The following is a 71,653-nucleotide window of genomic DNA, read 5'->3' as shown; positions in this document are numbered from 1 at the left end:
CGGTGATGTCATCAAATTGTATCTGTATTCCATCTATTTACTCAATCATTTTTTTTTTTTGCTAGTCTTAGGGCTTGAACTCAGGACCTGGACACTGTCATTGGGCTTTCTCAAGGCTAGAGCTCTACCACTAGAGCCATAGCACTACTTCCAGCTTTTTCTGTGTATATGGTACCCAGGAATCAAACCAGAGCTTTGTGCATGCTAGGCAAGCATTCTACCACTACACCAAACTCCCGGCCCCTTACTAAATCATTTCTTAAAAAACAGTTACTGAGGGGAAACATGTAGATAGCCCAAAAGAGTCTATTAGAGCTGGGCATGTTAATCCCTGCTTGTAATTCCAGCAGTAGGGAGACTAGGGCAGAGTAATCTAGTTCAAGGCTAGGTTTGCTTTGAGGTTGGAGGCTAGCTAATCCTACATGCTCTCTCTCCTTTCCACCCCCTGAAAAAAAAGAAGAGTATGTTGGATCCTGTGTTATCAGGATGGTATAGAATTTTTTCCTCCCATTCCTTCAGGAGTCGTGCATAGTTGTGAAAGACAAAACTAATGTTTTCAACTATGTTAGTAACAGCTGATGAAGTTTGCTCCTTTTAAGACCCTCTGATCAGTCCTTCTCTGCCAGACATGGCTAACTGGAGGGTATGAAGGAGAGCAGACTTACAGTTTGCCAGACTGATTCCCTTGTATCCATCCAATCCAAGTTCCTTTAGAGTTCTGGCCAACTCACATCGTTCATAAATCTTGCCTTGGACAGTATTAGAAAGTAGAAAAAGGCCCAGAATAAGGAGAACCTTCATGTTGGCTGAACTGAGAAGCCAGACCACGAGAATGACTAGGGTAAGTTGGCCCCAGTATTTAAATGCTTTTTTCCTCTGCTGTAGCGGTTTGGGGGCTCCACCTTTTGAGCTGGGTGCCAGGCAGGAAGTGCTTGTTGACTCAATGACTTCAAAAGGATTTCCTTTAATATTTGAAGAGATATCTGATACGCCAAGAAAATGCCCGATATTGTTTATAAACTTGGTTAAGGCAGAACATAGAAGGACACGCTATTTTTGAAACAACAATTCTCTTTGATTTTATTATAAATCTGAACAATCATAAGAAAGAAAATGATTTACAATGATTTTGTATGACTTAAGTTTAGCTCTGTTTTTTGACACATTCATTTTTTACTTTACTATTTTATATACATTCATTATTTGTATTGATCCATTTCACTTAAATTACATACTTGTACACAAAATGAGCATGTCACATATACCAAATCCCTTAAAGGGCCTATAGCATAACCCATATTACTCAGCCAGTTTTCTAACACTATACTTTAAACAAAATTACTGTCATACGTTCTATATTGTTATAAAGCATCCCTTTTCATCAGACCTTGACGCCTGCTTCCTGTTCAAAGATAAAAGATTCATTTCCAGCTTTTGGTGTTTAACTGGAGATGAATTTCATGGACTGTCTTGGTTGGCTTCAGATTTCAGCCTCCTGAGTAGCTAAGTTTGCAGGCATAGCCATTAGTGCCTGCTTGAGATGCCTCTAAAGCATCATGTGACCAGCTGCAGTAGCTCACACCTGTAATCCGAGCTACTCAGGAGGCTGAGATCTGAGGATCAAGGTTCAAAGCCAGCCCAGTCACAAAAGGACTGGAGACTCTTATCTCCAATTAACCTCTAGAAAATGGGAAGTGGGGCTTGGTTCAAGGGGTATGACAGTAGCCCGAGCTGAAGAGCTCGGGGACAGCGCCCAGGCGTAGTTCAAGCCCAATGACCCACAGAAGAAAAAAGAAAAAGAAAAAAACAAAGAAAACAAGAAGCGGTGCTATGGCTCAAGGGTAGGGCATAGCCTGAGGTGAAGAGCTCAGGGACAGAGCCCAGGCCCAGAGCTCAGGCCCAGAGCTCATGAAGACTGGGGTTTGACTCCTTGTTATCACACACATAGACAAAAGCTGGAAGTGCTGCTGTGACTCAAGTGGTAGAGCTCTAGCCTTAAGAAAGTCCAAGAACAATGCTCAGTCCCTGAGTTCAGTCCCCAGGACTGGCAAAAAAAAAAAAAATCTGTAAAGGCTGTGCACCTCTCGAAAAGTCATATGCTCTCCCAGCTTCCTTGCTTATAGCTGGCTATCTACTGTTCTCCACACCTCCAGCTAGGATTTTGGCTGGTTATTTTGAAAATGGGTATTCATGAACTTTCCTGCTCAGGACAGATTTGAGTTGAGATCCTCTGAATCTCAGCTATTTGAGTAGTTAGGATTACATGAAAGCTAGTGATTAATTAAGTATCAAAGCCAGTAATGTGAAAGAAGATGACAACAGACACAAACTCAGATAAAAGGCAATTGAAAATAAAATATGAACAAAAGCATGCCAGAAAAGTAAAAGCTAATATTACATGCAAGGAAAAAATAAAGATACCACAATAAAGGATAAGTTGGAGAGGAAAATATTTGGTTTTTATAAATAAGACAACATTAACAACACCTTTAATAGAGTTAAGGGAAAGCAAAAGCCCTCTTGGATGCCATGTAGCTGCTAGGAAAATTGAGTAGTCATTGCTCTACTTTGTGAGTCAACAAGCTCAAAATAGGAACTACTTTGCTATTTGAATGACCAGCTCAACTTGCACAATGATTGGGGTAAAAGTAGCCCAAGTATGACTATGAAAGGGTGGACTTTAATCTTCTCAGATTATTTTTTTTGCCAGTCCTGGGTCTTGAACTCAGGGCCTAAGCACTGTCCTTGGGTTTTCTCAAGGATAGAGCTCTACCCTTTGAGCCACAGGCATCATTTCCAGTTTTTACTATTTGTGGTGCCAAGGAATTGAACCCAGGTCTTCTTGCATGCTAGGCAAGCACTCTATCACTAAGCCAAACTCCTGGCTCCTTCCCAGATTTTTGACTTTGTAGTTTGGAAGTTGTCAAACAGAAAATGTGTTAAAAAAAAAAAACCATTAGAAATAGCACCATATTCTCATCAGTCTTGAGGAAATTAAGATAAAACACAGCTTATTTGATTTAGGAAAATAAAGCAATGCTTCCTTTATCCATTTATAGTACAATAAACTTACACCCACTACACTATTTGATTTACACCTGATTGTTCTGATTAGAATGAGATTAGAAAGAGGGAAATGAGAAGTGCTTGGGTGTTCAAGGGTTTAAACTCTTTTTCTGAAAATACCTCCTTAGATCCAGGGTGCAGACTCCCATTAGATTTAGTGAAGTGACAGATTCTGGTGATGGCTGTCCTCTCACTGTCCCTCAGCCCTCACGGCCACTCCCTCCCTGCTCTCCTGTACTATGCCTCATCCACACTGCCTGGGGAAGCCTCTTTATCCCCACTTCACTGCAGTGACATCAGAATAAAATGCTTTGTCCTATGCTCTCCAGCACATTTCCTCAGTTGTGACCTTATTCCTTGTACTAGACTAGAAGGTATTTTGCTTGTTTCTTTCTCCCATGACACCCAGTCTTGGTTTTTGCATGTGGTAGACCTATAGTGATAATGACCTGTGTGATAAAGGCCAAAATGAGGGCCTGGAGTTTGGCCTAGTGGTAGAGTGCTTGCCTTGCATGCACGAAGACCCAGGTTCAATTCCTTGGTACCACATACTTAGAAAAAAAAAGCCAGAAGTGGTGCTGAGACTCACATGGTAGAGTTCTAGCCTTGAGAAAGCCCAAGGACAGTGCTCAGGACCTAAGCTCAAGCCCAGGACTGGCAAAAAAAAAAAAGGCCAAAATGAAGATATCAAGAGATTAAAGGTGTGCAGAAGTTTCTAACACACATCTGTAAATATAGGTGTCTCTGAAAACATTCAAGCACCGAATACTTCAATAAGAAAGTTACCATGTTTCATCAAACCTGAATTCATTCACTTACCAAAAACATTAGTGCCCTCCTTCATTCTCTGTGGTAGTTGCAAGCAATTTTAAGACAACAGAGCAAGCCTACTGAGGAGGAGAAATGGTATACTTCTGGAATTTTCCATTTTATATTTTTGTTTTATTTTTATAACTGAAACCAGATTCAGCAGGGGGAGCTACTATAAATAATTAAAATTTGTGGTATGCCAAAAAGCCTAGAGGATTTCCACAATTAGAAATGAAGTATCAGAAAGAGTCATAAAGAACTCAGAAGGAGCTGGGTAATGATGGCTTATGCCTGTAATCTTAGCTACTAAGAAGGCTGAGATATGAGGATCACAGTTCCAAGCCAACCCAGTTAGGAAAATCTGCAAGACTCTTGCCTCCTGCTAACAGCAGAAAACCAGAAGCAGTACTGTGGTTCCAAGTAGTTGAGCTCTATCCTTGAGGAGAAAAGTCAGGGATAGCTCCCAGTCCCTGAGTTCAAGCGGCAGGACCACAACCACCACCACCACCAACAACAACATCAAAGCACTGAGATAGAAAATTCTTTGAGGTAAAATGGAAGTGTGGTGAAATACTCCAGAAGTCTGACGAGTGGTTCACATTGTCAAATGCAAGTAAGACAACCCCAGAACAGCTTGCACCAAGGAGTCATGGGAGAAGTCCTGGGGCAACAGTTTCAGCTGAGTCAGAACAGAAGGCAGACTAGAAAGAAGAAAGTGAATGGGGGGGGGGGCATGGAAATTGTTCTTTACAGGACATCTTGTCTCCCTGGGGAGGAAGCAGAGGGTGAGTTGTGTGTGGGGACTCTACTGGAGGGTCAGTGGCCTATTGTTAAGATGGCAGGTTCCTGTGGCACATGGATGGTGATGGAGGAGATGCAGCAGGGGAGGGACGCAAGCTGGCATGGAGCATGGAGAGTGCTGGGAGGGGGTTGCATGTGGAAACACTGCCTTTGACTGTGCCAAAGGACACCCTTCTATTCACTCTTGAAATGGGGGGGGCGGTGAAGGATCCTCACAGGGTGAGGTGGAACTAGTGTTTTGGTGAATGGCAGGGGACAACTTTGTATGAAGTTGCTTATTTTATTTCAGGGTGAGATGAGTCAAGATTTTCTGCTGATTTTTTTTTTTTTTGTATTTAAAAGAATTTTTTTTGCCAGTCCTGGGGCTTGAACTCAGAGCCTGGGCACTGTCCCTGAGTTTCTTTTGCTCAAGGCTAGCGCTCTACCACTTGATCTACAGCACCACTTCTGGCTTTTTCTGTTTATGCAGTACTGAGGAATGGAATCCAGGGCTTCATGCATGCTGGGCAAGTACTCTATCACTAAGCCACATTCCCAGCCCAAGATTTTCTGCTGAGAGGAGAGAATGAGGGAATAGATATTGGTGAGACGTATGTGCTCTGGCTTCGAACACAGAAGCGAAACTTAAGTGACTCTAGCCATTTTTGAGTGTGTGGACCACATCACAGAATCACAGTGAGGTGACTGAGGTGGCCAGGCAGGTGGCCGGGTGGGGTCCATTGAAGATCTGTGCCCATAGATCCCAAATGAGACTGGCCAGCATGCTTGTGGATTTTCCTTCAGCAAGATCCAGCTGTTCATGTGCTGGTGACAAGAAAGAATTTATTAAGAGTCTCGAATCATGGTGGTGCCAGTGGCAGCCCACTCAGGAGGCCAAGATCTGAGGATCAAGGTTTGAAGCCAGCCCAAGCAGAAAAATCCCTGATATTCTTAACTCTAATTAACCACCAGAAAGCCAGAGCTGTGGTTCAAGTGATAGAGCGCCAGCCTTGACTGAAAGAGAATGTCATATCTTCGTGTGTGGGGGCGGGGGGGGTTAGGGTGCTTGAACTCTGGGCATGGGCATTGTGAGCTCTTCAGCTCAAGGCTACCGCCCTTGAGCTACAGCCCCACTTCCAGTTTTCTAGTGGTTAATTGGAGATAAGAGTGTCATGGACTTTAGTGCCCGGGGCTGGCTTTGAACCGTGATCCTCTGATTTCAGCATTGTCCACTGAGCCCACCTAATGTCCTATCATATATTAATTTTCCCCAGAGGCAGGTATAAACAAAGATAAGGTATGCATTTGCTTAATGTATTTATTGCAATATGTAATCTCAGTCCTATGGTTAGTTAATATTAGCTCACCTGCTTCAGATGTGGTTAAAATGCATGACTCTATACTAACAACATGAATAGAAGCTCAGTATTCATTTCTAAACACCTTCTGATACAAAGCTAAAAAGAAAGATAATAAGCAGACCCAATTTTGCAATTATAATCTACAACCCCGGATATATTCACTGACATCTCGGTTTTGACAGTGTTGTCTCCATGCCACCCTATGGAGAGAAGGGAACAAGGAAGAAAAGGTTAGGTCACATCTCATTTCATTATAATGTACCTAATTCATATCCCTTGGGAGCATAAAGTATGGAATCAATAATAAAATACAGCTATAGCTTGGTGCAGACCTTGCTATTAAAGAAACATCACCCAAGTGCCTTGCTTCTCCCCAGATTCTCAGTAAAATGCTCAGCATAATGCTGAGTTACGTACATAGCACGTTTACTCATTCTGCAAATAGTTTGAAAACTTCACAAGGAAGTCGTCAAGTGAGGAAAGTGTTCAAGGGCCTGAATGGTCATTCAAGAATTCCAAGCAGAAGGGTAAGATTTGAGTCAGTCATAACAATTAGTTCCTCAGGGGTAAAGGTAGTATATTGCTCTTTTTTTTTTTTTGGTTGGTCATGGGACTTGAACTCTGGGCCTGGGTGTTGTCCCTGAGCTCTTCAGCTCAAGGCCTCTACTCTACCACCTGGGCCACAGCGCCACTTCTGGTTTTCTGGTAATTTATTGGATATAAGAGTCTCACCGACTTTAGTGCCCAGGTTGGCTTTGAATCGAGATCCTCAGATCTCAGCCTCCTGAGTAGCTAGGATTACAGGTGTGAGCCACCAGGCCTGGCAGTACATTGCTTTTTTTAAAGCCCCAAACTGCAGTTTTCAGTTCTCTCAATGATCCTTGATCTTTGCAAGCCTTCTCTCCTGCATACATCAAGAGTAGAGTGAACAGATTCCCCTTGAACATGTAACACATACCATGCTCTAATGCCTTGTGGATCACGGACAACCCTCTTTGCACAAGTTATAGCTTGAGTGATGTCATCTTGCAACAAAGCTGAAAGAGAGGGGTGAGGAAAGAAAATGAAGTAAAACTTTCATTTTCAATCCAGATTCTGCCAGCTTTATCATTACACTGAGGGAAAAAAACCAATATGAAATTACTTCCCAGGACTAAGTAAGATAGTTGGGGAACATGTTGAATTGAAACCCCTCTGTATAACTACTTTAATAATAATACTACTAATGAATAATACTAATGAAAGAGATCGTTGAGGAAAACTCATTCTATCCCATTAGACACGAACTAAAGAATTTTATTTCTCATTTATGAGTCAACACAAGTACTATAGCAATTAATTATGATGGAAGGTCCTCTTTGTACCTAATACTGTAAAAGAAGTATTCTTCACAGTTTTTTTTTGCCAGTCCATGGGCTTGAACTCAGAGCCTGGGCACTGTCCCTGAGCTTCTTTTGCTCAAGGCTAACATTCTACCACTTGAGCTACAGAGCTACTTGTGGATTTTTCTGTTTATGTAGTCCTGAGGAATCGAATCCAGGGCTTCATGCATACTGGGCAAACACTCTACCACTAAGCCACATTCCCAGCCCTGCCTCGTATTTTTTTTTTAAGTTATGGCACTTTTATTCACAGACTGAATTGAACTGAATACATTTTTTCCATATATTTTTATTAATAGAAGGGTCACATTATATTCACCAGATTGAAGGTGCATTACTTCACAAACATTGATACCCTTTCTCATGTCTTGGTCCCCATTTCCCTCCCCCCACCACTGCCCCTCATCCTGTTTTCCCCTCTTTCCTATTAGATTTCAAATAGCCAAATACGCATATATACAATATATCAGATAACCAGGTGAAATACTGTAACAATATGAGATAACCAAGGGTCAGCAAAAGAGATGAGAGATAACGTAGTACATTAAGGAAAACAATCACTCTTTATATGGCTTTTGTTTCTATATCCTGGAGGTTCTTTCATTTAGTGTCATACTATGTGGCCTTATGTATCTAGGTGTAAATCTCTGCTAGGAGAGCCCAAGGTTTCTACTGATTATGACAAATGAGGGAAACCATTGAGCCTATGTTCCTTTGAATCTGGCTTACTTCACTTAATATGATTTTTTTCTAAGACTTTCCTCATAATTTTTTTTTTGCCAGTCCTGGGGGTGAGTTCAGGGCCTGAGCTCTGTCCTTGGACTTTCTCAAGGCTAGAGCTCTACCATTTGAGCCTCAGCACCACTTCTGGCTTTTTTCTGTGTATGTGGTACCGAGGAATCGAACCCGGGTCTTCATGCATGCTAGGCAAGCCCTTTACCACTAGGCCAAACTCCTGGCCCCAAATCAGAAATTATTCAACTAAAACCTTTTTCTGCTGGGAACTGGTGGCCCATGCCTGTAAATCCTAGCTACTCAGGAGGCTGAGATCTGAGGATCACAATTTGAAGCTAGCCAGGGCATGAAAGTCTGAGAGACACTTATCTCCAATTAAGCACCAGAAAACTGGAATAGGGGCTAAGGCTTAAGTGGTAGAACTGGTAGCTTTGAGCTGAAGAGCTTAGGGACAGCATCCAGGCCCAGAGTTCAAGACCCATGACCAACTCCACCCCCACCCCCCCCCAAATTTTTTTTTTTTCCTCAGGAAACAGTCAAAGAAATGGATCCCTGACACACAGTAGCAGAGCACTTGAGTAAAAGAGACCAGGGACACATCTGAGTCCCCAAGTTCAAGCCCCATCAATGACAAAAAAAGAATCCTAGCCAGGTGCAGTGGCTCACACCTGTAATCCTAGCTACTCAGTAGGTTGAGATCTGAGGATGGTGGTTCAAAGCCAGCCCAGGCACTAAAGACCATGACATTCTTTTTTTTTTTTGCCAGTCCTGGGCTTGAGCTCAGGGCCTGAGCACTGTCCTTGGACTTTCTCAAGGCTAGAGCTCTACCACTTGAGCCTCAGCACCACTTCCGGCTTTTTTCTAGGTATGTGGTACCAAGGAATCAAACCCGGGTCGTCATGCATGCTAGGCAAGCACTTTAACCACTAGGCCAAACTCCCGGCCCCGACCATGAGACTCTTATCTCCAATTGATCATTAAAAAAATGGGAAGTGGGGCTGTGGCTCCAGGGGAAGGTAGCCTTGAGCTGAAGGGCTCAGGGACAGTGCTTAGGCCAGAGTTCAAGTGCCATGATCCACACACACAAAAAAATCCTAAATAAATAATCTGTAAATTATTTTGTTAGATATGATAATGATTATTTCAGTCATATAATTTTTAGAATATAAGCTATAAATAAAATAATGTATTTATAATTCACTTTAAAATCTATCAGCAAATTAATGTTGACCTAAAACACCCCTGCAAAGATTTTTAGTAAACAATTCTTACTTTAGCAACCCTGAACCGAAGAACCAATTATGAGAAAATGTTAACAATTTTAAATTACAGTTATATGGTTGTATTAATATCTAATTTTATATATCTGGAAAAATTCATAATAAAAGTAAAACAATAAAAAGATCACACAACCATATTATCCTCAACCACTAGATGTTCTGCTCTTGCAAGACAGTCCCAGGTCAAGTCTCCCAAACGGACTCATCTTACCACTGCAGGGTATGCCACAGGCGTTGACTGCTCTTGGGGTCTTGCCATCGTTGCACCAATAGCGGCTATTGATTTGAAATATCCCATAATCAGTGCTTCTGTCTCCAGGATTGTAGTTCGTAGCCTGTGTGTTATACCCACTCTCCCATCGGGCCAAGCACATCCCTGAAAGAAATGACTTTCATAATAAAACAACAGCAGGAGATGATGTATACTGTATACCCAGGACTTAACTGTGCTTTAGTGTCTTATTTCACAAGTAGAAAGGTATCTTTAACTGGCAAAACGTCTAAATTCTTCAGTGTTCTTTGTTGTCTTGAGACAGGGTCTCCTGAGTTCAACTGGTCCTCCTGCTTCAGCCTTTCAGGGAGTGAGTGGGGCTCAGGATTTGAGGTGGAAAGGCCTTGGAGCATCTCTTTGCAGAGCAAGTCAAGTTGTGATACTCAAGTCCTTAGAAAATGTAACAACAGGGCTTTCTCAGGTTGCTACCTTCCCTGACCTCAGGCACCATTTAGTGTAGGATGGAAATGTAAGAGTTTTGGACAGGATTTTGTAAATTCACAGCTGACGGGAAAATGTTTTTCCTTAGGAAAGGCAAAGATGGTCAAGAAGTTATTTTTCTAGGAATATTAAGTTATAATCCTTTTTTATTTCTTCTGCCTTTGTTCCCAAGTTCTGGTATTAGAGAACTAAAGCACTACATCTGGCTAATTAGTCTTGAAAACAAGAATTACAGACAGGAAGTCTGTGTGTACTTCATCTATCCATTCATCTAATCACTCACTCATTCAAAAATGTTTATGGAAGGGGGATTGTTTGGATTTAATGTGAAAAGTACAGTAATAATACTGATACATATAGAGTAAACTGTAAAGGAACTCTTCTTCATGGTCACCTCTTTTGTCCCCCCAAAAGGTGATTTTTTTTTATTAGCACAAGAAAGGCCATATTTTATTTTATTTATTTTTGTGGGTCATGGGGCTTGGATTCTGAGCCTGGGCACTGTCCCTGAGCTCTTCAGCTCAAGGCTACCACCCTACCCCTGGGCCTGTGTATTGTCTTTGAGCTCTTTAGCTCAAAGCTACTGCCTACCCCCGAGCCTCAGCCATACTTCCTGTTTTCTAGTGGTTAATTGGAGATAAAAGTCTCATGTTTTGTAGTGCTTGGGCTGGCTTTGAACTGTGATCGCCAGATCTCAACCTCCTGAATAGCTAGGATTACAGGCATGAGCCACTGCACCCAGCTTGAAAGGCCACATTTTAATACACCACCACAGTCATCTTTGATTGAGTCAAATAATATAAAAAGCTGCTGGGCATGGTAGCTGATATATATATATATATATATATCACATTGCTTCAAGTTCTAAAGGCCCTGTGTCCAGGAGTTCTCCTGATATATCCTTTACTCAGCTTGCACAGGCCATTGAGTCTGAAGCAAGTGGCCAGCCCAAAGACTGGAGCAGAGCCCATCTGCAAGTTTGATGTAGAATCCTGTAGACTTTTTGACTCCCAAGCCCGTATTCCTTCACAAAGCATCTCTGATTTTAAAAAAACAAACTGATGTCTTTAATCAGTCAAGACAGACCCACAAAGAAGTAGAATTATGAATCACTCACAGGCCCTTCTGAACATTCATCCCCTCTTAGTCCTGTTCCACACATGGATAACTATTTGGAGGCATGAAGGAGAGCACACTTACAGTTTGCCAGGTTGATTCCCCTGTAGCCGTCCATTCCACCTTGTTTTAGAGTTCTGGCCAACTCACACCTTTCAAATTTCTTGCTATGGACAGTGGAGGAAAAGAGAAGAACCGCTAGAATAAGGAGAGCCTTCATGTTGACTGAACAGCCAGTTCACTGGGCTGTCTAAGACAAGCTGCTCCCAGTATTAAAGCATCCTTTAACTTCCTTCTTCCTTGTGTGGTTTGAGGCCTACACCTGTGCAAAGCTGGGAGACACCCTGATGTTCTATGAATTAATGAGCAGGGAAATGATGAAATGATGTTGGTTAATGACTTTGCTCAAAAAGAATTGGAGAAGTGGCATTGTTCCAAGAGAGGAAGTTTCTTATGTTGTATTATGAACAGCTATCAAGAAAAAAACTTCTTTAAAGCTTAAAATCAACTGTAAGTTTGGAATATTATTTATTTTTATTAAATTCTTGTGTGTGCATTCCCAATTTTGAATTGATTGTTCTCAATGATCACATTCACTTTTACATAAAATGGACAAGACTCACTTATCTGACCTCTTAATGGGGACACTGCATGACACAAATTGGACACACGTGATCAGCCAACTACCTGTTGTGGACTTTTCAGTTACTATAGTAAATTTTATATTATTATAAACAAATGTATTAATCTTACAGATATGGCTCATGTGAAACTTTTTCCTATGTTTACATTTTAACATAAATGGCCATTATAAAAAAAATAGGACATGAAGCCGGGCGCAATGGCTCATGCCTGTACTCCTAGCTACTCAGGAGCTGAGATCTGAGAATCAAGGTTCAAAGCCAGACCAGACACAAAAGGACCTGAGACTCTTATCTCCAATTAGAAAATGGGAAGTGGGGCTAGGGTGGTAGACTTGAACTAAAGAGCTCAGGGACAGTGCCCAGACCAGTTCAAGCCCCATTACCCACCAAAAAAAAAAAAATAGGACTTCAGCTATCAAAACAATCCATGTATATAATTATTCACTTTAAAAATAAGCACCACAGGGCCGGGAGTTTGGCTTAGTGGTTAAAGTGCTTGCCTGGCATGCACGAAGACCCGGGTTCGATTCCTCGGTATCACATACAAAGAAAAAAGCCAGAAATGGTGCTGAAGCTCAAATGGTAGAGCTCTAACCTTGAGAAAGTCCAAGGACAGAGCTCAGGCCCTGAGCTCAAGCCCATGACTGGCAAAAAAAAAAAAAAATCACCACAAAATGTTGTGAACATTCTGCGAAACAGCATTACCAGAACTCAGAGAGAACCAGGTTCAAGATCAGCCAACAAAAAGAGAGAATAGAGAATGAGAGATTAGAGAAAATATTATGTCCATGCAACAAGCAAGGGATGCTATAATACAAAATAATAAGAATAGCGTTTTTTTTTTTTAAAGGAGCCATTGTATTTATAACTAAGAGCACATTAACGTATTTAGTAGAAGAGTTAAAAGATGAAAGTATCGGGCCAGGAGTGTGGCCTAGTGGTAGAGTGCTTGCCTAGCATGCACAACGTCCTCAGTTCAATTCCTTGGAATCACATAACACAGAAAAAGCCAGAAGTGGTGCTGTGACTCAAGTGGTAAAGTACTACCCTTGAAAAAGCCCAAGGATAGTGCCCAGATGCTGAGTTCAAGCCCCAGGACTGGAAAAAAAAAAAGATGCAAGTATCTCTCTCCTGTTATGGGTGACCATAACAGCCTAGAGTTTTAAGGTATCCTTAGTTTCCTGGCTGTGTGTTTGTTTTTTGTATTTTTTTGTATTTTTTTTTTTTTTTTTTTGCCAGTCCTGGGCTTGAGCTCAGGGCCTGAGCACTGTCCTTTTCTATGTATGTGGTACTGAGGAATTGAACCCCAGTCTTCGTGCATGCTAGGCAAGCACTCTACCACTAGGCCAAACTCCTGGCCCTAGTTTTTTTTTTTTAATTTTTGAATTGTTATTATAAAAGTGATGTACAGAGGGGTTACAGTTAACTGCGTCAGGGAATGAGTATATTTCTTTTTGGACAGCATCACTCCTTCCCTCCTAGTTCTCACCCAGCTTTTTCCTCCCATCCCCCCACTCAAGTTGTACAGTTCATTTTCAACATAATGTCTAGTGAGTATCAGTGCTATATTTGTTCACCTCATTTCCCCATTTTTGTGCTTCCCCTTCCCCTCCCAATGGCGGACAAATGAACAAACAAGGAACAACTAAAAAGGACAAAAAATCAGTTTCCATTTTCAGTAAATATTATTTATCTGATGAGAGACACATAGACATTGTGCCCGTGTGTTCCTCCCCTAAGTGTGTCACCATTTGGTCTCACTACATGTGGATGCCTAGAGTCCTGTAGAATGTGTAATTTTTTGAGACTTCTGGAAGCTCTAGAAAAGGGAATTTGATTTTAAAAATATGTAAATAAATCACCACCACCACCCTCAACAACAACAAAATCCAGAAGATCATTATCTCAGCAATCAAGGGAAAGTGGAACTTAAGAGAGTTTTTGGAGCTTAGGGTTTTTAATGTAGAACAACAAAAGCAATGGGATGTTTCTTGCATCCATTCAGGGTTACTCACATTTCTACCTACTACATTGTAGAATCTAAACGTGCTTGTTCTGATTGGAAAAAGTCTGTCAACAGGGAAGAAAGATGATACCAGGGGATCCTCATGATGCAATTGTTTTCCTAAAAGCTACCTTTGACTTTGTGATTCAGATTCCCATAAACTTAAAGTCATTCTAGGTATTTTGGTTTCCAGTGATTCAGATTATTATGAGACCTCTCTCTGTCTTCTCAATTTTGTTCAGTTATTATTCTGCCACCACCGTGGAATGTTTAATTTCATTTTGTTATGTTCTTGAAGTCACGTTTTCTATTACCAATAATTAAAATCTTCTTGAGACAGTAAATGAAGAATATGAAAAATTACATTAAAGAAAAAGCTGGGTGCAGTGGCTCACATCTGTAATCTTAGCTATTTAGGAGGCTGAGATCTCAGGATTGCAGTTCAATGCCAGCCTGGGCACTAAAGACTGTGAGACTTTTACCTCCAATTAATCACTAGAAAACTGGAAATGGTGCTGTGACTGACTCAAGGGATGGGGGGCAAGCCTTGAGCAGAAGAGCTCAAGGACAGCACCCAGACCCAGAGTTCAAGCCCCATGAACCTCCCCCCAACAAAAACAGAAACAAAACGGGCCAGGGGCGTAGTCTAGTAGAAGAGTGCTTGCCTAGCATGCATGAGAACCCAGGTTTGATTCCTCAGTACCACGTAGATAGAATCGGTGCTGAGGCTCAAGTGGTAGAGCTCTAGCCTTTGAGCAAAATGTGTCCAAGGGCAGTGCCCGACCCTGAGTTCAAGCCCTAGGACTGGCAAAAAAAAACCCCGAAAAAACAACGCCCCCCCCAAAAAAAAATCCAACCTCAGAAATCTGTTGATGCAGGGAAAACAAAATCTGTTACTGAGAGAAGCTCTGGTGTGCATGCAGTGAAAGGGTGCCAGCAGTCACTTGCCAGGGAAACACAGGGCTTCCTTGTAGTCCTTGACACCATGGTTGAAAAGCACGCTGTCTGCACAGAGAGCTGTCTGGGGTTTGGCCTACAGCTGCAGAAAACCCAGTCTTTTCTCTTTGTGGCAGCATGGCACCTGGAGAGGCAGCAGTAGGTTGGGGTGTGGGCAGAACAGCTCTTCTTGACTCTCCAGAGATGCCTAGCTGCTGAGGGCTAAGGTGAGGCATTCCATCTGGCACTGGTGGAACCACCCTCCATACACTGGGCACCAGCCTGGTGACACAAGACCAGCACCCAAAGCAGCCATTTCCTGCCCAGGTCAGAGTGGCCTCCAGAAGGGCACAGCATTCCTCAGTAGGGTACATGGCCCATGAGGTGAATTGGTTGCTAGTAAATGGCACATAGTTGAGTTTGCCAAATCCAGACCAGTGTTTTGTTTTTTCTTCAAGGAGTAACGTTTTTTTACTTCTTCCCTGTCTTTCTTTTAATTTTTCCTTTCCTTTTTTTTTCTTGTGGGTCATGGGTCTTGAACTTGGCCTGGGACTGTCCCTAAGCTCTTCAGCTCAAGGTTACCACCCTACACTTGACCCTTGTTTTCTTTTTTTTTTTTTTGCCAGTCCTGGGCTTGAGCTCAGGGCCTGAGCACTGTCCTTGGACTTTCTCAAGGCTAGAACTCTACCACTTGAGCCTCAGCACCACTTCCGGCTTTTTTTTCTATGTATGTGGTACCGAGGAATCGAACCTGGGTCTTCATGCATGCTAGGCAAGCACTTTAACCACTAGGCCAAACTCCCGGCCCCTTGACCCTTGTTTTCTAGAGGTTAATTGGAGATAAGAGTCTCAGGTCCTTTTGTACCTGGGTTGGCTTTGAACCCTGATCCTCAGATCTCAGCCTCTTGAGTAGCTAGGATTAGAGGTGTGAGCCATTGCACATGGCTCCCTCCCCTTTTATTCCAGTTGTGGGGCTTGAACTCAGGGCCAGAGCACTGTCCTTGGACTTTTCTCAAGGCTAGAGCTCTACTACTTTGAGCCACAGCACCACTTCCAGCTTTTTTCTATGTATGTGGTACTGAGAAATCAAACCCAGGTCTTTGTGCATGCTAGGCAAGCACTCTACCACTTGGTCAAACTCCCGCCCCCCTTTTCTTTTTAATTGTATTTTAGTGTTGGGGTAAACTATACAGGGGTTACAGTTACATTTGTTAGGTAGTGGGTACATTCTTCTTGAACACTGATACACTTTCTCATGTTTTCGTCCCACTTTCCCTCCTCCACTTCCTCCCTCTCCCCCTCTCTTTCTCTCTCTCTTTCCTCCTCCTCCTCCTCTCGAAACTGGTGATACTGAGAAAAAAGTGTTACTCAACAAACCAGAACAGCAGGTGAAGGAATCATTTCACCATAGTCCCAGTTCTACAATGTAAGTTGGTCTCTAGCAAGAATCACAGATTAGTCATAGATTGGTGGGTCAGAATTACATTGCTTGATCACTTAGTCTGAGAAGTTGCTAAGGAAGATCTTGCTGTGTGTTTTCCCTACAGCTACAGTGGAGAATTCCCACTTCCAGGTGCTGGCTGTCCACTTATCATCTCTCAGCCCTCACAGATGCTCTTCCTGCTTCTGTGCCTTGCCCCATCCACTCTGCCTGTAGATCCACCTAATACTCTAATGCTTACTCACTCAGTGCCATCAGGATTAAATATTCTTCTTTTAAAAATATTTTTGCTGGTCCTGGGACTTGAACTCAGGGCCTGGGCACTGTCTTTGAGCTTTCTCAGGACTAGCCCTCTATCACTTGAGCCACATCATCACTTCTGACCTTTTCTGTGTATGTGGTTCTGAGTAATCAAACCCAGGCCTTCATGCATGCTAGGCAAGCACTCTACCACTAGGCTACACTTGCAGCCTGAAATATTCTGTCTTATCTACTCTAGTAGAATTTTTAGGTCATTGCTCCATTGCTTTTGTTATATGGGAACAGGATCAGTGAGATACAGAGGAGCCACACTTTAAGAGGTCTAACTTTAAGGGGTCTAATTGGGAGACTATTAGAAGGCTGATGACTGACAAAGGACTAGCATTCTAAAGAATCTACAGTCCCAAATGTCATTAGCACAAGGCTTATAAAGGCAAAAGCCACATCAAGGCAGATGCAGCATAGTATAAGGATTAGCAAAGCATGTTTACAGAAACAAAATCGCCAGTTATGAGTTAACTAAGAGGGGCAGTTACGGTTCATTACTAATTAACTAGTGGGGAAAATCAGTAGAGATTTACTGGAATCCAACAACCTTAACAATGGCGGGGAGGGAGAGGAAGAGGAAGGATGGAGTCTAATGATCCATGGCATAGCTGCATGGAATGACCTGTCCCCATCTATACTTCCTGGAATTGAGTGAAATGTCTGGGGACAAGATGTCCCTTTCACTTGGGACTAGACTAGATGTTTATTTGTCTCCTCCTGTGGCATCTATTCCTGATCTTGGCATATGTTAGGACTATACCCATCTATAAACATGAATCTTCTTTTAATCATCGAAGTACCAATCCTTCAATGGGAATGGGAAAGTCAACATTTCATCAACCCTGAATTAATTTACTTTTTTTTTTTTTTTTTGCCAGTCCTGGGCTTGAGCTCAGGGCCTGAGCACTGTCCTTGGACTTTCTCAAGGCTAGAGCTCTACCACTTGAGCCTCAGCACCACTCCCAGCTTTTTTCTATGTATATGGTGTTGTACCTGAACTCCTGGGACCCCGAAAGAACCACCAGAGGCCGAGGCCAAAGCAAAGGGGCAAGGGTCATTTATTTCGAGTTCGAACCCGGACCTCTGCGTACTTGTTGCCAAGTGACGCTGAGAGGTCCCGAACAAAGATTTTACACAGCTTTTATAATCATGTACAAACAAGTTACAGCTACAGGTTCATGATTGGATAACATTTAGTTTGACATTTAGTTTGATTCATAAGTATATTTCTGATTGTTTTGGGTGTAGGTGATTAACTGTTGGGTCCTGGTGACCACTGTAAACAGGCCAGTTACTGGAATTTATTGTGTTCCTGGAATAGTTGTTTACCATGACCACTGGACCCTAAAGTTTTTTACTTCCCAGAACAAGGTGGGAGCAAGGTGGGCCTAGAGGGGGGTTTCTTAGCTTGTCCTCCTTCAATGGTACCAAGGAATTGAACCCGGGTCTTCATGCAGGCTAGGTAAGCACTCTACCACTAGGCCAAACTCCCGGCCCCAGAATTAATTTACTTACCAAGCAAAACCTAACCCCCACTTTTCTCTCTGTAGAAGTTGCAAGACATTCTAGAACAAAGCAAGCATGTGGTAGAAGAAAGGCCCTGGGAGGAAGAAGAGAGAAGTCCATTTAAGTCTTAAAAATGTTATTAGTGAGGCAGAAAGTGGAAGGATGGAGGGTAGGTGAGCCATGTTGGAGCTAGAGGAAGGAATGAGAGCTGGAGCGGGGGAGAGGCTACATCTGGAGAAATCGCCAAAATTAGTTTTGAAGACAAGAACATTTCTGTACAGTTGACTCTTTAAGAGGTACCTTTGAAATTTATAGACATTTCTGTAGAAGATACCTGGATTTTTTGGGGGGAGGAGGGTGTGGGTCATGGGGCTTGAACTCTACCTGGGTGCTGTCCCTGAGTTCTTCAGTTCAAGGCTACCACCCTACTCCTGGGCCTGGGCATTGTCCCTGAGCTATTCAGCTCAAGGCTAATGCCCTACCCTTGAGCCTAGCCCCACTTCCAGTTTTTTAGAGGTTAAATGGAGATAAGAGTCTCAAGTCCTCTTGTGCTCAGGCTGGCTTTGAACCTTGATCCTCAGATCTCAGTCTCCTGAATAGCTAGGATTACAGGCATGAGCCACTGCTGGCACAAGACACCTGGATTTTAAGCTCTTAAACTCCTCATGGTACTCTTATTAGTGTTTGTCTTTGCTATGTGACATATTCCTGTGTCCTTGGTGGTATTGGTCTGTTGTGTTTTCCTTAGAGCTACCCCTCTGGGCTATCATTGTGTTAGGACTTCAACTTGTATAGGAATTAGGCAGAAATAGCTTTAGTGTGGTGAGCTCTCTAGAAAGGGAGGCACAATGATTGTGGAATTCTCAACACAAGTGGGAAAACTATTGAAGATTCCAACTCAGAATGATGCACTGTACTTATACAAATGAGAGAAGTAGATTAATGGGACAGCATTAGGCTTTAAAAACAGTGTTTGGTGAGCCCAAAGGTCAGAAACAAGAGCAGATGGATGAAGCCAGGTATGGAGGCTCACATCCATAATCCTATCTACGCAGAAGTTACACATCTCTCATCCCATCTATGCCAGAAGGAGAAATAGGAGGATCATGATACAGTTCAGCTGGGGAATAAATGGAAGACTTTATTCTAAAAGCACCAAGAACCGCCAGGAACTGGTAGCTCACAACTGTAATCCCAGCTTCTGAGGAAGCTGAGGTCTAGAGAATTAAGGTTTGAAGCCAGCCTGGGCAGACAGTCTGCAAGATTCCATACAGAATTAACAAAATGTCAGAGTGGAAGTGTACTAACTTAAGGGGATGGGATTGCCAGTCATGATCAAGAAAGGCAGGTGAGAGCACAAGACCCTAAATGCCAACCGTAAAACAACACCAACAAGTAAAGACAATGAAAATAGTGCAGAAATGTTTGGTGAAAATAGCAAAGAAAATGCGTTTGGAGGCAGCAGGGTTAGACCTAGGTGCTTAATTCCAGACAATGGGTCTTGAATGGAATCTTGAAAACTGTTCATAAACTAGACAGTAAGAGAATCAGTCTTTCTGAAGAATCACTGAAGATCAGACTCAGGGAGAGCATGGACAGTGTGGGAAATAATTTAGGTGGCAAGTGACACTTGGGTAGAGAGAGCTGGGAGAGACTGGGGAAGTAGCGAGGAGGCAGAATAATCCAGTTCTGCAGATTATCCAGACTATTTTGGAAATAAAGGAAAAGGCAAAAGGAAAAATACTTGCTTTGTTTATCAAATGCTTCCAAAGTGCTACTGAACAACTATCATCATTCTTACAAAGGTCTTATAGGTGAGTTTTTGTATTGTGAGTGAATATACTCCATATGGGTAATTCCTTGCACAGAGAAATACATAAAGAAAGTGGCTAGCTAGGATTTGGAATCAGGTCACTTCTGTCCTATTTTAAACCAGCCACATTAGTTTATACAAGGAGAATAAATTCTATTGAAACCCAAGTCAAACTACTTGACCCACTACAACCCTCCCACCTTTTCTGATCTCAGTTTCTGATACATTTTGCAAACTCATTGCTATTTTCAAGGTGTGAGTTTTCTGCTACAGTCTACTTTAGTATCAGGAAATGCCACTTAAAAAGAAGAAAGGAAACCATTGAAGGGTATTATTAACTGTAGCATAAGATAACTGATTGAGAAATTTGGAAGGCTTCTGATTTCTTTGGCAATGCTTTCTCAATACCCTATTATTTCTGTATCTTCAAGCTTTCACACCCAAACGACTAGAACTTTGGCTGAATCTCACTTCCTCTTTGTACTTTATGAACAGATGCTTTTGTTCCTACTTGGTAAATTTACAACTTTACATAACAATTGCACAATTCAACAATTGGGAAACCACAATGAAATTGTTAGATAATTTTTCTACTGTGGTGAAACACAGCTTTGCTTCAAAGAAACAGAAAGGTTTCCACTCTTATTTTCTGTTTTCAGAATATCGTTTCCATATTAAGCATGGCTTCAGGTTTAAGATTCCATATAATCTTTTCATTTGTATTTATGTAACTTTGCTTTCACTAAGTTCTTTTACTAAAGTAGAATCAGTGATTTCAACTTGTAAATGAGTTCTAACATCACAAAAACATTGGGGGAAGAGGGAAGAAATTGTCCTAAATAGGAGAAAGGGGTTATAGTTTTCAGCACCTTTTCCTTCCTCGTGCCAAACATTTTGCTGCAATTCTTAGCAAGCAACATGGTATGCTCTAACATAGTTTTGTTGCTGCTGTTTGGTTTTATGGTGCCAAGGAGAGAACCCGGGAGTTCAGCATACTAGACAAGAGCTCTATCACTGAGCTACACCTCCTGCTTTTTGAGTTATTTTGTACACTGCAACACTTAGTCTTCCTTTCTCTGCCCTGACTGTAGTTAATAGCAGACCTTTGTGAAATGTCTGGCTAACTTTTACTTTTCGAAGTTAGTAAAAGCAAAACAATTCAGATTGTAGTTTTGGTTTTTCTAGCTTTTCCAACAACGAATAGGAATTCCTATTTAACAAAAGAAGAGCCTCAGTATTTCCTTAGAAATAACTGCAGGTAACCAGATATTAGGAGCCAGGAAATCAGGGCTAAGAAGCCCTGAGATAACTGGATACACAACTGCATCTTGATGTATAGCCCACTAGTTTTATTGCCATATAGCTGGGAAGATGAGCATACACCACTGCTCCCGGACTTTTTTTTTTTTTTTTTTTTTTTGTGGGTCATGGGGCTTGAACTCGGCCTGGGTGCTGTCCCTGGGCTCTTCAGCTCAAGGCTACCACCCTACATTCGAGCCAAACCCCACTTGCTGTTTTTTAGAGGTTAATTAGAGATAAGAGTTTCGGGTCCTTTTGCACCCGGGCTGGCATTGAACCTTGATCCTCAGATCTTAGCCTGCTAGGTTTACACATGTGGGCCACCATGCCCAGCTTCCCAGAAATTTTTATTGGTTGAGATGGAGACTTGCCACCTTTTTCACTTAGGTTGGCCTTGAACCTTAATCCTCCTGATTTCCATCTACTGAGGAGCTAGGCTTATAGGACTAAGCCACCACATTCAGCTTTTTCTAGATGTTTTTATAGGTTTAGGTTCCACTGTTAAGCCTGGGACCCATGTTGAGTTTACTTTTTTTAATTTATTTTATTTTATTTTTTTTGTCAGTCCTGGGCTTGAGCTCAGGGCCTGAGCACTGTCCTTGGACTTTCTCAAGTCTAGAGCTCTACCACTTGAGCCTCAGCACCACTTCCGGCTTTTTTCTATATGTGGTACTGAGGAATAGAACCCGGGTCTTCATGCATGCTAGGCAAGCACTTTAACCACTAGGCCAAACTCCCGGCCTGAGTTTACTTTTTATATATGGTAAGCAAGTACCATCTATAGATACATATTTTTTTTCTTTTTTGCAAATGGATACACACACACATACACATGCAATGTAAGTTTGAGTTCACTAAATAATCAGGCAGAAACTATCAGTCTAAATGAGTAGTAATAGTGCCAGTCATGGTGGTTCAAGCCTACAGTCATAGCTACTCAGGAGGCAGAGCTCAGGAGGATCATGGATCTTCTGTGTAAAAGGTTGGTGACACCACAGTTCAACAAACAAGCTGGAGGTAGGTATAAGTAGGAGAAACATAGTCCAAGTCTGGCCACAGGTAAAAGGTATGAATCTTTATCTGAAATAAAGCACAAAGGGCCCATGGCCTGGCTCAAAGGACTGGGGGCACCTGCCTAGCAAACAAGAATCCACCTAGTCAGATATTGAACCACAGCTTCCTGTGCTGTGTTTTAGCTACATTTGGCTTCAGTGTTAGGAGCGGAAGAGGGCTTCCCTTTCAGTGTAGCATGGGATGGGAGAATGAACAAGATCCTGGACACTATCTGTGCTTCCAAGCTCTGTCACCTGTTTCCAGAAGGAGAGGAAAATCTATGCCTGCTTTGGGGACAGGCTGCCAGGCTGGTGGGTGGGTTGTTCTTCAGTTTTGCTTTGTGCTTGCCAGGGGAGGCCTGTTACTACCTGCCCTGCCCTGGATGCCCACCCACTGGCCTTGGGAGAGCAGCGCTTCACCTCACCATAAAGGTACAGAATGTCTTAAGAGATGTCTCAGCTCTCCTCGAGTCTAAGACAGGAGTTTAACATGTAGGTTGCAGTGAGGAGTGTTTAGTTTCTCTCTGATGATAAAGCACAAAAGGCGGAGGGCTCCATTTTTGGACAGTGGAGTGCTCTGATGAAAATCTTTGTCCTCTCCAGCTGGGTACCCTCTACTTCAGTAAATGATTTGAACTCACAGCAAGCTCCATATACATAATAAGGAGATCTATCTCACCTTTTCTTCTCTCAACTTTTTTTTGGGGGGCGGGGGGGGCATTTTTCCTGAGTAAATGAGGATGTCTGCCTTCCTCCTTTACCTGGGACTTCCCAGCCTCCAGAAATTGAAAAAATGTTACTTATACTTTAAGTGAGATACTGTACTAATCCCTATTATCCTGGCCAGTTATATATATTCCATGAAGCTCAGTTTCCTCCTATACAAGGGACTGAGATCCCCTCTGTGGACTCTGGCACATTTATGTTTTTGAACAAAAATGAATGAGTAGATGAAATCTCTATTAATAATCACCAGATGTCAGTGAAAAAAAATGGCCTGTTTCTTGTTCCCAGCTCTCCCTAGGATGAATCCATCTTCTGTAGTTGCTGCTGCAGCTACAGGGATGACTGGGAGTGGGGGGGCTCTTCTTTCCTGCAAAGGGTGCCTTAATTTCTTTGTGTGTATGTGTGTGGGGGGGGGGTCATGGTGCTAGAACTCTGGCCTGGGCGCGGTCCCTGAGCTCTTCAGCTCAAGGCTACCGCCCTACCCTTGAGTCACAGGCCTACTTCCCATTTTCTAGTGATTAAATGGAGATAAGCATCTCTCTCGATTTGTACTGCCCAGGCTAGCTTTGAACCTTGATCCTCAGACCTCAGCCTCTTGAGTAGCTAAGATTACAGGAGTGAGCCACTGGGCTGGCTTTGAATCTTGATCCTCAGATCTCAGCCTCCTGAGTGGTTAGGGTTATAGGCATGAGCCACTGTGCCCGGCAAGTCCCTTAATTTCTACTTTGTTCTACTTTTCTTTTTAGGTTATCAGGGTCTTCAGCTCTCCTTATAATGGTAGGCACTTCCACAACCTCTCCCTTGCCAACCCCACCTCAGTTCTTGGAAGTGTTCTCTCCTTCCTTGGATAAGGAATTCCCAACAGTGCTCTATCAGTTGAGGCACAGCTTCACTTCTGGCTGTTTGCTGGTTCACTGGAGGAAAGTCTCAGGAAGTTTTCTTTGTGGGCTGGCTCCAAAGCGCAATCCTCAGATCTCAGCCTCCTAAATAGCTAGAATTTCAGTCATGAGCTACCAGTGCCTATCATTGTGGCACAATGTGTGTGTATGTGTATGTATGTGTGTGTGCACACATGTGTGTGCACACCCACACACAAGTCCTGGGGTTTGTAGTCAGTCTAGGTGCTGTCCTTGAGCATTTCTTGCTCAAAGCCAGTGCTCTACAACTCGAGCCATAGCTCCATTTCTGGATGTTTTGATAATTAATTGGAGATAAGAGTTTCATGGACCTTCCTGCCCAGGCTGGTTTTGAATCCTGATCCTCAGATCTTAGTCCCCTTAGTATCTAGGCTTATAGGCATGAGCCATCAGCTTCCAGCCATATGGCAACTTTTTTTTTTAATAGTCTATACATCTAAGTTGCTCTTCTTTCCATCCCCAGATCAAGCTCCTCTCTAAACAATAAAGTGTTACAAAGTAACTACAATTAATACAAATTGATCTCTTATGTAGTGCTGAAAACTAAATATTTATGTGTAGGCTGTGTATTTATGAATATAACAGACATTTGAGAAAAAATCCAGATTCTCAATATATAACATATATTACATATAATAACCTATATACTATCTAAATACACAAGAAGTGGTTTGTTCTTTTATTTATCCCAGATGAATGAGACTTTAAAAAGCCTCTTTTGACTCAATCTGGTCCAAGAATTAAAAAATGAGAAAAAAAATGAGAAGATTTGGTTCCACCATTTAGTATTTATCATTTATTTGTAGAAAGTTTCCAGGCAAAACAACGAAACAAAACAGGGCGGGGTGTGGTGGCTCATGCCTGTAATCCTACTCAGGAGGCTGAGATCTGAGGACCAAGGTTCAAAGCCAGCCCAGGCACAAAAGGACCAGAGACTCTATCTCCAATTAACCTTTAAAAAAAGGAGAAGTGGGGCTTGGCTCAAGGGTAGGGAAGTAGCCTTGGGCTGAAGAGCTCAGGAACAGTGCCTAGGCCCAGTTTAAGCCCCACAAAACAAAACAAACAAAAAACCCAACAAAGAACAGTAAGATACTACTGGAGGCAGGGCACCCATCAGCGACCCACATTTTTAATCCAGGCTACTTAGGAGGCTAAGAACGTGAGGACTGAGATTCAAGACTAGTCAATGAAGAAAAGTTCACAAGATGTGAACTAAGTGATGTGTTAGGCAGAATGACTTGTGCCTGTAATACTAATCTGCATAGCTGGCTGAGATAGGGAGGATGTTTCAGGTCCACCATTGGGATAGAAGTGCACAGCATTCAGTTTCCATGAAAGGAAGCTGGATATTGTGGTACAGGCCTATACATAATCCCAGCAGTAATGGAAAGCAATCCTGGTTGGGAATGCAATGTGAGTAAAAACCCTATCCTAATCAACGAACAATAAGCGTAGAGGCATGGCTCAGCACATCAGTGGAGGCCCTGAGTGCAAGCCTCAGTACTGCCAAGCAAAGGGGAAAAACGCTATCATCTGTTGGGTTGGACAGTGAAGTCTAGTGGTATAGTTGATACTTGTACAAGGCACTGTGTTCAATCCCCAACACACACATACACACATACACACACAAATTAGCATAGTACTAAAGGAGGGAAAAACACATTGAAAAAATAAGTAACCCAAAAACAGATTCACAGAAATATGCCCAGTTTTGACAAAGAAAAAAGTAATTTAAGTGGAGGATATCCTTTCAAATATATGAAGTTGGACCACTTGGTCCTTCATGGAGGAGCAAGAGAACCTCAACACACACATCCTATGTAAAAATTATCCCGAAAGGGAATAATATTTAAAGAAAACACTCACCTTTATGTTGGGAGCTAGAGTGTGGAGTCAGACCGACCCATGACTCTCCATAACTCAATAAGATAACCACACTAAGATATGAGCTGTCATGTATGGCACCATGCCTAGAAACTTTTGAGCTACATTGTCTGTGTTGTGAGCTCCCTGACCTTATGGATTTATTGCTTCATTCTTTTACCGCTTTGTAAGAATGTAACTCCTGGCAGTTCCCTGATTTCAAGAAAGTATATAAGACTTGATTTGGAAATAAACAGTGCTACAGTCTTGAGCTCACAGCCTTCTTGGGCTGCTGACTTGGGCTGTAGTCCTGCCGAACCCCATCTGTTTGTCTCTTTTCTATTTCTTTTCCAAGTCCCTGCCCCCTATTTCAGGAATCCTAGTTCGCTGCCGGCTGGCCCCGGCACCTTTACATGTAGAGTGAAAAGCTATGAACTTCTGCAAAAGTAACCCCGAGTAGGGCTGGGAGTTTGGCCTAGTGGTAGAGTGCTTGCCTAGCATGCACGAGGACCTGGGTTCAATTCCTCGGCACCACATACATAGAAAAAAGCCGGAAGTGGTGCTGAGGCTCAAGTGGTAGAGCCCTAGCCTTGAGAAAATCCAAGGACAGTGCTCAGGCCCTGAGCTCAAGCCCAGGACTGGCAAAAATAAATAAATAAATAAAAGTAACCCAGAGTTCTTTTGTATGTGTGCTGGTCCAGGGGCTTGAACTCAGGGCCTAGGCACTATCCCAGAAGCTCATCGTGCTCAAGGCTAGCTCTCTACCACTGGAGCAACCACTTCTGGACTTTTCTGAGCAGTTTTTACTGGCGATAAATCTCATGAGTGCTTGCCCAGCACACATGAAGCCCTGGATTCAATTCCTCAGTACCACATAAACAGAAAAACCTGGAAGTAGTGTTGAGGCTAAGGTGGTACAATGCTACCCTTGGGAAAAAAGAAGCTCAAGGACAGTGCCCGGGCTCTGAGTTCAAGGCCCAGGGCTAGAAAAAAAAGTCTCATGGACTTTGCTGCCCAGGCAGACTTTGATCCTGTTCTCAGCCTCCTGAGGAGCTAAGATTACATGTATGCTCCACCAGCGCCTGGCTTTCAAGTTCTTATGTTCAACCCCAAAGGCACAGGTTACAAGATACTAGACTTCATCAAAGTAAGTAATGCTCTGCTCCAAACCCTCAAAAGAAACACAAGGACAAAAGGCAAACTAGACCAAAAGAAACTATTTGCAAATCATTTTAGATATCTAAACATATCTAAAACATGCTACCTTTGGCCCAGTTGGTCTCAAACTTGGTTTTCCCCCTTGCCTATGGAATAGTTGGATTTATAGGCATTTATTCCCATTCAGTGGGACAGAACTAGAAAATCAGTTTGTCTATCTGATCCAAAATCAAAGCCCATTCTAACTTTCCACATTTTTTTTTGTGCCAATCCTGGGCTTTGAACTGAGAGCCTGGGCACTGTCCTTGGGCCTTTTCAAGGCTAGAGCTTGGGCTACAGCACCATTTCTGGCTTTTTGCTATGTACCAGGGAAACGAACCCAGGTCTTCATGCATGCTAGGCAAGCACTCTACCACTAGGCCAAACTCCTGGCCCAAATTTCCACATCTTTTAACTCTTCTTAGTGAGAAATTTCCTACTTTCCCTTTTCCTATTCACTCTTTCCTCATATGCAAATCAGTCCACCATCTGTATGATAACACCAGAATAGCTTACTGCAGATGCAGGATTCCTCCCCTGCATGGGCAGATGTGGTAATTAACAGGCCATTCTTCCTTTTTACTGCCTTTGCTGCTAAGATGAACCACCTTCTTCATTTCACACAGGTTGTAATTAATCCACAAGGCCACTCCCCACAGAGATGACAGAGGGGATTGACCTTATCCCAACACGAATTCACCCCTTCCACAGGGGCTGGTGAAACTGTTTGGGCAGCTTTATGTAAGGCTGCCCCCTGGTGGACGGTCTCATCCTCCAGCTTGACTCTGACACCATATCCCAGCCCACTTTCTCCTCGGACTCTCACTGTCACTCTTTTCCCCAAAAGTTCTCTGTACAACTATTTGAAATAGGGCAGGTGTGGGGGGAGGGAAATGGGGACCAAGACATGTCAATTAATGCACCTTCTATCTGGTGAATATAATGTAATTACAATAAAAAATGGGAAAAAAGGAAAAAAACAATATTTGAAATAATTCACCTAACATTTATTTTCCTTGTAGGAATTACGTGATTCCTTTAAAAACAAAGGACAGCCCTTTCTCGCCCCCACCTGGTGGGGGCGACGGGCCTGGAGGGCTGGAACCGGGCTGGGTGGACCCTCGTACCCTCCCGGTGGGCCGGGGGTTGGACCAGGTTCGGAGGTCTGGGGACTTGCGCCCTGTCCTCCACCATTCGAGTTCCGTGCAGGAGTGGCATACTGTGCACGTCCAGTTGGAGTGGGCCTCCTGCCCCAAGTCACCATGGAGCGCTCTTACCCCTCTGAGCGGGAGGTAGGAGCTGGGGTGGAGGGCCACTCCGAGGGGCTTCCCCTGGGCCCTGCACTCCCCACCCTGTGAAGCTGGAGAAGGAGAAAGAGGAGCCAAACCCGGAGTCCCAGGAGAGCAAGGATCCGCATCAAGAACGTGAGCCATTTGCCAAGCTGCTGAAGCAGAAGAGGATCACACTAGGATATACCCAGCCGATGTGGGGCTCAGCCTGGGCGTTCTCTTTGGAAAGGTGTTCAGTCAAACCGCCATCTGCCGCTTTGAGGCACTGCAGCTTAGTTTCAAGCACATGTGAAGCTGAGGCCCCTGCTGCAGAAGTGGGTGGAGGAAGCTGACAATGAGAACCTTCAGGAGATATGCAAAGCAGAGACCCTCGTGCAGGCCCGCAAGAGAAAGCGAAGAGTGAGAGGCAACCTGGAGAGCATGTTCCTGCAGTGCCCCAAGCCCACACTGCAGCAGATCAGCATTATCGCTCAGCAGCTCGGGCTCGAGAAGGACCTGGTCCGAGTGTGGTTCTGTAACCGGCGCCAGAAGGCAAACGATCAGGCAGTGACTATTCCCAGCCAGAGGATTTCGAGGCGGCAGGGCCTCCTTTCCCAGGGGGACCTGTAGCCTTTCCTCTGGCACCAGGGCCCCATTTTGGAGCCCCAGGCTATGGGGCCCCTCACTTTGCCACACTGTACTCTGTCCCTTTCTCGGAGGGAGAAGCCTTCCCCCCTGTCCCTGTCACCACTCTGGGATCTCCCATGCATTCAAACGGAGATACCTGCTCTTCCTAGAGACAAGGGAACCGAGAAAATGGGAGAAGCTAGGGAAGGAGAACCTGGAGTCTGCGCCAGGGCTTTTGGGATTAAGTTTTTCATTCACTAAGGAAGGAATTGGAAGCACAAAGGGGGGGAGTGGGACTTGGGGATCAGTGGTTAATGGGAAGGTGAAGTTCAGTGATGCTCTTGATTTTAATCTCCATGTTATTCAACACTTGGTTCTTAAATAAAGAAGCCTGGGACACAGTAGACAGATAATTCTGTCTTTAGTTTATCCTTCAGCTCCTTAAGAGGGAGCAGAGGTGGAGAAAACTAATGACCCATACTGCTTCCATACCATGCTGACATTCTGAAACAGGCATCACCTACACTGCTTTGTGTATGTGTGTACATGCACATGCATTCCAGTACTGGGGCTTAAACTCAGGTCCTTCCTATTCTTGCCTGGGTTTGGGGTTCAAGGCTGGGGCTCACTTCTAGCTTCTTGATTGGTATCACACCTTTCATCATTCTCCCCATCTCTGCACCTTGCCTGTCCCTCCCCGGACTATATTTAAAGCTTTCTAAGAAGCAGAGTAGCCAATCCACAAAAAAATTCAGGTCCACAAGAAGAAAAAGAACCCGGGACTGTGTCAAGCTGCTTATTTTTTATTTGAAAATAAAAAAGCAAAGCTTTGAAAAGCCAAAAACAAAAACAAAACAAAGGACAAATCTTTTTTTGTCAGTCCTGGGGCCTGAACTCAGAGCCTGAGCACTGTCCTTTGGCTTTTTCAAGGCTAGAGCTCTACCACTTGAGCCACATCACTACTTCCTGCTTTTTCTATATATGTGGTACCTAGGAATCAAACCCGGGGCCTCGTGCATGCTAGGCAAGCATTCTATCACTAAGGCCAAACTCCCAGCCCAAACCGTGCACTGAAGGTGCTCTGAAATTCCTATGCATTTTTAAGTTTTTCATTTCCTGCAAAACAATGTATACTGATTCTCATACTGCATTAAATCTGTCGATTGCTTTGAATGGCTTAATATGCAATTTTCTGAGCTGTGAGAATCACTATTTTTCCCCTAGTATAGCTGGTGTTCTCTACTGGAGCCCAACTGGCTTTTGTCCATCACGACTGATTTTGAATCAAGAGCCTCAGATCTTCTCAAGAAGTAAGGATTGTAGGCATGTGCCACTGGGACCCGACTAGCCAACGTAACCCTAAGATTCATTTATGCTGATGTATGATAACTATACAATTATACCAGTATTGTATGAATGTCCCGTTTAGCTACACGATTGCTATTTCAGCATTTCTAATTCATGTTATTACAACTAATCATGTTATATTCATGATACAACAAAAAGCTGTTTTGCTAGTGTTTGTACTTACAACTCTGTTTAGCAGTGTTCTCCACTGTACAATATTCTGGCCATTATTTAGAACTGGTTAAACATTGGTCTCTCAGTCTTGTAGATAGAAAATACTACATAATTCTTCCCCTTCCCTTCTTCTGTTACTGGAAGATAAACCCAAGGCCTCATATTTGTTAAGTGATCTACCTTGTGAGTTATGCCCATTGTCCTTGTTACTTAACCATTCCTCTACCAGGTTCTTACTTACAGATCTAGTTAATCTTGATATTAATCTTTTGTAGATTATGTTTCAAGTACCTTCTTCCACTTTGAGGCTCTTGATGAAAATCTCAATATTCAAATATCTTTATTATTTTCATTGCTATCTTTAATACTTCCCCAATGTACTCATAAAATTACCACTTACCTTTGCCTCATATTAAGTACTTTTCCATCTTCATCCCTATCAATTCTCAATCCATCAAAAATCTAGTTACCATATGTGTGTGTGTATATATAAATGAGTAGTTTTAGTGTTTCTGTATTTATTCTTGCATGAAACCTCAACTATGTGACTAGATTAAGCAATTTGGTGGGAATGTTTTACTCATCTATTCTGTCATTTGCTTCTGAATTGCAGCATAAAGCTTCAACTATCACTTTCAGTAACAAAATGAAACTAATCCCTTGGGATTCTGATCTTCAGTGATGATCTAGATCAGGTTGGGAGGAATTGTCCACTGCTTCTTCCTCCACAGTATGGACACTGACTTGGATTTCATTTTCCAAGATTCAAAACGGTCCACAAAGCGAACTCCCACATATTGTATTAAATTGAACACATTATATGCTTAGTCTCTAAACTGATTTTGTGCTCAAGAAGTTGGGAAACTTAATTCAAATCAGTAGATTCTTTCATATCTCATTTGCAAATAATGGCCAAGAACCAGTCTACTATCAAAGTGTCTAAAGTGGGTCTTCTTGCTCCAAGATACAGCAAATCATTGCTTTGGTACTGAAAATTTCTAAATTTCTCACTTGTAAAATGAGGAACAATAAGATTGCCTTGATGCTAAAATAAAATGGCACATGGAAAAGTGATCACTATCTATTAGTTTCTTTTATTCCCTTTTTCCAGATGGCAAGCACACTGCTTTACATGCACAAGGCATTTTGCCATGTAAACACTCACAGATTGGGCATTATTACCCGGATCTTAGAGGACAGGGAAAATACCTTTTAGCTTCCTAACTACGTTCTGAATCGCACATTCAGAGTAAACACTCAAATGCTAAAATACCCTAGGACTAAAAACAAAGAAAATCCTACAACAAAATGTAGCCGAGGAAGCCCAGCCTCTTAAACCCACCAAACTATTCTATTCAGGACGTTAGGACATCCTTGGGGGTTGGAAGTGTAGCTCAGATGACAGAGTGCCAGCAAATGAGCAGTGTCAAGGCTCAGTTCAAGTCTCAGTCTCATAACAGAAAAGAAAAGAAATTAGCTCAGTGGCAAAGCCTTGCCTGCCATGTATAAGACCCTTGGTTGGTCCTCATGGTGAATTTTTAATGACCTGTGTGTTTAGTACAAAGCAGCCCCCCCTTTTTTTCTTTGCCCAGTGCTGGGCCTTGAACTCAGGGGCTGAGCACAGTCCTTGGGCTTTCTCTACCACTTGCCACCATCCCTGGCATTTCCTATGTATATGTGGTACCGAGGAATCGAACCCAGGTCTTTATGCATACTAGGCAAGCACGCTACTACTCCCGGCCCCCAAAGCAGCCCTTTTACTTTTATTTATATTTTGCCAGTCCTGGGCTTGAGCTCAGGGCCTGAACTCTGTCCTTGGACTTTCTCAAGGCTAGAGCTCTACCACTTCAGCTTCAGCACCACTTCTGGCTTTTTTCTATATATGTGATACCAAGGAATTGATCCTAGGTCTTCATGAATGCTAGGCAAGCACTCTAGGTCAAACTCCCGACCCAAAGCAGCCTTTTTAATAATGAGTGCACTTAACAAATTTATGTTAGCTGACTTTGGATGGGCTGACCAACATGGCATACTAATGTTCATCCTGACTTGACTGTACTGCTGTTTTATAATGGAGAGTCTTAATTAGGAAAATATATCAGATCTCTCTTGGTTCATAAACCAAAACGTACCGTTTTCTTTGCACAAAGCCAACACTAGATGGCAGCACATCCCGTTTTTAAAAGGCGAGCTGGGAGAGGAGCTCAGTGGGACAGCACTTACAAGCAATGCACTAACAATGCCAGCCAAAGAACACAAAACAAAGCCACTATTTTTTCTTTAACCACAAAGTATATTAATTCAAAAGAATATGGAGAAATGCACATTTTAACATACACTGCAATGGTAAATCAAAAGCAATTCAACGTACCAAAATTCACATTCTGAAGCGCTTCAAACACCATTTTTTTAAAGACATTTGTTACAATTCATTTTAATTCTTCACTATAGCATCCTTTATACTAATTAAAAAAAAAAACCCCAAAAAACCAACTGTAGCTGTCCAAAAACCTTGTTGAGCCCTGGTGGCTCATGCCTGCAATCCTAGCTATTCAAGAAGCTGAGATCTAACAATTGAGATTCAGTCAGCTTGGGCAGGAAAAATCTGTGAGACACAAATTAACCACACAAAACTGAAACTGGGTTGTGGCTCCAAGTGGTAAAGCACCAGCTTTGAAGAAAAAGAGCTCGGTGACAGTGCCCAGGCCTGAAGCCAGTTTAAGCCCCACCACAAAATAACAGAACTTGTCAACCCTTAATGTGCACATAACCCACCCAGCCATCTATTCAAATACAGTTCCAGTTCTCAGTGCTGGGATTGGTACTGGGGTTGCTCCAAGCCTGTGGGCCTTATTTTTTGTGTGCAAGTTTGGGGGTTTGAACTCAGGGTCCGGTACAATCCCTGGGCTTTTTATTCTTTTCTCAAGACTAGCCCTCTACCTCTTGAGCCAAAGCTCCATTTTCAACTTTTTGGTGGTAGTCAGATAAAGTCTTATGACCTTTCTTACCTAAGCAGCTCTCATACTTCAGCCTAAGTAGTCAAGAATATAAGCATGAACTATTGATACCTGGCTGGACCATTTTCTGTAACAAGTTTAAAGACTATTTGGTAAGAAATGTTGATATTCTAAAAGTTTCCCAGACACCCTACCCAGGAAAGCCTTATAACAGACCACTTAAGACATGTTCTTATTCTCCTCCAGGGCTACAAACTACTTAAGATCATACCCCTAATGCTGGCTATACTTTTAATTGTGGAAAGCCAGCTACCATTTAATTTATTGCTTACAGATCAGATGAATAAAATTAAAAGCAGAACAATAGATGAACAATAGATGAATAGTTAAAAGCAGAATAGATGAATAAAGTTAAATGGCACTGGAGGCTATCAGACTGTGCAACAAGTAGCTGAAAACCTGGAATAGCTTGTACTCACGGAGAGGCCTTTATGAAAGTAAAATACTATCTAACGTACATTGTTTAAGGTGATTAAATGCTAACAGCAATTCCTCTTTAAAAAAAAGATCAATTCACCTATTTGCTCATGGGAATTGTGTTCACACACACAAAAAATAGATTCTAACCTTAAAATTACCAACTCCTCACTATCCTACTACTTCCAAATATAAGCCAAGTCCATGCCATAATGCTCTTAAATTTGTAGTCATTTAAAATGAACATTTTGAAATTCCTCTAAGCCCACAATATTCCATGTTTCCATTTATCCTGAGGAAGGAGCCTTTTTCTTTCCACCCCAAACTCAACAGTATTGATGTTACCACTTTTGCTTCCCAACTCAAAAACAGGTATTTACCAATATTTCCCATTGACCTCACAGTATTTAGATTGTTTTAACTTCAAAAATCAAACCATTTCTTAGATCTCAAAGGTACTGAGTTTAATCTCGTTAACAGTCTACCTTTACCATCCATATAAGCCTGTACTCTGGAACTGGGCACTGTTCCTGAGCATTTCAGCTCAAGGCTGTAGACCTACTTCATTTTTTTTTTTTTTTGGTAGAGATTAATTGGAGATGAGTCCCTTGGTCCTTTGGGCTCAGGTTGGCTGTAACCACGATCCTCAGATCTCAGCCTCCTAAGTAGCTAGGATTATATATTTCTTGACTGAATTATTTCCTATATCCAAGCGCCAGTGCTTTTTTGATGTTCCTCATCTCTCATTGACATATTACTCAAGGAAGCTCTAAGCCACTCTCTCACCTTTGCATGCATACTTACTATCCTGTTGATTTTGCTCCCTAGTTCATTTCCCTGTACTTTATTCTACTTCTGGTCGTTAATGCTTTTCCAAATTTAATCTGGGGACAAGATGCTTTAAAATGCTCATCTGAGTGTGCCAATACAACAACTATTCCTTATGAAGCCCTTTAATATGTCTAACAAGCCTCCCGGGATTGCTTACTTCTAAGGCTCCCAACACAGGGTAACAGGGTATGTTCCTCACTTACTACACCAGCCAAACTGGTATTAAATCTATCCTAACATGCCCTCAAACATCAGAAAGGAGTTTCTCTGCAAGCCTGTGTCTAAAAGGCAATTACTTCCCTTTTCACAAATTCTTTTAAGTCAAAGTAACTTTAAGGAAATAAACATATCACCCTAATCTTCCAATAAACCAAGTCTAGTTTTAGAGAATAGGGAAGACATAGTCTTACCATGGCTTGGACTGGCTTAAAACTCGATATTCCTGGCTCAGCTTTCCAAGTGCTAGGCACTATATATACCGAGCAAGTATTCATTTTTGACAGATGAATGGATTTATCTTAACTGGACATCATAGCATAGACCAGAGATCCCTGCAACTTGTGTGGTACAAGCAGGAGGATAATTTAGTTCAAGAGCAGCATAGGCAGGCTGGGAGCTTGACCTGGTGGTAGATTTGCTTGCCTAGTATGCACAATTCCTCCATACCACATACATAGAAAAAAGCTGGAAGTGGTGCTGTGGCTGAAGTGGTAGAGCTCTGGCCTTGAGAAAAGTCCAAGGACAGTGCTCAGGCCCTGAGTTCAAGCCCCATGACTAGAAAAAAAAAAAGAAGAAGAAAGAGCAGCATAGGCAAAGTTAACACTTACATGAAAACCAAAATATAAACACAAGAATTGGCTGTGTGGCTCAAGTGCTAAAGCACTTAGCATACTCAATTCTCAGTGCCAAAGGAGGGAAAAAAATTTTTTTAAACAAAAGTTTCTTTTCCCTGACAGTGATCAGAACTGATGGGGCATACAATGGAAGAGCTTAGAGAAATATTAACAGGCAATACTCAGGGTAGCACGGAAACCATTACTAATAATTCTTTTTATTTTTGTGCATTGTGGGGCTTGGACTTGGCCTGGGTGTTGTCCCTGAGCTCTTCAGCTCAAGGCTAACACCCTACCCTTGAGCCAAGTCCCACTTCCCATTTTCTAGAGATTAACTGGAGATAAGTCTCAGGTCCTTTTGTGCCTGGGCTGGCTTTGAACCTTGATCCTCAGATCTTGGCCTCCGGAGTAGCTAGGACTATAGTAGCCACTATGCCTGGCTACTACTGATAATTCTTATAGCAATGGCTGAGAAAACATTGCCGGAAGTGTGGGGAAAACATCTATGTGAAAGTTTTCTTTCTTCCTGAAGAAGGCCATGCTGACCTCTATAAAATGTAGAAAGCCATTTGGTCAGATTCCAATCTTTTCTTAAATGTTCTTTGCTCTTACAGGCCATAACCAGGAGGCTCAGTCCAATACATGTAGGGACTAATCAATGTAATTTTTTTTTTTTTTGGCCAGTCCTGGGGCTTGAACTCAGGGCTAAAGCACTGTGGGGGCTTTTTCCTCAAGGCTAGTGCTCTACCACTTGAGCCACAGTACCACTTCTGGCTTTTCTATGTATATGGTACCAAGAAATCGAACTCAGGTCTTCATGCAGGCTAAGCAAGCACTCTACCACTAGGCCAAACTCCAGGCCCCTGTAATCTTTTAACAGGGAATTAAATATGAACTACAGTCTTAACAGAAGCACTAAAAGGGACTTCAGTGATGGTGACTTATTCTCCTACAGTCATTATTACTTAGAATTGTTACCATAAACATACTCTGAAGCTTACACACGAGAAGTTGAGAGAGCATATCTACTACTGTTTTAAAGAGTACCCTAGAATGTCTCTAAACTAACTGGTATTTTTTGTTGCCACCTAGAAATATTTTTCTTCAATGAAAGTCTGAGACTACATGAATGTTTTCCTAATCTTAGATGTAAAGACAAAGAGCCTTTTATAAAGCATTTAAGTTTCATTACTTCTGAGAGCACCTAAAACATCAATATAAAAGAAAATAGCCACTCTTCAGGAGACTAGTTTATGAACAGCTCTAATGGTTATGTTGTAGACTGTTATAAGACTACTTACACACAATAGTTATTAAGTTAATAAACTATAAATCAGACAAAGGACAAACTGCAAGATATTATCAAAACTGGTTTATTTTCAATACAAGATAAATATCATGCTTGTTATTAGTGCAGTTTAAGGCCGACAATAGCCATATAGCAAACTGCTGAACAGTCACCTAAATGCTAAAGGAAGAAAGGACAAAGTAAACATTAAACATAAAATTGCAATTACAAACATTTTAATAAAATAATAAGCTTTTCAAAAAAAAAGCTAATATGGAAGTCTGGTTCTGATGGACATCAAAAAGTTTATATATTTGAGCAAATATCCTCTTACCTTTTGCACAGAACCTATTATGAAGTCATCATAATTAATAGCTAGAATTCTGAGACTTTCTTTGGTCTTTTGATATTTGACAAATTATTTACAAAGTGATTCGGCAACTCATGGATATTTGTAATATGACACCTTGTTGTTGCTGTTAAGGATTTTCCATCAAAAATTGTAAAACAACTCTGTAAGGCTGTACTGGGTTGTAAACTACTTTGCTAATATATCATGGGATGCAGAATAAGCAAGAATAGATCTTTCTTAAGGCTTGTCATCAATGTTATAGATGTTCTTCTTAAAATATATTATGATTCATCCCAAAGGATCATTTCCCATTTTAATACCACCTGAGTACTACATTTTTCAAAGTAAAAAAATAAGATGAATTTACCATCATATTTTAAAATAATTTAGCTTATAGAATGATGAAAAGTGTTATGCAACAAAGAACCTTCAAAATGAGATGCTTTTACTAAATGCAGGGTCTGCTTAATCATGAAATTAATGTAAAGTATCTTCACCCATGGTGAAATTTTAGGATACTCCCACTTGAAAAACTATCTGTCCACAGGTACTGTTTCAAGATTTGTATGACTTCAATTGAATTCTACATAATATTTGAAAAGTTTCCCATTACAATATTAATGTTGCGGAAAGTCTTTAAAACTTTGAAATCTGTATGTATGTAGCCAAGTGTTTACACATCCCATACAAAAACATAGCAGCTATTTAGAGAATGTAAAAAACCTGAAAATTTAAAGTGTTGGTTAAGACACATCTAAGTAAATCTAAACTGAATATTTTAAATATTCATAAAAATCCATATTGCTACTTTCTAATGCCAAGAAAATATAAGAACTTCTCCTCCTAGAAGCCTAGACATTTTAGCACATTTTCTATTTTGACTGAAGAGGAAAGTTTAATCTTAACTCTTCATTTCTCTAAGTGGAAAATTATATATTAACACAGGAATGCCATATTTAAGGCCACATTGTAATAAATGTGTAATTTTTGGTTGATTTAAAACATTAGTCTAAGGCTTCTAAGAGTCAAGTTGCTAAAAAAATACAGCAGTGTTTCCAACTGAAGGTTAATGTTGGAAAAACAAAACAAAACAACAACAACGAACTACAGTGTAAGGACATGAAAATAGAACACTCCACTACAAAAAAAAAATAATCCCTCAATTATTTAAGCACAAAAACAATGGATAATGCGCATTTAGGTACATACAACTGGGGAAAACATTTACAGAGGACTATGATGCAAATGAAATAAATGAGTAAAATTTAAGAAGCAGTTATCTATAAAGCAATGAGAAATCTTAATACTGTATTCTCAGGTAAGGAATAAAAACAAACTTCTTCTCAAAGTAATTTAAGATGAAGCTCAAAACACAAAATTGGAACCACCTTATAAAACACAGAAAAGGTAATGACCACTCAGATAAGAAATATGCTGAGAGCACTCCCAACAGAAAAGTCTGGTAGCATCTCATATAAAACAGTATATATTTAGGGTTATTGGCACAATTCAACATGTAAGGGAAAGATTTTTATCCTTTCAACACATTTCCCTTTCACTATAAAACACTGTACAATATTCATTAAAATCTGTTTTAGAACTGACCTTAAACTAGTAAAAACTAAAACAACATTCTCCATAGGAGAACCAAATGAAAATAACACCTTAAGCTAGAAGTTATTTGTGAACTCTAAATTGCAGTGACCTGCTTAAGAATATTCTAGGAAAGGAGCCATTATATCATATGGTCCAAAGGAGAGTCAATAGCCACAGCAAGCTTTCCAAATCTTGCTTCTGAAGCTGACAAAATAAACACTTCTGAATTTACACTGAGATATCATTCCATCACATATTTCTTTTAACCAAAAGCAGCATATTCAATTCAAAGTGCTGCTTTAGACACAATCATTTGGGTACCGAATCCTCATTTGTAACTTTACTACTAGCTGAAAGGAATGTACCTGCATCACACTAGTAAATGCAATGATTGAAAATCAACTTTTCTACTAGTTATTGTAAATTAGAAAATAAAAAGTTTTCTCTCTTTTTTTTGGTGTGCTTGTAAAAATTCCTCTTTGGATTGTTTTTACACATTAAAAAAAGTTTTCAAATAACATTAGCTCATAAACAGAGGGTTATAACAAGGTTTGCAATTTTTACCTTTTCTCTATACATTCATGTGTTATCAGGTAGAGGATTTCAAAAAATTAACTCAGTTAAACCAAAAACTATCTTCTAACAATACTTAAAATAATGGGCTAGCAGCAACCAATTCTAGGACACTCGCACTATCTGCAATCAATGTCATGTAATGAAATTAGCCACACACAGAACAGTTATATAAAAGGAGCAATTGTAAAGGGTCTTAATGATTAAACAAATAAACAGGAAAACGAAGGATTAAATTAGTACAAAATTTCCAGTTTCACTTCAAGTATAGTTAAGTATTTTTTAATTCCATTTTAAAATTGTTCAGAGAAAATTTTATTCTCATGGACATTTTACTTACCTTTTAAATCTTACTATTAACTAACTTCCCTTGTAAATATATGTACGTCCAAACTTCTTCACATTAGGGCATTTTAATTAAAAACTATAAAAAAGCTAAGAAATGACAAAAACTTACAATAACTATACACAAAACAAGAAAATAGATGTTGGTACAACTTAAATGTTATAAAAAAGGTCATTTTCAACAAGATAAATTTTTTAAAAAATATTTCTAAGAGCAAACAGTTCTGGTAAACACCAATGATCTCATGCACAAATACTCCAATCATCAAATGTTTTCAAATAAAACTGGCAGTAGTGTAGGTATCAGAAACAGCTAATTTTGTGGGTATCTTGATAGCAGACAAAACTGAAGAATGGTGGGCAAATCTCTAGAGGGATTCTATAGTTTTGTATTACATATATCTAGGGCTCCTAAATACTTCAGGCATTGTCCTATTTAGCCATCTTTAAAAAGACCACTGTGTACAATCAGCATACCTCTCAAAGATGATCAAATCTTTAAAAATGTACTGAAAACAAAGCCCGGCTCTGGTGGCTCATACCTATAATCCTAGCTACTCATGATGCTGATATGAGGACTGCATTTCAAAACCAACCCAGGCAGAAATGTCCATGAAACTGTCATTTCCAATTAAGCAGTAAAAAGCAAGAAGTGGAGTTATGGCTCAAGGGGTAGAATGTCAGCCTTGAGCAGAAAAAGCTAGGAGAAAGCACCCTGGGCTGTGTTCAAGCCTCAGTACCAGAAAAACAAAAACAAAAGTTAACTTAAAAGATTTGAACTTAAATTTACGTAGTGATTTCAGAATTACTTTCTTATAAAAATAGCTAATCAAATTTACATTCTACCTTTGCTAATTAACCCATGCTAACCAAATGCTTTACACGTAGGCTTTTTTTTTTTTTTAGAAGATTTGGGAAAAATAAAAACCAAAATAACAACAACAAAAATCCTTACTCTTACACAAATCAGTAAGTTGCATAAACACACACAGAGGTCGTCCTTGAACTGTGGAGAAGGTACTACTAAATTTCCCACTACTCACACTCTAGGAATAAACCCAATGAGGACATCACATCTTCCAGAAATCTATCCAACTGAAAATAAAACTAAGGTTCTTTCCACTCACATTTACCTGCTGCATGGCTGTATTTACATGGCCTATGGGTTCAAATCTAAACCATAAGTGTTATCAATAAAAAACAGCAAATCACTGAGCATCAAATCAGAATTACCAAAATCTCTCATGAATACTAATAGTTCACAATTAAGTGTCTCAGTACATCTGTGTTGTAGTAATATGCTGCACTACTGAAGCAAATACATGACTTTTTACTAAAATGCTATAACCTGAAATTTGGAAACGCTTAACACATTAACTGGGTTGCTATGTCTGTCAAATTGTAGTTTTTACAAGTTTACATACCATTCAGCAAAGTCACAAGCTAACTAGGTAAAAACAGCTAGAAAAGCAGAATATAGAAATATTAAATATCCATGTAATCACCTATTCTAATATCAAAATCAAGGGCAAGAGACACTTAATTAGTTATGTTTAATTCACTGAACGCAAGATTAGATTGATGCATATCCAAAAACTGCTATTGCAATGCTTTTTTAAAGGACAGTAAAAATGTTGTCATAGTAACATTATCTTTAGATATTGCTGAACACAAGACTTTCCCTGAGGTGTAAACATCAAATAACTTGAACAGCTTTACACATCAGCCCCATTAAACAGTTTATTACAACACTACATCTATTGTAATCAAAGTGGTGCTGTTTACAGACATTATCATATGAACATTTTTAACAACAAACAACTACTATAAAAACAAGCATGTACTTGACTTTTTCCAACTGCTTGCACATTATAATGGCCAAATGTATATAACCAGTAATAAAGTTGCAAAAGCTATTAACTTTTTAAATCACACAGGTTTCCTTCAAATAAAACAGTTAAGCAACATAAAAAATAAAGTAGAGCTACTGGTTACCATTTATGCAGATTTGCTTTATTCAGATCTATTCCTGTTCAGTTTATCCATGAATCCTTACAGGTTCAGTTCAATCACAAGAAGCAAACTGCTGGACAAGCGTCACTTTTCTCTCATGAAGACTGTTTTGTCTTGGAAGGTGTTCCTCTTCCTTCAGCTGTAATGTGTTAAAATTTGTGATGTAGATTTTGCTATTCCCCATAATACACAGAAAAAAGCTGGCTTTACTATACATACACAAGTCGTGCACCCACTTCACTGTTAATGTATTCTAACACAAAATAAGAATTAAATGAAACAGTAGCTGCCTAAGTATTGGAGAAATGCTCCCAATTTATATGATGACTCAAAATGAGACATCATGATTTCATTCTTCTTAGAACCTGCCTTTGAAATTTACACTATCTTAATAACATTCATCTTTTTGCAGAATATATTTTAAAAGAGGAATTTAGTGGCAAGCAAAAATGTAAATTCAGCAGCTACTGTTTCTGTGACGATGTAGACAGTCATAAATCATTTTCTAAATTATGCATACTGCAAAAATAAAGTACCCAAATGGTTTCTAATGTAGGTATTTTTTTATTCACCTACATTATCAATTCTATGTTAATTCATTTAACAAACGTTGAACTGAACATAAAGTGCCATAAGATATACAAATTAACTGTATTTAACAGTATACAGGAACTTCTGCAATTGTAATAGATCAAATGATGCTCCTCCATGTTACATAAGTCATAAGTAACTCAGTATGGACATGTAAGTAAGTGACATCAACGTACAAATCTTGAGACACAATACAAATTTGAGACGTTTACTTTACTTTCACTACTCCACCTATAGCAAAATTCCTAATGAAGTATAGAAACTAACCCAAACCAAGCTAAATAGATTTCTACATGACGAGTTTTATTGAAAACTCACATAAACAAAAGGGGAAAACACAAACAAACAATAAGGTTGATAAACTAAAATCTCCAAGATACACATATAGGAAAACTTTAGGTAGAGGTTCATAAATGTTTAATTTGGATTTGAGTGATTACTGAAATACCAGATATTTAAAATATAAACTTCAATATTTAATTAAGTATTTCAGAGTTAATATACTTTTTGCACTGCAATTAAGAATAATTTTCTTGTTACAGCTGTAAATTTTCTTTTCTATTTTTTTCCTTTACGGTAGATAGGAAACAGTTAAGAACACTAGTACCCATTGCCCAGGCATAAAAACATAAATCTTAGAGCTGCAATGGGAAAAACACATGTTTTAATCATGGTCCTTCTCTTCTGAAGTGTTTCCGTGTGCAACTGTTTAGTAAACATTCACGTTTAATAAAACAAGATTAACTGATGTCTAGAGGAATTGTTTAAGAGAAAAAATTTAACTGTCAGCCTCTCAACTACTTTGTTTCTGTTACTTGGGATGTGCTTTTTAATTTTGTCTGTTTTTGGTGCTGGCACAGGAATCTGAATCCAAGACACAATGCCATGCAAACCAAGCACCCTATCAATGGCCTACATTTTCTAAACATTACCTGCAGTGCAGGTAAAGCACTAGACAAAGTATTAGTAAGAAATACATAAATCCTACTATAAAAGAACGCTATCTTACTGAATTTTTTGTTTTGCCGAAAGGGATGTGCAAAGAGTAGATTATTGAGAGGAAACTTAAAGTCATGATATTAAAAAAAAAAAAAATCACGGTTTTGCCTGTAACTCTAGCTATTCTAAAGATTACGGTTTGGAGCCAGCCTGGGCAGAAAGTTGGAGACTCATATATCCAATAAACTACTCTAAAAAGGCCACAAGTGGTGCTTTAGCTCAAGTGGTAGAGCCTTGAGCATGAACAGACTAAGGAACAGCGCCCAAGCCCTGAGGTTCAAGGCCCCAAGGCTGGCCCCAAAATATAAAATAATGCAAATGTTATTATCACTCAATAGAGAATTTTGCTTGTTTTCATGAAGTTTGCTTGTGTTCATGAAGCTTCAATACATATCTACATGTAACTGATACATTCTCTCATTTTTAGTTTGACTACATTTTATAGATAGGTCTTGACTATCAAATGATCCTAATTTTGACCATACATACTTAGGAGGATAAAAGTCCTAGGTTTTACTTCTATACCTAAACACATTACAATTGATCCACTTGGAAATACAGGTTTTACAAAGCAAACTCTTAAGGCAATACAACTCATTTCCAATCATTGAATTTCATATTAGTCTCAAATGCCTAAGCAGACATCTACACAAAGATATAAAAAGTTTAAAATGACAAATACATTCAATGCTCTTGTTTTCAGAATAGCATTTGTTCAAATCTGTAATGTCAAAGTCACATATATACTTGTTTGAGCTATCACCTATAACAGGAACCCATAAGCACTTACTAAAATAATTACGATGACAAATGAATCTACAGCTTTTAAAGCCTTGAAAGTGATCACTAAAGCAAAATTTCAATATTCAGGAAAGTGTGTGCATTTTGCAATGTATAATCAAAACATTAACTCAAATTGAAGTGCCTTAGGAACTCACCTAAGCAAGTGTTATAACTATGTTTAAGTATATATTTAAATATGTATTTGATAGGGCTTTCAGTTTCATAAAATAGAGAATTAAAAGGATTCTCAAAATTTTAGAGATGCATTGTTTTTAACTCAATGAAATCAAGTGAGTTCTTTTAGATGTGAAAATTTCTCCTATTCCTACAAGAATGGATATGAACTGAACCAGAGAAATGTCTACATGTTAAATTCTTAAAATTTTCTCCTAGAACGTATTATACAAAAACACTCATTTATTAATGATGCTCACAAAACGTTATTTGTTGCCAAACATTTGATATTTTCATCTTTTTGCCTCTGGACATCATATACTTACCTCATTTCAACTAAAACATCTAATTACTCTATAAAACAGTCATAACTCTTCTCTATGCAGTTAATAGAAATGAGTTCATTACAAAGAAAAATCAGCATTGCCCAAAAAAGGTTTACAAAAATGGACATTTCAAAGTAAGTTGTTTGTTATTCAGAATTCACTGCCAGTTAAAAACATGCTACTACTGAGGGAAAATTCACAAATGTGGATAGTGTAAATGGCATCCTTATCCCTTACTGATCAGGTATTTTTTTTTTTAAATAATGCTAAGTATTTGTTAGAACATTATTCAAAACAATATAATTTACATACTAAAACAATGATAGCAAATTTCACACTGAAATGAAGTGCAAGGTGACTCACATTGGCATTAAACCTCTTTTTTTTTTTTTAAACAGGGACCGTTAATCATTTATGAACAAAATTTTATTCTTAAACCACAGTGAGCAAAACATACTACATATCCATTCAAGGGATCACCTCCAAACTTCTTTTATCACTTCAAGTAAGAAAACCTTACCAATCCAAATAATAAAGCTGTATCATGAGACCAATTTTGCAAATACTACTAAAACCAAGAAAAATTTAGAGCTAAAGATATGAAAAAGCTAGAATATTCAGATGAAGCAGAGAAGATATATGAGAAAACAGAAAGCAATAGAGGGCTGGGAATATTAAGCAAGTCTCAGATGATCTAAAAGTTGGAGTATAATTTTTAAATCTTTTTACAGCCAGTCAGTCAAGAGAATTTAATTTTCACAAAAAACCTCAATATAACACTAATTCCTAGGAATATGAAATATCTTAACGTACAAGAACAATTTTTTTATTCATTTGGCTTTCTCTAAATTAACACAAAAGCTTAATAAGCAACATAAAGCATCCCTTTTTCACTAATAACAAATTCTAAGATCATGGTATTTATGATAATCATGTAGTCAAAGAATAGTTATTAATCCAGATCCCCCACATCATATTTATTAGAAAAAAGGAAAATGATAGAATACATAAAACCTCATAACTAAAGCAAGAGAAAAAAGCCCAAACAGAGCATTTAAGACAAATAACTTGCTTTCATTACTCTTCAGTACACAAAAACCAAGCTTTTAATAGACATCTACTGTAGTATTATACCACTGTTCCAAACAAGTAGTAAGAGGAATGGAAGCTAAAAGAAAACTCAAGTCTGACAGTAAAATTATTTCTGTACAAAATAATCTCAAATCACCTTTATTTTGCTCAGAGTGGTCTGAGAATAGAGGCCAAAATTACAGAATATAAAACACATAGTGTATTTACATATTGAAATTTACAATCCTGGTATTTATTTTCCCATTGGAATTGTCTTTTGGAGCTCAGATATTGAATGCTTTTAGAAAAATCGAATACATTTTTAAAATGAGAATGTAATTAGCATTACCCAACATTTCAAATACAAAAATAAAATGGGACAAACATTAACAGCTTACCAACATCAAGTTTCCAGTTAAGAACTTGCCCTTTTACCCATTCATCATCACTTTAAAAATGTATTACATTATTAATTTGTACAAAACTTACTATTCACTCTAGCTTTTAAGTCATTCTTATTCCATTGACATGAAAGCTCAAAAGGACTCATTTTTTAAAAAAAGGACTCATACTTTAAAACTTCTAAAGAGGTCAACAACAGACCTCATGATGGTAATGAAATTTGCAATTTACTTTTTTGTTTAAAGAAATTTTCTACTTGAATTAATATAGTCAATCCCAATTCCCATTCCATTTTTCATATGCACTTCCACAACAACCACTACTTCATATAGCAAAGGCATAAAAATCCAGCGTAACAGAATTTTTGCACTGGAAAGTCTCAGGGAAAATTTTTGCTTAGATGAAGGCATATAACAATATTACAATTCAATTTTGATTAATGTACAAACAAAAACATGGAAATTTTGGTGTAGTACATTGGTGGTTAAGAAGAATATCAACAATAGTTTGCATGTTAGGAATTTAGTTAATGTCTGAGCGTAATGAAACTCGTCATTAGGTATTAAGATGCACTCATTACTGGATAAATTCCAAGCATTTAAAATCAACACTGGACTTTTCAGAAGGAATATATTTAGTTGACTGGGCTAGCTTACTAAAACTAGTAAAAATAAATAAACAAACAAACAAAACACATCTGATTTTGGAGATCGTGCCATCAGTAAGAGGCTTGTTGATAATAAATGACAATGTCTGAAGAATGTATTTAACTTATAAAACCGGCATCCATCCATCCATCCATCCATCCATCCATCCATCCATTCATCTTTCCTTCTTTCTCCTCTCTCTCCTTCCCTCTCTCCTGCCTGCCCCTCTGTTGGCCAGTCCTGGGACTTGAACTCAGAGCTTGGACACTGCCCTTGGACACTTTTTGCTCAAGGCTAGTGCTCTACCACTTGAGCCACAGCACTACTTCTGGTTTTTCTGTGTCTATGGTACCGAGGAATCGAACCCAGGGCTTCATGCATGTGAGGCAAGCACTCTACCACTAAGCTACGTTCTGGCCCTAAAACTGGTATCTTTCTCTAAATGAAGCAACTAACATTTTAAACAATAACTTGGCCACAATCTACTTTAAACAACTGATGAGCATAAAGAATCTTTTGATAAGATAGGATCAGTTGAATTCAATTTGGAGTTAAAAGGTTACATACAACTTTAAGTGTTTATTTAGGTTTACATAATACAACATTCAACTTTTATAACCAAATGCTAACGATAATTTCAGCAATCTTGGTTCTTAAAATGGAAGATGTTTTGTCTCAGAGGAATGTTTTGAGAACCATTAAAATTTTGTAATAAAACACATTAACTATTAGACAAGTTTTTAAGTATTCAAGATATTGAATGTATCAAGATACTGCATATCCCCAAAGCCAGGAAAAGTAGTTAAACAGGCCTTCTTCCATTAAAATGTTCTTAAAACTGCAAATAGTATAATAAAAATAGGTTCCATAAAAATAAGACTTAGGTGCTATTTATTTATTTATTTAGTTGGTGTGGGGCTTGAACTCTGGAATGTGGGCGCTGTTTTTGGGCTCTTCAGCTTAAGGCTACCGCCCTCCTCCTGGGTGGTGTTGTCCCTGAGCTCTTCAGCTCAAGGCTACTGCCCTGCCCCTGGAGCCACAGCACCACTTCCATTTTCTAATGGTTAATTGGAGATAAGTCTCACATTCTTTAGTGCCCGGGCTGGCTTTGAGCTTTGAGCCAAGATCCTCAGATCTCAGCCTCCTGAGTAGTTAGGGTTACAGGCGTGAGCCAGTGTGCCCAGCTATTTTTCAAAATTTTTAAATTAAAAAAAAAATTACTATGTGTCTGTTAAGGTTAAGGAAACTGCACTTCTATCACAAAATTGCATATACTTAGCACTTGAAAGTCAACAGTATGTTATACAAGGCAATAATCAGTATTATGTTAGCATTTCCCAAAATATATTGGAGATTTATGTATGTTTGGAAATTGGACTGACTAAATTACTTAAGAAAATGGTTTCAGCCATATGCCAGTGGTTCTACTATACAATCCTAGCAACTCAGGAGGATGAGACTGACATTCAAAGCAAGTAAAGGCTATGAGACTCATCTTCAATTAACTATAAACAAGAGGGAGGCCCTGAGTTCAAGCCCCAGTATCATTAAAAGTTCTTGATCTTTTTCCTTTTTTTTTTTTTTTTGGCCAGTCCTGGGCTTGAGTTCAGGGCCTCAGCACTTCCTTGGACTTTCTCAAGGCTCTACCACTTCAGCCTCAGCACCACTTCCAGCTTTTTTCAAAGTATGTGGTACAGAGAAATCGAACCTGGGTCTTCATGCATGCTAGGTGAGCACTCTACCATTAGGTCAAACTCCCTAACAATTTTACTATGACTGTTTCCTGTGATTACTAAAAATAACAGACTAGAGGGATTGTTTTAAGCCTAATTTAAGTTGGATCTGACATCAATATTTACATAATCCCATTATCTTTGCATCACATACACAGCCTTATAGTACTCCTTTTTCCATTGCTTTTACAAATATTAAAAAAAAATTACATGTGAAGGTGAAGTATAAACAGACAACTCTTTCTATTTTATGAAAAATGTACATGAGAAATATTTTTAAAATACAGAAAAAAGACAATGATCATGACTTATGAAACACTAAAAAAAATTTAAATTAGTTTAAGAATAGAAACTTAATTTTCTAAAACTCCAAGCACCTAATATATTTATATCTGAAATAACTCTCTGCATTTTATATTTTAAATGTTTTAAATCACATGCAAATTAAATTACAAAAATCCCACTTTTTATTTTTTTTTAAAGTATACAATGAGTCCTCTTGAATATTTTTCTTGCTTTAAGATCACCACCTCTCTGAAATCTAAAAGTGGTAACTTGGCAATATTCAGATAAAACTTCAAAATTTTTACCTGTGTTGGCTTACCTATTACTTGTTCCACGTGTTTCCAGAAGATTAATTCAGAACATGTTACTCGGATCATTTTAGAAGTAGTACTGTATAAAAGTAGCCTTGAAATCACTGTTAATATAATACTAAATTTAATAGGAGCAAGGAATACTCACCTTCTAACGATGACGATATTCTCGCTCTCGGTCACGTTCTCGGTCACGATCTCGGTCACGATCTCGGTGTCTTTCTCGTTCTCTGCTTCTCTCTCTATAATAATCATCATGACGATCTCTACTACGGGATTTATGACGACGACTCTTTTCTCGTGATCTACTATGGTCCCTTTCTCTTGATCGTTCACGTCTTCTAAAAGAAATTACTGGATTAACACTTTCCATAATTGAATTGTTTAAAATATACAGTTGTCCTTTCCTTATAGTCATTTCACTTTCCATGGATTCAATCACCTAGCCACAGTCCAAAACTAGTAATGGAAAAAATCCAGAAATAAAAATAGCCAGTAAGTTTTAAATTTTATGCCATTCTGAATAACATAAGCTCTTACATCATCCTGTTCCACCCTTTCTGATATGTTAATTATTCTTTTGTCGAGTATCCATTCTATATAGACTACCTGCTCTAAGATTAGCTATTGTAGTATTTTGTACTGATTATGTTCAAGTAACTCTTACTAGTTTTATTTTACTTTTGGTGCTCATACTGGGGATTAAACTAAGGGACTAGGTGCTGTCCCTTAGCTTTTTTGATAAAGGCTGGTGTTTTACCACTTGAACCTCAGCTCCACTTACAGCTTTATTGCTAGTAAGTGAAGATAAAGAGTTTTACTGACTGGGAGTTTGGCCTAGTGGTAGAGTGTTTGCCTAGCATGCACAAAGACTTGGGTTTGATTACCTGGTACCACACACATAGAAAAGCCAGAAGTGGTGCTGTGAGTGGCTCAAGTGGTAGAGTGCTAGCCTTATGGAAAAAGCCCAAGGACACTGCTCAGGCCCTGAGTTTACGTCCCAGGACTGGCAAAAAAAAAAAACCCCAAAACAAAACAAAACAGTTTTACTGACTTTATCCTCCTTAAGTAGCTACTGGTGCCTGGCAAATACTTGACATTGCATATAGAGATAAAGGATTAAAGTCAAAATCCTATTCCCATATTTTTAAAATCCTTTTGTTACCATTTTTTTTATCCTAATAGATATGAGACTGGAAAGTATTACCTTGATCCAGATCCATATGACTTGGACTCAATTCCATGAAGGCAATCTTGCAAAGAGCTGATGAGAACTTTGCAACGATCATCAGCAGATACTTTGGATTGTTTAATTAAAGAAATTGCTGTTACCAGTGTCTCAATAGCACTCCCATAGTCACCTACAGAGTACAAGGAAAAGCAATTATATCCAACAAAATTTCTTTTTAAAATACCCCAAACAAGTTGGGATAAGAGTAACACAGTATTTATCATTTATTTTAAAATAAATAAATAGTAAGTAAAATAGGATAATGCCTTTTTTAGTGCTTCATAATTTACCTAAATTTTCCATATTCAAAAAATCTAAATAATTCTGAAACTATGAGAATAAAAGGAGTTGCCTTAGGTCCTTGAATCATTAAATGTCAAAGTTACTATTTAAATCTAAAGCTACTACTAGTGGTTTTTCCACTCCACTGTAATACAACTTCATCCTATTTTGAAAACAAATGACAAACATCGATTTGGGAATATTACAAATAAATGGCCCATCTTTAATTGGTATAGTATCTCACTTTGTTATCTGATATATTGAATTTATTTGTATTTGGATATTTGAAATTTGATAGGGAAGGGGGGAAAACCAAGACGGGTGGGGGGTGTGGAGGGGGGAGGGAAACGGGTACCAAGACATGTGAAAGGGTATCAATGTATGTGAATTAATGCACCTTCTATCTGGCAAATATCATATAACCCTTTTACTAATTACAATAAAAAAAAAAGACAAAAAAAAAAAAGACTACATTTAAGTTTTTGGGTCATCTTAATATACCAAGAATATTAAAGAATACAAACCAGCACTGGCATCAGACACAGCTCTTGAAATAGCACTGCTTGAAATTGCCCTATTTCTATTCATGATTTCTTCAAACTCAGCTTCACTCAATGGTGTTCTTGCAGTATCCATTTCCCTACAAAAGAAAAGTAATCTTTAAATTGTTAGTCACCATATTTTCTACAACTTATTAACAGTATAAAACAATAATGTACTAGCAATATTAACATGAGTGTACACCAACTGAAACTAGCAGTTTGTGACAAATGTTTGAATACTTTTCTAGATTGGTATGCATTTTCCCCATACAACAAATCTAAGAAAAATATTCTCTCTCTCTCTCTTCCCTCTCTCCTCTCTCCCCTTTCCCCTCTCCCTCTCTTTCTTCCTCTCTCTCTCTCTCTCTCTCTCTGTCTCTCTCTCTTTTGGTGAGGCTTGAACTCTAGGCCTGGGTGCTATCCCTGGGCTGAGCTGTTCAGCTCAAGGATAATGCTCTATTTCAAGCCACAGTACCATTTCCAGTTTTCTGGTGGTTAACTGGAGATAAGTCTCATGGACTTTCATGTCCATGCTGGCTTTGAACTGCAATCCTCAAATCTCAGCTTCCTCAGTAGCTAGGATTACAGGCATGAGCCACTAGCACCCAGCTTAATTCTTTTCTATTTCAGTTGAAATAAAGTAGTAGCTAAAATCCCAATCTTTCTAGAGAGAAGAGACTTACATTTTGTTTTGTTTCCAGTACTGGGGCTTGAACTCAGGGCCTAAGCACTGTCCTTGGGCTTTCTCAAGGCTAAAACTCTACCACTTGAGCCATAGAACCACTTCTGGCTCTTTCTTTTTTTTGCCAGTCCTGGGCTTGAGCTCAGGGCCTGAGCACTGTCCTTGGACTTTCTCAAGGCTAGAGCTCTACCACTTGAGCCTCAGCGCCACTTCTGGCTTTTTGCTATGTATGTGGGATACCAAGGAATCGAACCCAGGTCTTTATGCATGCTAGGCAAGCACTCTACCACTAGGCCAAACTCCCGGCCACTTCTGGCTTTTTCTATGTATGTGGCACAGAGGAATTGAACCCAGGTTTTTGTGCATGCTAGGCAAGTACTCTACCATTAGACCAAATTCCCAGCCCTATATTTACATTCCCTACAACTAGATGTTATAATCATTGTTCTTATCTTTTACTAATCAAGTAGTTTGATTGTTAACTTACCTCCCAGGGGGCCCATAATCACCCCTGTCATATGGTGGAGGTCGACCATATGGATCTGTTGGTGGTGGACCTCGGCTATCTGATGTAGGCATGCCACTATTAGTTGGTGGAGGAAAAAAAGCCGGATTCACATGTGGAGCTGGTGGTGGGGCACCTGGAGGTGGTCCCGGAAGATGCGGAGGGGGAGCAAGTGTAAGGGGTGGCCCAAGTGGACCAGGGGGGCGAGGTGGGAAAGGACCAGGAGGTGGAGGTGGTCCCTGCTGTGGAGGTGGAGGACCAGGAGGAGGGCCGTAGCCTGGAACTGGAGGTGGAGGTCCAGGAGGAAGTGGCCCCAACGGAGGCTGCCCAAAAGGTTGTCCAGGAAAAAGAACTGGTGGTGGAGGGCGATCTCCTCGATTAGGAGGCCCAGCTAGAGGAGGAGGCAGAACCTGACCAGGAGGTGGAGGACCTGGAGGGCCAGGAGGGCCTGGTGGACCTAAGGGTGGGCGTGGTGGAGTCTGTCCAGCTATGAAGAGGGAGGGAAGGGAGAGAAGGGAAGAAAGAGAAAAGCACTTTACTAAGGATATTTTAACTTTTATATGCCAAGAATATACTTTTAAAGCACAACTTATAGACCAAGATTCTGTTCTTTTAAGCTATTCTAACAACTATGAAAGTGAAGGATATTCTTATTAAATTTAACTAGTTCAGTTTATGTTTAAAAATTACTGAAATAAAAACTTCAATAAAAAGATTATAATTCTTATATTTTCCATCTTTCAGCATATACACATCTTACAGTGAAATCACCCACCTTATATTCTACTCTGATGCCAAGCTAGAAAGCGAAACAAGGGGAAATGGTCTTGAAAGGATTTTTTAAGAAGAAAATAAGACGAATATAAATATTCTATATATAAGTCAAGCAAGTTTGGAGAAAAATAAAGACCTTTTAGGCCAAAAATGGGTATTTCCTCTATGCTGTGCCCCATATGCCATGGAATCCTAGTTTCCAGGAACAAAGGCCGAGTTCCTTTAACAAGATGCTTGATCAAATTTCCTGGATTCCAAAAATAGCATAACAAGGAGAGTAAGTCACATTAATAATGCATTACTTGGAAAAAAGAGAGAAAAGGAAAAGAGAAATTAGGTAGACATGTTTTATCCATGGTAATTTAATAAAAGTTTTACCTGGAAAAGGTGGGGGTGGCCCTCCTGGTCCTGCTGGCCCAGGAAATCTGTCCCCACCAGGAACAGCCCCTGGAAAACGGCCCCGTCCTCTACCACCTTGTGGAAATGCTGCACGTGAACTGCCTCCTGGAGGACCAGCTTTACCTTCCCCAGACATTTGTCCTGATTGTGTAGCTGCAAACATCCAAACACTCATAAATAGCACTTATTAAAACAGTTTGCTGAAATGTAACCACTGCTATCAGAAACGATACTGTTTCCGTATTTATTTATACTACATAGTAACTTGTGGATACTTAGACCTGTATAAACTACTTGAGAAGCTTTGGTTAGGAAAAAATATACCTCTATTTAAACCTTGTTTTGATGTCATAAATATCCAGATTTTAAAGTGTTTTTACTGAGTAAGAGTATTTTCAAAATACTAATATTCTACAGCAGCCAAGACCAAAATTCAACAAAAAATTTAATTTCAGTAGCATAGTCAGTTAAATTTCACAATATATCTTTTCAATTAAGTTTTAAGCACTAAAACATTAGAAGACAACAACTTGAATTTCTATTAATTACATGCTTTAATTTTAATCCTTGAAATGTCAAAATTCTTAAGTGTGCAATGACAAATCTCTACGTTCACTTTACCAAGTAGTGAAAGGTCTTGGTGCCAAGAATAAAAGCCAATGAATATTTACTGGTTATCAGTGGCATCTCCTCCATGATAACATATTCACAAAGTTTTCTTTCAATCTAAGGATTAGAATGTAGTTTCCTTCTTTCTCTACGATGGAAATGACAGAACAAGAATGGCAGTACTATAGAATTTGAACACTGAAGTATATATAGTATTAGGTCTATGACATCTAAACAAATATGGGATGAAAGAAGATTTCCATTCCAGTAAAAACCAGAAATTAAATCAGATTCATCCAGTGAACTAAATATTAAAGACACTTTCCTTAGTATAACAGTTTATAAATCATATTAACACATTTGTTGAAATACTTTTTTTTAAAAAAGGCCCCTGAGGGATTGCTTACTTTTCCTGGACTGCATTTCAAATTGACTCAGGAACTGTTTATTGCATGGAGTTACAACAGGATTTTGACCATGAAGTTCTCTTTTAGGTAACAGATCCATTAACTTTTTTGAAGATGCTTCAGACCCAACACCAACAAGGGCAAATCTAAAAAGTTTTCAGAGGTGGAGATAGAAAGAGAGGAAGGATTAATAACCGTTAGTTTAAATGAAAAAAAAAAAACAAACAAAAACCTCCTAAGAAAACTGTATAAAGCTATACAAAAGTTCATGCTTCTATGTATTTTATAACACGCATACCAGTACCAATCAATTCAATCACTTTCAGAAGATTTTCATCCTCCCCCAAAAGGAACCCTATACACTATTTGTCACACTACCATTTCCTCCCATCCCTTTATCCCAGGAAACCACATAATCATTTTCTGCTCTACATTGGTTTAGTTTGGAATCTTATATAACATGTAGTCCACAACCAATATTTTTCACCTAACAAAGTATTTTCAAGGTCCATCCATGTTGTAATGTTTCATATGTATCACTTCATTTCTTTTATAACTAATATCCAATTATAAAACATGGCATTAAAAACATCAATTAATGGGATCTGGATTATAAAACCACAGGCCTGACTTTTTTTCAACTCCATTAGCCATCAGAGACATACAAACTTACTAGGTTGGCTATAATGAAAAAGAAGTGCTGGTGAATAACATATGGAGAAACTAGGATCCTTATGCATTGATAATGGGCATGAAAAATGGTACAGTCACCTTGGTAAATGTTCTGCTAACTCCTCAAAATGTTTAATAAAGATACTATGTAACCCAATAAATTCATTCCTAAGTATATAGAAAACAGATTAAAAGTAAATATTAAACACAAAGCCAGAACACAAATAGTCTTAAGAACTGTGTGTGTGTGTGTGCTGGTCCTAGAGCTTGGACTCAGGACCTAAGTTCTGTCCCTGAGCTTTTTTGTTTGGCATTAGTGCTTTACCACTTGAACCACAGCTTCACTACCAGCTTTTTTTGGTATTTAATGGAGATAAGAATGTCACAAACGCTCTTGCTAGAGCTAGCGTCAAACTATGATCCTCAGAACTCAGCCTCTTCCGAGTAGCTAGGCTGATAAGTGTGAGAGCCACTGGCACCTTATTTATTAATTATATTCATATAATGGGTTATTATCCAACTATATAAAGAAATGCTAATGCCAGCCACAACACAGATAAGCCTCGCAAATATTTTGCAAAGTGAAAAGAGCCTGACACACAGGACCACATCTTACATGGTTTCATTTACATGAAATATACAGAATAAACAAATCTGAGAAAGTGTAAGTGATTGAGTTCCAGAGGCAACAAAAACATCCTGAAATCAATGAAAAATCACTGAATCACCAACTAAACAGATGAATTTTTTAGTGTGAGTTACATCTCAATAAAGAATTTTTAAAAAACTGATTACCAATTTGTATATAGTAAATATGCTATATTATTGGGGAAGAGGACTTTTAGACTCAGACACTTTTCTATTTCCAACATAGTCTTTACTAGATCCTATTCTAGTCAACACATTCTATTAGATCAAAATAAGAACTATTTTGGGTAACTTTTTTTTTGCCAGTCCTGGGCTTGAGCTCAGGGCCTGAGCACTGCCCTTGGACTTTCTCAAGGCTAGAGCTCTACCACTTGAGCCTCAGCACCACTTCCAGCTTTTTTCTATGTATGTGGTACCGAAGAATTGAACCCGGGTCTTCATGCATGCTAGGCAAGCACTTTAACCACTAGGCCAAACTCCCGGCCCTTGGGTAACTTTTAGAAACAATTTATTCTCACGTATTTATTTATTTTGATCAGTCATGGGGTTTGAACTCTGGCCCTGTGTGCTGTCCTTGAGATGAAGAGCTCACAGTGCCACTTCCAGTTTTCTGGCAGTCAATAGGCTTCTTATCAGTTTCACAGGCTTTCTTGCCTGGGCTGGCTTTGAACCATGATCTTCAGATCTCAGCCTCCTGAGTAGCTAGGATTAAAGGCATAAAACACTGGCACCCAGCCTAGAGACAATTTAATTGGAACTGGCAGTATAGCTCTATAGTAAAGCATATCTTTAGTACATCTCAAGGACTTGTATAGGACCCCTAGCAAACAAAAATATGCAAACAATCTTAATGCATGTAACAATTATTCATCTCCTATTATACTAGGTACTATATAGGATTGTAGAATCAACAGTGAACAAAGTAAAAACTACTTTCGTGGGGCTTATAATCTAGTGGGAGATAAGACAGAGAACAAGTTAAAAAAAAAATGATGAGAATATAGTGTTGACAAGATTGCTGTTTGGCAACAGGATGTCAAGAAAGGGAATGTTTACACAATTTAAACAGTCCAGAAAAAGGCACAAAACGTGAAGCAGGACATTTGCATGGTGAAGAATAATTAAGACAGGAAGAATAAACAATTAAAAGTCCTTTGAAGGGATCTGTCTGAGAAAGGGCAAAGACTAACTTGTTAAAACTGGCTGGCTGAGAGGCCAGGAGTTTGGCCTAGTGGTAGAGTGCTTGCCTAGCATGCATAAAGACCTGGGTTCGATTCCTCAGTACCCCACAGACATAGCAAAATGCTGGAAGTGGTGCTGAGGCTCAAGTGGTAGAGTGCAGGCCTTGACAAAGTCCAAGGACAGTGCTCAAGCCCTGAGCTCAAGCCCAGGACTGGCCAAAAAAAAAAGAAAACTGGTTGCCTGAATTAAAGTAGGAGGAGACACAGATCACAAGAGACAAAGGAAGTGACTCTCAGTAAGGTAGGAAGTCTTGGAAGACACTGAGCAGACAAATAATGACATTTTTAAAACAAACCCTCCCCCCCTCCTTTTACTATATGGAGTACAGGCTAGAGGTTAGGGCAAGAGCAAGGACACCAGTTTGAAAGTTACTGTAAAAGTTCAAATGATAGATGACAGTGGTTTGAAACAGGAGATAAAAGTCAAAGGTGAGGCCAGGAGTTTGGCCTAGTGGTAGAGTGCTTGCCTAGCATGCACGACGACCCAGGTTCGATTCCTCAGTACCGCATACATAGAAAAAAAGCCAGAAGTGGTGTTAAGGCTCAAGTGGTAGAGCTCTGGCCTTGAGAAGTCCAATGACAGTGCCCAGGCCCTGAGCTCAAGCCCAGGACTGGCAAAAAAAAAAAGTCAAAGATGTTAATGTCAGGCTCTACACAAAATGTGGAAAATATTCTTAGTGTGTACTGACATTTTAAATAACAGTATAAAAATCAGTACATTATTATTCTCTATCTGGTATTTCATCCTTTGGGAGTACAGTACTAGAGTTTGAACTCAGGGGCTCTATCAAGTGAATTACTTACTCCCAAGCCCTTTATACTTCAATGGGATCTCAAGGTAGTGCATACAGGGTTAACCTTGACCCACAATCTTCCTGCACATGCTTTCCCATAGCCCAATCATAACTGTGTCCATCCTACCTAACTTGGTTGAGATTTTGCCTGGGCAGGAATCTAACTGTGTTCCTCTTGATCTATGCCCCCAAGTAGAAGGATCATAGCTGTATGTTACTATATTCAACTAGTAATTTATTCTTTAAAAAATTCAGCCAGGCTCAGTGGCTCATGCCTGTAATCCTAGCTACTCAGGAGGCTGAAATCTAAAGATCAAGGCTCAAAGCCAGCCTGGGCACAAAAGGACTTGAGACTCTTATCCCTAATTAACCACTAGGAAAAAAAAAAATGGCAAGTGGGGCTTGGCTCAAGGATAGGGTGGCAGCCTGCACGGAAGAGCTCAGGGACAGCACCCAGGCCGAGTTCAAGCCCCATGACCCAACAAACAAAAAAGAAAAAATTCAAAAATGTTTCTGCTGTAACACTTACAATAAGCAAATGTAGAAACCAAAATTTCTAAAACTGAGAGACTAAGATGTACTTTTTTAGGAAAACCTAAGTATGTTCAGTAAAATATGATTATCAGCAGATGTTTAGATTATGAAAGTTAATTTTTGGTATCCATTTTATCACCATTACTATTTCCAGAATGATCTCATTTGTAGGGTTTAGTAATTAAAAAAATGAAGCAAAACATCCAGAGTACTCACATTATTTTCTAGTTGCCCATTATCCCCCATCTGTTAATCACAGGGAAAATATTCACAACACTGATATTTCAATCACAATTGGAGAAAATAGAGGAAAATTAGAAAGTCAGCCTTCATACTTCCAGTCACACTGGCCTTAGTGTGATAGACAATAAGGCAAACAAATGAAAGAACCAACCAATCATATGTCCTATACACGTGAATACTTAGTATTAACCTTATAACAAACGGCTACAAACTTTGAAAGTACAAAACAAAATTCTTACCCTTTTGACTGGCCATTTGCTCGATTTTCAAAAAATTTTATCTCCAAAATATCGTTTACTCCCAAAGAATGAACTGCTTCAGTTAAGTCTTCATCTGTTGTCCACTGCAAAACATGTCCCCTTATTAACAGTTTAAACATACCTATGATTTACTTTATTTTTAGAGATAAACAAGAGAAAATGCTCATTGCAAACCTAAGAGTGGTTTCTACCAGCCAACTTCATTTTTTCATTTCTTTAAAAGTACAAAAGCACTTGAGAACTTCATTCTCTGTTAAGTTTTTTATTGGTGTTTTGTGCAAGTCCTGGGGCTTAAACTCAGGACTAGGGTAAAGTCCCAGAGAGTTTCTGCTCAAGGCTACCACTGGAGCCACACTTCTACTTATAGCTTTTTTTTTTGGGGGGGGGGAGGGCAGTTTCTGCCCTGGCTGGCTTCTAACTGTGATCCTTACGTCTCAGCCTCTTTTAGTAGCTAGGATAACAAGTATGAGCCACCAGTGCCCAAGCTTCCCTGTTAAGTTTTGGAAATTAAGTTCATATCCATGGAGATGTTTTGTTGTTTTTTATTCCTAATGGTTTCTCATTTCTTTCAGCTTCAAACTGCTACAATTTTATATTCTCAATTAAATGGATCTCATTTATCATTTCTTCCCTTTAAGGAAAAATATTTTGTAAAATAAAATTTATCTTATCTTTGAATATAAAAGGGAAAGAAAAAGCCCTCATATATAGGATACACCTACTAAATACATTATATCAACTACTTAACGCTGTGTAAGTCCTAATATTATTCTAAATTTACATATAATACAGTAAAGTAGTAAACAGCTTGCCCAAAGTGACAAGAGAGTGGAGCTTATACTCAAAAGCTGATTTAGTAATTATTATTATAACTATACTGCTATTTCCTATTGTTAGCTTTGGCAGCTTCCTGGGTCTCCCATACACCAAGGATGGCCTGGAAAGCAGGAGCTAAGACCTAGCCAAAGTCACCCAAATTTTTAATTTTTTGCCCCAAACCCTCCTTGTTACAGTGTATGTGCTCTCTAATACCTTTCTTGTTGCCCAGCCCCTGCCTCATGAGACTTCTTCCAGACTTCATCCAAGGTCTCGCCTCCACCACTAAGAACAACTGCTGCTTGATGCTTTTATCCAGAGGGGACCATATCTCTACCTTTTACCCCTAATGTCTGCACCCCTTGCCAGCAAAAAGTAGCCCGAGAAAATCTCTGTGCCCTCATTCCTAATTATTAAAAGGCTAGAATGTAAGGTCGGCCCTAGGAAGACTGTTCCAGAGTGCCCTCCCCAGTCTCTGCCCAATACCTGGGTAATCTACATAGGTGTGGAGGCACTTACCACGCCCTTCTCTAGGGTCACATCCTGGATCGATCCTGGTCACACTTCCCACCCTCAGAGAGAGTCCTAGAATATGAGGTCACACTCACATCTAGTATGGCCATACCTTCTCGCAGCCCCTGTCCAAGCAGCTGCATACCCCTTTGGCAATGCATCTTCCTGCTTGAATTCTGAGTGGTGGTCTCTTTTCATTGGCCTAACTTAATTTAAACCTTACACCTATATTATAAAGACTGCTCAGATTGAATTTCAGAAGACATATTACTTATAGCAATGATCTTTGAATGCTAGAAAGTAGAAGAGTAGCAGTTTTAGTTTGATTTTTAGATATGTAATTTAAAGCTGTCAATAATATGTGATAGCTGAGCTTAAAAAGAATTCTACAGGACTGCATTAGTTATTTCAGGTTTAAGGTTGATATAAAATAAACTAATGGCCTCTTTAAAGGTATTCATTTTCAACTTTGGCTGTGCATAATCAAATTTTTAGTTCAGAAAGGCGAACAAAAACACTGATTACTGGAGAAGCTAAAAATCAACTGCCTTGCCGGTAGAGTGCTTGCCTAGCATGCACAAAGACATAGAAAAAAGCTGGAAGTGGTGCTGTGGCTCAACTGGTAGAGCTCTAGCCTTGAGAAAAAGTCCAAGGACAGACAGCGCTCAGGCCGAGTTCAAGCCCCACAACTGGCAAAAAAAAAAAAAAAAAAAAAAAAAAAAATCAACTGCCAGGCTGGGAGCATGGCCTAGTGGTAATGTGCTTGCATAGCATGCATGAAGCCCTGGGTTTGATTCCCCAGAACCACATACACAGAAAAAGCTGCAAATGGTGCTGTAGCTTGTGGCAGAGTGCTAGCCTTGAGCAAAAAGTGTCCAATAACAGTGCCCAGGCCCTGAGTTCAAGCCCCAGGACTGGCCAAAAGGAAAATAAAAATCAACTGCCAATTATTTAATTCATGTTAACTTACCCATGTTAGATTTCCAATATATAATGCAATTCTCTTTCCGGTGTAAGTATAGACGACATTTGGAGCTGCTCCTTTGCCCACATCATCACCAACAGTTGGTGGAAGAGTATCCATGTAATCACGATCTTCTGGGGCATCTCCATTATTTGCAGATGGAGAGATGACATCATCATACAAATCTATTTGATCATGCCCACCGTATTCTGCTTCCTAAGATACAGAAATAGTCTTCTAAATTATAAAAGTCAGAACACAACTAAAGAGACTCCAATACATTCAAAATTTTACTTTAAAAATCTGATGGAAGAAACGAAAAAGGTCTAAGATCTCCTTGTAAGTCTTTTTTCACTTTATACTTAAACTTTCCTTGGATGCAAATATTCTTTAGTAAGAGTAACATATGAATTCAAGTATGTGTTTTTTTTTTTCTTTTTATTCCAGTCAACCATAGGGCTTGAACTCTGAGCCTGGGCACTGTCCCTGAGCTCTTTAGCTCAAGGCCAGCACTGTACCACTTGAGCAACAGCGCCACTTCTGGTTTTCTGATGGTTAACTGGCGATAAGAGTTGCAGACTTTCCTGCCAGGTTGGCCTTGAACCACTATCCTCAGATCTCAGCCTCTTGAGTAGCTAGCATTACAGGCATGAGCCACTGGTACCCAGCTTCAGAATGTAAGTTTTTAGAGAGTATTTGTCATGAGACTGTTACAAATGGACACTGATGGCTACCACCTCTTAGCCTAGCCACTGGGGATGATGAGATCAGTACTCATGGTGTGCAGCCCAGGCAGAAAAGTCATACTCAACAAAAAGCCAGAAGTACAAATGTGGCTCAAATGGCAGACAGCTTTCAGGGAAAAAGTCAAGTGAGAACACGAGGCCGTGAGGCTCAAAGTCCAATACCAACACATACACCAACCTGTACATTGAGCACATACGAAGACAAAGAAGAGCCATTCCAAGTTTTTAATATTTGACCACAGGAAAAAGTGTAATTATTTTCTGTGGCATTCAGATCTTGTTTCCCAACCCCAGCCCCAAGAAATCTACTAGTTTAGAAATAGTAGGCTGAGGGCCAAGGGTGTGGCCTAACAGTACAGTGCTTGCCTAATATGCATGAAGCCCTGGGTTTGATTCCTCAGTACTACATACACAGAAAAGGCCAGAAGTGGTGCTGTGGCTCAAGTGGTAGAGTGCTAGCCTTAAGAAAGCTCAAGAACAATGTCCAGGCCCTGAGTTCAAGCCCCAGAACTAGCCAAAAGAAAAATAGTGGGGCTGGCAGTTTGGCCTAGTGGTAGAGTGATTGCCTAGTATGCACGAAGACCTGGTTTGATTCCTTGGTACCACAAACATAGAAAGAGCCAGAAATGGTGCTGTGGCTCAAGTTGGTAGCTCTAGCCTTGAAAAAGCCCAAGGGTGGTGCCCAGGCCCTGAGTTCAAAGCCAAGACTGGTCAAAAAAAGAAAAAAAGAAAAGAAAAATAGGTACGCTGTTCCATAGAAAAGAAATGGAGGAAGAGATACGGGTGTGTACATAATACACAATGTCATATTTAGGGAAAGAGCAACAATGCAGCAAATATAGGTAAAACTATGCAAATTAGTATCTTGCAATAATTTTATTACTTGACATCTCATATATCTAATTAGCAAGAGGAAAAAATAAGAAACAATTAAATGTTGCCACTGTCACCAGTAGACTTAATAATCACTTCTTTAATAAACACAAGCCACAAGCTTTATTAAGCCTGTAACAGAGAAAAAACTATTTTTTTCTTTTCTAAGCTTAAGTACTTATTACAGCAATGTGAACTACTGTATGCTTGTGAGACAGAATTCACAGGCTCTTCGAAGTGTACCTTTTGTCATACAAATGGCATAAAGAAGAGCTCACAGTTTCGTAAACATTTATAGGATGACCTTTCAGGAGAAAGCATTCATTACATGATGGTAAATCAGTAAGATATTACTATGGATTCTCACAGAGCCAAGATAAGAACTTTTTAAAAGAAAAAGAAAATTAGATAGGGAAATATCATTTATACAAGTAGCCAAAGAAACTTCTGATCTCATCTTTTGGATACTTTGTGAATAATAACAAGCTATCTATTTACTAATCACATTAACAGAATCTTTATATACCAATTCTGTTATAAGGCAGAATGTCTCTACACCTCAGTAATTAAGAAATCCAATATATTAAGGTTAAAAAAAAGCTATCTTTAGCAACAGTTAGAAACTAAGATTTCAAGCCACTGACTGCCATTAATTTTATTTTGTTTTATAATACCAAAATAATCTCCAAGAAACTAGTTTTTGCTAAACAAAATATAGTATTCAAATTAGTGACAGTGAAAATTAGAAAAAAGTTGAGTACATTTTGAAGCTCCAGTGTAGCTGAAGCTTCAAGTAATGCAATTCTAACAGCTGTTCCATACTCTAAGATACGACAGCTTCCCACAAGGGGTTGGGGACACTTTAGTCTCTCCTGCAATCTGGGTCTGTACAAAGGTTTTATACTGCTATTCAACCGGATATGTTTTCATTTTCCTCAACAGAAAACAGTAAAAAAGAACATATAGGTTAGTAATGTCTAAAAGGAAGTACTTAAAGTCTTATTTCCACTTACACAAAGGCTGATATTTCTCATTCATTTTTTTTTATTGTTGGGGTGATGTACAGAGAGGTTACAGTTTCATTCATCAGCTCGTAGGCCCAGAGTTCAGGCCCCACGACAGACAAAAAAAATAATATTTATGTAAGTAGACAAAAGCTTACAAACATTAATTGCAGCTATACTAACCTGGTGCATTATAATCACTCTATTATTATTATTTTGTTGGTCTTGGGGTTTGAATTTAGGGCTCGAGGCTTTTGTTCTACCATCTGAGCCACAGCTCTATTTCTGGCTTTTTTTTTTTTTTTGGCCAGTCCTGGGCCCTGAACTCAGGGCGTGCGTGCGTGCGTGTTTGGGGTGGGCGGATTTTGCAGGCCTGGAGCTTGAGCCCAGTGTGTGTGTGTGTGGGGGGGGGGCGGATTTTGCAGGCCTGGAGCTTGAGCTCAGGGTCTGAGCATTGTCCTTGGGTTTTCTCAAGGCTAGAACTCTACCATTTGAGCCACAGTACCACTTCTGGCTTTTTTTCTATGTATGTGGTACAGAGGAATGCAACACTGGTCTTTGTGCATGCTAGGCAAGCACTTTACCACTAGGCCAAACTGCCAGCCCTTTTCTGGTTTTATACTGGAGATACAAGTTCCATAAACTTTCCTGCCAGGACTAGCTTCAAAATGCAATCCTCAGATGTCTGTCAGTCTCGAGTAGCTAGGATTACAAGCGTGAGCCACCAGCACGCAGTCATGTGGCTTCAACTCAGGGCCTATATGCTGTCCCTAAGCTTCTTTGCTCAAAGCTACCACTTTGAGCCACAGTGCCACTTCTATACAATCACTATTTTTTGAACTGTTCCAAGGCCACAGCTTATATGTACTCCTAGCTCTACTTGAACTTGGACTTGTTGGAAAGACATACAAGAATCTGCCACCATTAAAATTGCAACTCAAAACAATATTTTATCCTTCCCATACCCTCTCTTCCACATTTCAAAAACACAGAACACTCAATTTAGTTCTTATTTTAATCAAGTGAGAAATGTGGGTATTCTGAAATTGTGAGAGATGCTCATCATTATAGACATATACAAAGAAATTAAGAGGGGGTAAAGAGGCTCATGCTTGTAATCCTAACTGTTCAAGAGGCTGCAATCAGGAGAATAATGGCTCAAGGCCAGGCAGGGTATAAAGTTCAAAAGACCCTTTCTCAACCAACAGCTAGCTGGGCATAGCTGGGTACAGTAATAGTGCCTGTCATTCCAGCTACAATGGGAAATGTAAGAACTGCACACATGGGCCTGGGGGGGGGGGAATATATCCTATGACAAAATAACAAGGGCTAAAAAGGGTTGGTAGCAAGGCTCAGTTGTAGAGTACCTGCCTGATTAAGTGGGAAGTTCTGAGTTCAAACCCTGTACTATGAAAGGAAAAAAGTCTCTCAAATTAAAAATAGAAATAGTGTTAAGTTCTATCATATGTAAAAGATGTTTTCAAATACTTTTTCATATCTTACTATTTTAGATACCAAATGTTGCCCAGATTAACTGATCTTTTTCATAGGAGCTAGCTAATCAATAAAGCTGTAATTACATTAAACTTCCAGTAACAGCTGAGGATTCTGGGAAATAATTTTCTTCATCCTAAAAATAACATAAATCACTACAGTAATTTTAAACTCAAGGAGTGCTATTTGGCCAAATACTCTTAAGTCTTTAAAATGTACATGCTCAGAGGTACTGGAAGCATGGCTCAAAGTTAAGAGTGCCTGCCGGACAGGTCTGAGTTCAAACCACAGTGCTGTGGCTCCCTCGGTCCCCTTAATGTATGTACTCAGCCAAATGTGGTTTACACATCTGCAATCTCAGGACTTAGGCGGCTCAAACAGGAAGAGCTCCAATTCAAGTTCAAACCAAGACCTCAAGAAAACATATGTACACAATATATGTATGAAAACCTGTTGCCAAGAGAAAGAACTTAGCAATAAGATGGAAAGAAAAATGACCAATATCTGAAGAACTTTTCTAAATCTTCATTAGTATCATCTCCCTCCAAGTTATTAGACTTTCCCTAATCGCCCTCTTAAAAATGTTAATACTGCCAGGTGCAGTGGCTCATGCCTGTAATCCTAGCTATTTAGGAGGCAGAGATCTGAGGATCAAGGTTCAAAGCCAGCCTGGGCACAAAAGGATCAGACTCTTATCTCCAATTAACCTCTGGAAAATGGAAGTGGGGCTTGGCTCAAAGGAAGAGTTGTAGCCTTGAGCTGAAGAACTCAGGGACATCCCAGGCCCAGGGGGAGGGTGGTGGCCTAGACCTAAAGAGCTCAAGGATGGTGCCCAGTTCAAGTTCCATGACCCACACACACACAAAAAAGTATCACAGATATACCATTATTGGAAATACCTCAATAGTTATCCCAATGAACTACAAAGAGCCAGAATTAGCATAGTGTGGTTCAAGCAGTAGGGCACCAGTTCTAAGTGAAAAAGTTAAGAGCTCAAGGCCCCAAGTTCAAGCCCCAATACTCCAGAAAAGGGGGAAAAAAAAAATCTAACAGCAGAAGATGGACAGATTAGTTCTAATTCTAGATAGTTATACCAAAACCTGCAGATACTCAAATCTCGTGCTATGTAATCACTGTTTAAGGAATGACAAGACTGTTTATATGCCACATAAATTAACTACGCTTATAAATGACAAATCTGTGTCAAGAAGAGCTCTAGTTTTCCCTATGCAACTCTACCCATATTTCTGAATCAACCTCCACATATCTAACTCTGGACATGATATACTCACCTGAAAATCATCTTCTTTAATTCTCCATAACTGGCTAAACATCTGGCTAGAGGAAACAAATACGTAACTGAAAAGCCAAGTGTGACTCATGAAATTGACTTATAAGGGCATTTAAGTCCTCAGTTCCTGATTGTTTTTTAAGTAGTCACTAACTATATACTTTTATTTTAAAGTTGGGTAGAGAAGACCAGGAACTGGTAGCTTATGCCTATAATCCTAGCTATCAGAAGGGTTAGATCTGAAGGCAGCAGTTTGAAGCCAGCCCAAGCAGAAAAGGACATGAGACTCTTTTCTCCAATAAACTACTAAGAAAAAGCCAGAAGTGGTTCTGCAGCTCAAGTGGTAGAGGCCCAGCTTTGAGCAAAAGAAGCTCAAGGACAGCCCCAAGACTGGCACAAAAGGAAAAAAAAAAATAATAGAGTTGGGGGAAGGCAAATCACTAACTCAGTTCTGTAGTATCCAACAGACTGTTAACTAAATTCTATATTAAGAGCTTTTAATTGTCTAAAAAATAAAATATACACTACTTCCATGCACAAAGTATAAGTGGAACAACACTAATCTCAAATTCCAAAACTTTCAGTGTCAACATGACACTCAAAAAAGTTCTGGGGTTGGGATCATTTCTGATTTCAGATTAGGGATGCTCACCTGCTAAATCTACACAAATGGTACAAAATCTGAAAAATTCCCAAATCCCAAAACACAACCCTTCCCCAAAATTCTGTTTGAGGAACATGCCGATTGTAGGTATTCCTGAAAATTCATAGAATATTTGTTTCCTTTCCCCCAATCCCGCTCACAAGGAAGATTCTACGGGTAAGATACATATTAAGAGGGGCTTCCATAATATATATCTATTAAGTATATAATTGTGTCTGTGTGTCTGTCACCCACTACAGTATATTTCTGAAATTTGTATCATCTGTGTATTTTGAACTGAATATTTTAAATTATTTCAGAACTACTACACTTAAATACAGACCAAAATTCTAAGTATACTGGAGTGAAACACACCTATTTTCTGCTCACCTCTAAATTCAAGTAATGTACAGTGTAATAAAGCCGGTCAAATTTTCTTCCATTAAAGCAATGACCCAGTTTGGTGGCTTCATGAAAATCTTCAAAAACTAAAGAGCACCCAGAAAGAATGATGAAGTTCACTGTGTTTTCTCTCCCCTTCATGTTCCATTCTTAAGACTCATTTAGTAAAGATAAGATCACAGAAACGTATAATTATCATACCCCAAACTAAACTTTACTAAGATTGCTGAATGTCTTTTGGAAACAAGCTTATGCTACACTTTACCAAAATACAAAAGCTTCATAAAAACATGAATGTAAATGTGAAAATGAGAGGAAGAAGAAAAACATTGAGAAAGACCATGTCTTGTTGTTTTCTTTTTTATTGACATAATTGTACATATAGATGGGGTACAGTGTGCAAATTCAATACATGTACAAAATGTGTAATGATAAAAATCAGACAATCAGTATTTCAATTTTTTTTAAAAATTTGTGTAGTCTTCAATGTCCTTCTAGTTCTCCATAAAACATATACTAAGGTTACCATAAATTAGTCACAAACACTAGAATTTATTTCTAACTGTAGTTTGATATTCACTATCCAACCTTCCTCCTTCACACCCTCTATTAATCACTATTGTGTTCTCTTGAATTACACTATGTACTAGGCATCACTAAAGTCTTTTAGATATTTAGCACACACAAGTGAACATCTCTCCTTCAATCCACTGTGTGAAAATTTATGTTCTAAACCAGGCAACTATTCCTGGTTACTTGAACAAAACCTTGAAACAAACTATGGTGTTTCTATCCCATGTGGAATTTTTACTATCCCCTCTGTTTTGATTTATATTCCCTGTTCTCATGGCCTGTAGGAATCTTCCAGCTACAAGTCATCACAAGCTACATGTCATCAGACCTAAAACCTGATCTCAAAAGGCAAGTCCTTCGGAACAATGTTGCCTCCATCAAATGTATTTCTGTAGTATTATTCTTCTGTGGTTGCTACCATGTCTATTTGTTCCATTCAGTTGTTTATGTATTTTTATAGTTACTGATGAATGATTACTGAATGAAAGCCAAGATTGGGGGGAAAAAAATCACTTAAAATGTAGAAAATGGAAAATACATGACTACAAAGAATTTCGAAGTATACAAAAGACTGTAGCTCACACCAGAAAACAAAGTTTTGAAAACATTTACAGAATCTTATAAATCAAAATAAGTAGACTAGTATTTAGTACTGAAAACATACATATAGTTTACTATACGTAGTTAGTACAAGTAAAGTCATAAGCTAATAGTCATCAGACTAAATCAGGCAGAAATAAATTTGTTGTTACCTCCAATTCTGGTTATGATTTCAGAATATTTAAATATTAACATTTTTAAGAAAGCAAGACAAACTTTATAAATGGCCATTTAGTGGCCATTTTTTGTTCAGGAATTAACAGAGCAAGCAAATTACAGAAGCCAATCATATGCAAAATAGTAACACAAAGGCCTCTTTAATCTTTCCATTCATCTATTCAAACATAGTTCACTGGTAAAAATAAAAACTTCCCAGTAGATATAATGCTGTACGCAAATCAATAAAAAGTTACATTAAAACACACACAAAAAAGTAGTTTCTCATTGGTTTCACAAAATTTTAATCTCTTCTTACCTCCTGTTAGGCACAAGTTACTGCATGGGGATAAGAAAGTGCTACACCATCTAGCTATGTGGATAAGGAGGATGCCCCTTTCAAGATAGGCAAGTCATATTTCATGAAGAGGTAAAAAACAAAAGCTTAACCTCTAAAACTATGCCGCAATTCTTTTGTACAGTGTATAGAATTATCTATTCTCTTGTTAGAAAAAGCTGATGAAGACTGTCTTTGAAAACGTGTTTCTTTACTCAGTTAACCCCTCTTTGAGACATGAGGTTATACTCAATAAATATAAGGAAAAGAAATTTCCTAGAGATCTTTGACTACTGACTGTAAAACTACTGGAATTTGGTTAGCACTCTAGGAAATTTTTAAAATTTGAAAACACGCCTTAAGCATAGATATTATATTCAAAATACAGGCACATTTTTTTAACAAACTGATTTTCAAACTTAATGCTTTATTGTACTGGATTGCATTTAAACATACAGTTTTAAGTGACATAGTAAATATTTCTATAGTCTATTGCAAAATGGTTTTCTTTTTTTAAGATTTAAACCAGAGGCACAGCTATTTTTCCCGAAAAATAACAGTAAGAATTTGAGTTCCAATATTAAAAAAAAAAATCTTGGGTGTCTAATTCACAAATAAAATTTCGTGAAAAGGGGGAGGGGTAAACCACATTAACCAGTGGAATTTTACGAAGCTTCTCACATGGACCTGCAAAATACATTAAAAATAAATAAATAAAAAAAGGTTTGAGTTGCACTGCAATTAAGCACAATCTGATTTTCAAAACTGCGTTCCTCCATCAAATGTAGTAAAGGATGTGGACAGCGGATTGAAAGCTTCAATGTCCTCCATCCAGCAAGAAAGGAGACATTCATGTTTATTTTTTGCAAGGATGCTCCATCACCCGACTCCACAGCTGGTTCAAGGCCCCGGAGAAACCTTGCAAATCTTTTATTTTCCAACGTGGAAAGCGAAGCGTGTGTGTGTGTGGGGGGGGGGGGTTGGAGAGGCATCTTGCATTCAAAAGTCGGGTCAAACGCACTGTTTTTTTATTTGCAAACTACGCCCCTTAAAAAACGGAGTGTGTGTGTGTGGGGGGGGGGGGGACAGGGAAAGTTTCACGCTTCATTTTAGCCTCCGATCTGCCGCCGGTTGGGCTATACCATCTTTTTGTTCTAACCAACCACCGCGCTCTCACATCGACCTCTGGGCAAAGGCCATTTTATCTTCCCCGGTATTTTCATCACACAAAGATGAAGAACCACCGGAGCCTCGAGGTCCGGACTAAAACTAAATAAATAAATAGAAAACAAGGAAAAAAAAAAAAAAAGATCGGAGACCCAAAAGTCAATGGACTTGTTGCGGGCTTCCCCCCCCCCACCCCGCCCCGCTCCCCGCCCAGGCCTCCGGCCTGCACGGGAGAGGGCGGCGGAGGCGGAGGGAAGCGCCAAGCCGAAAGCGGTCGCAAACGCGACCGGGGGAGAAGCCTTGGAGACTGGGCGCGCGGGATACAAAGGGCTGTGAACGCGGCCTTCCATGAGGCAGCCGTGCGCGGGCAAGGAGACAAGATGGAGCGACGGGAGGAATCGGAGCCCGAGCGGCAGGGGCCGGGGTCTCAGGCGGCGGCGGCGGCGGCGGCGGCGGGCGCGTGCCCGGCCGGGCTTCCCCCTCAAGCCCCGCGGGAGGCCGGGGGAGGGGACGCGGCGGCGCGTTCTGCCCCCCTCCGCACACACGCGGCCTAGCGCGGCGGGAAGCGCCCGCCGGCCGCCGCCAACAATGGGACGAGAGACGGCGGACAAGGAGGTGGAGGAGGCGGCGGCGGAGGCTGCACGGCCGCCGGCACCCGCGCTCCAGGCCCCGCGGGCAGCCCGCCGCAGAACGAGGACCGAGCGCCGCATGGGGGTGAGTGTGGGGGGGGGGGTCGGCGGCGCGGCCCAAGCAGCGGGCGGCAAGGGCGCACGATCTGCAGCCGCGCCGGCTCGCGGCCCCCGTGGCGGACTCCGGTCAAGCGTCCAGGGCCGTAGCGCCGTCCGCGTCCGGCGGCGGGGCCTGAGCCCTCACGTACCTGGTTGAACTCTTCGCCTACATCCGCGTAAATGTCTATATGGTCCACGCCGTCCGCCATCTTCTTCCCTCGGCCTCGGCCGCCGCCGCCGCCGCCGCCTCCTCCTGCAGGTCCGCCCGCCGCGGCAGCAGCAGCGGATCTAGCGGAGGGGGGCGGGGCGTGCTGCGTCACTTCCGAGGCCCGAGCGGCGGAGGCGGGGGCGGGAGCGGCCGGCCGCCGGGCGTCCGGGTTCTGCGGCCCGGCGTGCGGGCGTGCGGGCGTGCGGGCGTGCGGGCGTGCGGGCGTGCGGAGCCGCGGCGCCGCCCACCGCGGGGAGAGGCCGTTTCTTTTGTGCGCCCGGGCGGGGCGGAGCGGGGCGGGCACCTCGGGGTGGGGTGGGGGGGTGCCACTCGTTTCCGGGGGCTGGCCTCACGCCGCCGCA

At 40.0% G+C, this 71,653-nt stretch overlaps 3 protein-coding genes and 1 pseudogene across 6 annotated transcripts in view; 1 reads left to right on the top strand and 3 right to left on the bottom strand.

Moving 5' to 3' along the window:
- The window catches only part of LOC150067199 (lysozyme C), a 6,718-nt gene extending 5,878 nt beyond the window's left edge, over positions 1–840 (bottom strand). Inside the window, exon 1 of the mRNA XM_090357089.1 lies at positions 666–840. Within this exon, the coding sequence (XP_090213215.1) occupies positions 666–801 (136 nt within the window). The 5' untranslated portion in view covers positions 802–840. The remainder of the gene's footprint in view (positions 1–665) is intronic.
- A 5,116-nt stretch (positions 841–5,956) lies between these two features.
- LOC150067198 (lysozyme C-like) lies at positions 5,957–11,557 on the bottom strand. The gene is made up of 4 exons (XM_090328231.1): positions 11,327–11,557; positions 9,626–9,790; positions 6,976–7,054; positions 5,957–6,217 (listed from the first exon to the last, which is right to left on the bottom strand). The coding sequence occupies exons 1-4, from the start codon at positions 11,460–11,462 to the stop codon at positions 6,151–6,153; spliced, it is 447 nt and encodes a 148-aa protein (XP_090184357.1). The 5' UTR covers positions 11,463–11,557; the 3' UTR covers positions 5,957–6,150.
- Positions 11,558–14,876: 3,319 nt separating this feature from the next.
- On the top strand, positions 14,877–29,015 carry LOC150067197 (POU domain, class 5, transcription factor 1 pseudogene; annotated as a pseudogene).
- A 7,806-nt stretch (positions 29,016–36,821) lies between these two features.
- Cpsf6 (cleavage and polyadenylation specific factor 6) lies at positions 36,822–71,366 on the bottom strand. Of its 4 annotated transcripts, none has more exons than XM_090328218.1 (11): positions 71,233–71,366; positions 61,076–61,285; positions 58,756–58,859; positions 54,385–54,530; positions 53,348–53,521; positions 53,106–53,216; positions 52,178–52,682; positions 50,991–51,106; positions 50,161–50,314; positions 49,102–49,294; positions 36,822–41,770 (listed from the first exon to the last, which is right to left on the bottom strand). In XM_090328218.1, exons 1-10 carry the CDS (start codon positions 71,290–71,292, stop codon positions 49,105–49,107), a joined length of 1,770 nt encoding a protein of 589 aa, XP_090184344.1. In that variant the 5' UTR covers positions 71,293–71,366; the 3' UTR covers positions 36,822–41,770; positions 49,102–49,104. The 4 variants fall into 4 exon arrangements, with proteins under 4 accessions (XP_090184344.1, XP_090184351.1, XP_090184355.1 ...); XM_090328225.1 differs by having other exon boundaries at positions 49,102–49,291; XM_090328229.1 differs by lacking the exon at positions 53,106–53,216 and having other exon boundaries at positions 71,233–71,365.
- Positions 71,367–71,653: the final 287 nt, after the last annotated feature.

The sequence above is a fragment of the Megascapheus bottae genome, chromosome 2 (assembly GCF_031878675.1).
Source record: "Megascapheus bottae isolate mThoBot1 chromosome 2, mThoBot2.hap1, whole genome shotgun sequence".
In the NCBI taxonomy this organism is placed as follows: Eukaryota; Metazoa; Chordata; class Mammalia; order Rodentia; family Geomyidae; genus Megascapheus; species Megascapheus bottae.
The sequence above is the reverse complement of the archived record's forward strand: the minus strand, read 5'-3'. Positions and strand labels throughout refer to the sequence as shown.

What these genes read in the sequence shown, in the direction of transcription:
- LOC150067198 (XM_090328231.1), bottom strand. Translation starts at nt 11,462, where the DNA reads ATGAAGGCTCTCCTTATTCTAGCGGTTCTTCTCTTTTCCTCCACTGTC. An exon ending in CTGTGGCATACCCTGCAGTG is followed by an intron (nt 7,055 to 9,625) that starts GTAAGATGAGTC and finishes CCTCTCTTTCAG; the next exon opens with CTTTGTTGCAAGATGACATC. An exon ending in CCACAAGGCATTAGAGCATG is followed by an intron (nt 6,218 to 6,975) that starts GTATGTGTTACA and finishes TTCTCTCCATAG; the next exon opens with GGTGGCATGGAGACAACACT.
- Cpsf6 (XM_090328218.1), bottom strand. Translation starts at nt 71,292, where the DNA reads ATGGCGGACGGCGTGGACCATATAGACATTTACGCGGATGTAGGCGAA. An exon ending in TGAAATGCAGTCCAGGAAAA is followed by an intron (nt 53,522 to 54,384) that starts GTAAGCAATCCC and finishes GGATGTTTGCAG; the next exon opens with CTACACAATCAGGACAAATG. An exon ending in ACCCATTTTTGGCCTAAAAG is followed by an intron (nt 52,683 to 53,105) that starts GTCTTTATTTTT and finishes CCCTCTTCATAG; the next exon opens with CTGGACAGACTCCACCACGC.